This window comes from Tasmannia lanceolata, unplaced genomic scaffold (genome assembly GCF_043159265.1).
Source record: "Tasmannia lanceolata isolate RefF3 unplaced genomic scaffold, GAP_Taslan_0.1 ptg000054l, whole genome shotgun sequence".
Classification (NCBI taxonomy): Eukaryota; Viridiplantae; Streptophyta; class Magnoliopsida; order Canellales; family Winteraceae; genus Tasmannia; species Tasmannia lanceolata.
In genome coordinates, this window is record NW_027518731.1 from 1,837,954 (window position 1) to 1,908,453 (window position 70,500).

The 70,500-nt window shown below is 38.3% G+C and overlaps 7 protein-coding genes, 1 long non-coding RNA gene and 1 other non-coding gene across 11 annotated transcripts in view; 3 read left to right on the top strand and 6 right to left on the bottom strand.

The window, feature by feature from the left end:
* AGL12 (AGAMOUS-like 12) overlaps positions 1–3,292 on the top strand; it is a 13,266-nt gene extending 9,974 nt beyond the window's left edge. The window contains exons 5-7 of the mRNA XM_077375668.1: positions 1–29; positions 2,891–2,932; positions 3,026–3,292. The exon at positions 1–29 is cut by the window's left edge and continues 13 nt beyond it. Of these exons, the coding sequence (XP_077231783.1) occupies positions 1–29; positions 2,891–2,932; positions 3,026–3,118 (164 nt within the window). The 3' untranslated portion in view covers positions 3,119–3,292. The remainder of the gene's footprint in view (positions 30–2,890; positions 2,933–3,025) is intronic.
* Positions 3,293–5,041: 1,749 nt separating this feature from the next.
* On the bottom strand, positions 5,042–8,069 carry LOC143864875 (uncharacterized). Of its 2 annotated transcripts, XR_013241369.1 has the most exons (3): positions 7,880–8,069; positions 5,481–5,584; positions 5,042–5,378 (listed from the first exon to the last, which is right to left on the bottom strand). It is a non-coding gene; the product is annotated as an uncharacterized LOC143864875 (long non-coding RNA). The 2 variants fall into 2 exon arrangements; XR_013241368.1 differs by lacking the exon at positions 7,880–8,069 and having other exon boundaries at positions 5,481–6,483.
* Positions 8,070–10,159: 2,090 nt separating this feature from the next.
* On the bottom strand, positions 10,160–13,661 carry LOC143864832 (GDSL esterase/lipase At1g71691-like). The gene is made up of 5 exons (XM_077375680.1): positions 13,496–13,661; positions 12,729–12,850; positions 11,980–12,219; positions 10,957–11,206; positions 10,160–10,603 (listed from the first exon to the last, which is right to left on the bottom strand). Exons 1-5 carry the CDS (start codon positions 13,509–13,511, stop codon positions 10,365–10,367), a joined length of 867 nt encoding a protein of 288 aa, XP_077231795.1. The 5' UTR covers positions 13,512–13,661; the 3' UTR covers positions 10,160–10,364.
* A 3,448-nt stretch (positions 13,662–17,109) lies between these two features.
* On the bottom strand, positions 17,110–22,611 carry LOC143864798 (GDSL-like Lipase/Acylhydrolase superfamily protein). Its single transcript, XM_077375630.1, has 5 exons — positions 22,299–22,611; positions 21,394–21,518; positions 20,916–21,164; positions 19,172–19,436; positions 17,110–17,591 (listed from the first exon to the last, which is right to left on the bottom strand). Exons 1-5 carry the CDS (start codon positions 22,531–22,533, stop codon positions 17,368–17,370), a joined length of 1,098 nt encoding a protein of 365 aa, XP_077231745.1. The 5' UTR covers positions 22,534–22,611; the 3' UTR covers positions 17,110–17,367.
* LOC143864914 (U6 spliceosomal RNA) lies at positions 21,679–21,783 on the top strand. The gene has a single exon (XR_013241377.1). It is a non-coding gene; the product is annotated as a U6 spliceosomal RNA (small nuclear RNA).
* A 3,248-nt stretch (positions 22,612–25,859) lies between the features above and the next one.
* RAB11C (RAB GTPase 11C) lies at positions 25,860–34,579 on the top strand. The gene is made up of 2 exons (XM_077375586.1): positions 25,860–26,161; positions 33,856–34,579. The coding sequence occupies exons 1-2, from the start codon at positions 25,997–25,999 to the stop codon at positions 34,333–34,335; spliced, it is 645 nt and encodes a 214-aa protein (XP_077231701.1). The 5' UTR covers positions 25,860–25,996; the 3' UTR covers positions 34,336–34,579.
* A 3,047-nt stretch (positions 34,580–37,626) lies between these two features.
* Positions 37,627–44,892, bottom strand: LOC143864752 (ras-related protein RABD1-like). Its single transcript, XM_077375557.1, has 8 exons — positions 44,731–44,892; positions 44,548–44,620; positions 44,386–44,433; positions 43,748–43,795; positions 40,158–40,229; positions 39,250–39,405; positions 38,544–38,647; positions 37,627–37,835 (listed from the first exon to the last, which is right to left on the bottom strand). Exons 1-8 carry the CDS (start codon positions 44,742–44,744, stop codon positions 37,742–37,744), a joined length of 609 nt encoding a protein of 202 aa, XP_077231672.1. The 5' UTR covers positions 44,745–44,892; the 3' UTR covers positions 37,627–37,741.
* A 4,665-nt stretch (positions 44,893–49,557) lies between these two features.
* LOC143864880 (glucuronoxylan 4-O-methyltransferase 1-like) lies at positions 49,558–50,948 on the bottom strand. The gene has a single exon (XM_077375747.1). It carries the CDS (start codon positions 50,618–50,620, stop codon positions 49,715–49,717), a length of 906 nt encoding a protein of 301 aa, XP_077231862.1. The 5' UTR covers positions 50,621–50,948; the 3' UTR covers positions 49,558–49,714.
* A 3,162-nt stretch (positions 50,949–54,110) lies between these two features.
* On the bottom strand, positions 54,111–65,578 carry LOC143864876 (ATP binding/leucine-tRNA ligases/aminoacyl-tRNA ligase). 2 transcript variants are annotated; one of them, XM_077375743.1, is made up of 3 exons: positions 65,392–65,578; positions 61,213–64,517; positions 54,111–54,479 (listed from the first exon to the last, which is right to left on the bottom strand). In XM_077375743.1, the coding sequence occupies exons 2-3, from the start codon at positions 64,495–64,497 to the stop codon at positions 54,441–54,443; spliced, it is 3,324 nt and encodes a 1,107-aa protein (XP_077231858.1). In that variant the 5' UTR covers positions 64,498–64,517; positions 65,392–65,578; the 3' UTR covers positions 54,111–54,440. The 2 variants fall into 2 exon arrangements, with proteins under 2 accessions (XP_077231858.1, XP_077231857.1); XM_077375742.1 differs by having other exon boundaries at positions 61,213–64,522; positions 65,392–65,577.
* Between the last annotated feature and the right edge of the window lie 4,922 nt (positions 65,579–70,500).

Genomic DNA, 70,500 nt, shown 5'->3' on the forward strand with positions numbered 1-70,500 from the left:
TCCAAGAGATCCAAGTGCTGAAAAACAAGGTAACCTCCACATTTAATTTTCTTGAGAAATAAAATAATTAAAAGAGTGTACAATGTTCCTTTATGGCATGTTTGGCAACCATGAAAATAAAATTCATGGAATCCTTGTTAAACCAGTGTGAGAGGGGAGGGCTAATGAGTGAGATTTCATAAAATAGAGCGAAAAAATTTGGGGTCTTGAAGGGTATTTTTGTTATGTGAAAACCTTTCAAATTTTGTGTTTGAGTGAAACGTTGAGCCGATATTGGGATTAGGGTTGAAATTTTATATAAGACTTCCATTTTAGACTTTTTGGGTATCTTTTATTCTGTAATCTTCGCCTATAGTGAAAGCTCTTGGATTTCCTTGTCAAAGAATATAGTCATATAATATAACGAACCCTGTAAACCTCTTATTTTTTCATTTTGATTTCCATTTAATTTCTCTTTTAATTTGCATTTGATCGAACTCTAGAACAACAGTTTTCACAACACATGGGGTGTGCACTAATTAAACGGTAGAAAGGTGACCGAAGTTGGACTCCGGGGAGAGGGGGGGGCTCTGATGCCTAAGTCAGAAGGGCAACTACACAAGCTGAGCTCTCTTCGGGCTCAGTGAATTGAAAGTGAAATGTGAAATGTGAAATGCGTACCTTGGAGTTTGGTCCCTCTTTTATATAGTAGAGTCCTAGGAAAGAAAGGAATCTTGCCTTTTCTGGAGTATGCCTGATTGGGCGAATTTTCAGGATTCTATTTCCAAGCTTATCCCTATTAGGCAGTGGCTAGGGTTTTAGGGCTTCTGGAAGCGTCATGAAATTATCATTTTACCCCAGCGCATTTTAGTCCGCATGTGCCATGTGACAGCTTCTAATTGGGTGCCATATTTCACCCATACGCTGAGCTTTGTTCATTTGTTGTATGGTTTGTACATAGAATCAATCCTCTCTCTCTCTCTCTCTCTCTCTCTCATATACTGACCATGTTTCTTTCTGTTGCCATTCGCTTTTTCTCCAAAAAAAATTAGTGGAAAACCTTTTCTTCATACCTCATGTTTTATTTTGATAGAGTGGGGCCCAACATTTTATACCCAAGCACAGCATGGATGGGGCCCACCATTTCCACCCAAGTCCCATACCCGTGCATAGGGTTGGGCACAACATTTTACACCTCATGTTTTTTATGGGATAGGGCCTGCCATTTTACACCTCATGTCCTGATGGGTGCAGCCCACCACCTCTACCCAAACCTATGCATAGGGTGGAGCCCACCATTTTACCCCTAATGTTATTCACGGGGTGGGGCTCACCATCTCTATCCAAACCTATGCATTAGGGTGAGCCCCACCATTTCACAACTCATGCTTTGATGGTGTGGGGTCCATTTTTCACCATGCATAGTGTTAGCCCAAGGTTCAACCTTGGTCATTCTCTCAAGAATTGTTTTGATGACAACAAAGATAATATGTTATTTTTAATTATTTTGCCACTGCCTCCAATGTTGTCTAAGCATAGCTTGTAAAGAACAAAAGTAGTGCATTGAGACATGGATCAAGGAAGAATAGAGGCATGGATTGAATTAAAGATCAATAGAGCCAAAGGAAGGAGAAGAATTTCCATGAATAAGAGGAGGACTGAAGAAGACATGACGAATTGAAGATCTGTGTCAAGTCTTAGAATGTAAACTAACCCCTCTTTATATATGTATGGGTAATGGTTCTAGGTAAGATCCAAATAATTTTGAAATCATAATTAACAAAAAGGTAAGCTCACTAAAGTTTCCGGGATGCACAAGAACGTCAAAATCTGATAAGAAACGAGGGAGATACAATTTTTCAAAGTTAACTACGCAAACCAGACCAGTACCCTGGACAGACGATTGTTCACTGGACGGTCTGCTCCCCAACCGGCCGTGGGTCGTCCGTTGTTATGAGCCTATAACGACTAGTTTTGGGTTCTAAAGTCTATAAAAAGGGTCCTAAGGCCCCTTAACACAAATCTAACACACTTAGATCTATATTTGGCATACTTACTAAGTGGTTTCACCCTAGATCCATTATGTGCAAATTGCTAGAGGGATTAGGCTAGGTTTCAACTTATATTCTTTGAGAGACTTTTTAGTGAGCTTGAATTTGTACATCGACCTTTGGGATGTTGATTTTTATCTTTCTTTTTTCTTGTAATTTGGTGAGAAGGACACCGCACCATCTCAATTCTTGGGAATATAGTCTTGGCTTTGGTGGGAGGGCACTGAATCAACCCTTGGAGCTTGGAGCAAAGCTTGTAACAGTTTGTTCTTCACCCGTATGAAGACCGGGATAGTGGAAGCACTAGAAGAATTATCTCGTGAGAGTAGATGTAGGCCAAAAATGGGCCGAAACACTATAAAATTCGGGTGCACACCTTCCTTCCTTTTCTCATTCCCTATGTGGCTTGGTTTTTATCTTCCTCACTTTTAACTTTGCAGTTGTTTTTGAATTTAATTGTTAAATTATTTTGAGTAGAAGAAAGTTTTTTTTTTTTTTATCTAGATTCACCCCCTCCCCTCCTCTCTTGGGTTGCTACCTGGGCCAAGATATAGCAAGGCCCCATAATACTAGTAAGAAATGATAAATGTGGTTGGGTGATGTGGATCCAATGTAATGCCCTTCCAGCTAGGCATTTGCAAGGGCGCCCTTCAATTTAGTATTCCACTTAAAAGGATTAATTACATTTCCACCATTGTTTTTGGCGAGGTCACTGCCCACCCTCCCCGCATGCATAGGTAGGGTGAAAAGATGGAAATTGGAAAGTGCATACATTATGTCATATATCGTATGTAGATTATGATTCTATCTTTACTTCTGGTTTTGAAAAATAAAAATGCAATGTTTGTCTGGTTGTGAAGGAGGGAATACTCAAAGCTGCAAATGAATTTCTTCAAGAAAAGGTATTACAATAAACTCTTCATAAATTACATTGTAATTATCACACGCTGACAGATGCTGATTTATGATCTCTTTTTCTTTTTCTTTTCTTGTAGGTGGAGGAGCAAAATGGGTTTTTTGATTTCCCTCCCATGATAACAGGGATTCCATATCCACTAACCATACTGAATGAAATATTTCAATTTTAGGAGCTTTGAATTAAGTTTTACTAATTAGTAAGGTTTGAAAGAAGCAGATATGGGTGTGATTTGAGGGGGTCGTTTGAATAAAGGATATGTTTAATTATTGGGAAGGAATGACTTTAACCTTGTTGTCTTCTTGTGTTGCTTGTAATTTAAGTAATAGAAAAGTTTATTATGAGAGTTATGCGTGGTATCACTGTGAATTTGCTGTTTTGCATGAACCAATAGGGTGTCTTTATCATTTTATATTTTTTCAATAAAAGTATAATGACATATAATTCTTTAATAAACCACGTATATAGATCGAGGAATGCTAAACTCATGGGCGCCCTTGCAAAACAAAGGGTAAAAGGATGCCCCCATCGGCCAATATCCATTTATGACAGTCATGATGGTAATTATCTGTGCCATTGTTAATGCATATTGACCGATGAGGGCTCCCTTTACCTGCTTTTTTTAATCTAGCATTCCTCTTAGAGTTTCGTAAATTAATATTTTCTATATCAAAAGCTCAAGCGTCCATTTGGATGTAACAATAATTAGGAAAATAGAAGTAGAGGGACACATTTTCCCTTTCCTAGGTCTGGTGGGAAACCCGCCGCTAGTTCAGCCCGGCAAGTCCAACCTCACCATGATCGATGATATTTATGCCAAAAGATGTGATTTTAGGATTGTTATATACCCCAAAATCATGTATTTAGGTGTTGATCAAGGGCCTATGATCCTATAGATCACAACGAGGCTAGAGTGGTCGGCTTCGAGATCAGTAAAACTGCACACCAAAGAAGTGTACCATGGGCAAAGTCTCAAACAACAATGCATATGCATCTTCAAAGTTTTATTAACATATAATAACCTAATAACCTGTCTAAGTTGATATTGGATAAGTTAATAACCTGTCATGCCCCCAAACCATGCACACACAAGGCCTGGGACACGTGTCCCAGCGCCATATACCTGCAAAGAAGCCCCCACAAGTATACAAGGCTGGCAAAACCATATCATAACCATCCATGGCAGCTCAACTTCTACAAGTACTAAGTGCGTGTTTGGCGTACCGTTTAAAACACCGTTTGGCGTTTGAAACACCGTTTTGCAGCCAAACGGCCGTTTGGGAGTGTTTGGGTACGCAGCCACCGTTTGAAATGCCGTTTGAAACCCCGTTTTGAACCCTCAAAACGGCGTTTTGCAAACAGAGCGGGGGAGGTCCGTTTGCAAAACACCGTTTTGAACGGAGTTTTTGGGCTGTGGGTTTTTACTTGTTTGCCCTCACCAAAACCCATTTTTACATATATGCGTGCAACTTTATGCGTTACGTCAAATACCAAAAAAGTTGGGGTATTAATATCATTCTTGAGGACACAAATTTGTTAAATTGTTAATATTTAATTCAAAACAACAGGGCTGCTGATATCATTATATGATCTCTTAATTTTGATTTTTTAAAGACAAAAGAATTAAAATAGTTTCTTACTTTCTTCATCTAATTTGCAAAGTTGCAAACCCACTCGTCTGCCTCACTGCCTCAGCGCCTCCACTCATCCTTCAAATCCGGCCGTTAAGAAGAAGAATGAAAAGAACCCCAAAGGTATAGCCATTTTTTATTTTTTTTGGCAATGATGTTTAATTTTAATAGTGTTTGAATGAGATCCTAATGACCTTTTAATATTGGGCCTAATGAGAGAGTAGTTGAGTTACATTGAGGCCAACCAAACAATGCCCTTTTTGGTCATTTTACCACTAAAACTCCATTTTGGGGCATTTGCAACCAAACACACAATACCTCCGTTTGCCGTTTAAAATGCCGTTTTGATCTGGCGAACCAAACATGAATACGTCGTTTGGCAAAATGCCGTTTTGAACCAAAACACCGTTTTGCAAAACGGCGTTTTAAATGCTATTTCAAACGGTACGCTTTGCAAACTGAAATGTTCAAGCATCTCACTCTCTTATTCTCCCATTTCCCACAATAATAATAAATAATGTAGTCTTAAACAAAGTCTAATAATACTCACTGTCTATGACAAACCATAGTCAGCCGAAGTCCAATACATAATAACGAGCTACAATAGTGGGGTCAAGCATGCCAGAATAAAGGTAAAATCAAGTAAGCAAAAAGAGTCTGAACCCATAGAGAATACTAGCATAGATCCACATTACTACGATAAGTACAACAATGAATGAGAAACAAGGTCTACAAGTCATATCTCAAGAGTATCGCATCAAAGAGTGTCATGAATCCTGAGGGATCACTGAAGATAGCCAACTGAAAGCAATAACACATACGGTCATCAGCTTAGTCCAAAAAGCAAGTTATTGCTTACACCGACTACCCACGGTGTCGGAACTAGTTCCTCACATCACATACCTGTCGGCAGGGCCAGCGTATCGTCCCATTGATGAGACCCAAATAGCCAACGTACTAGCCCTATTGGTGCGGGACCTCATGGTCCACATATAATCCTAAGCCTCCTCGTGAAGTGTCCACATATAACAAAAAAAGATTCGAAAGAGTACAAAGATCAAATGGCAATGATTCACATGGTTTCCACAAATGTTTCAATGTAATAGATGTCTATCAACTGAGAAGTTCATATTTCTAAATTAATCACAAAGATTCCACAAGAAGCTTCAAGTTATTGGGCACACAAGTATCAATTAGCACAATGTTCTATAACACTTCAGACAACAAGAAAACTGAGCATGTGTGACCCGAACCAAACATTTAAGGTTTCAAATAGTAAAAAGGATATGCGAGTAGAAAACACAAGGGCACATATTCGAGTCGAAGATCAATTCAAAGTAGTACGAAATTACGTATCTTAGAGTCCAAAGCAAATCTTCGCGTTCTTACTTGGAGGGGCAAAGTATACTCAAATCCTATGCAATATATCCAATAAGGGGTCTTAGGAGATGTAAAACAAAGTGAAGAAGCCTCATAAAACAACTCGAGCGAAACAATATCGGAAAAGCCCAAACTGGTGGCCAAAACCACCCCTGGTCGAGGTCAACCAGGCCAAACCAATAACATCGACCATGACATGTGTTGTTTGGGTTTTTCGCGAGAAAACCCATATTTTCCGAATTTTAAACACTTTAGGAGGTCCAAACTTTATCAATACTCATCCGATTCAACCTTGATTGGATCCGTTAGACTCTGTATGACAAGAGGAATCCATCAAACCCAACTTGATCACCGGAAACTCACCGGATAGAGATTGGAGGAGAAAATTCAAGCTATAGGGCACAAAAGACAAAATTTCTCGAAATGAGATGATGTAGAGTTCGATAGGGATTCAAAGGCAAGATCAAACCCAAGTGTTAGGCCTAAAATCGGTAACAGGTTATGGTAGGGCTGGGTGGTCCGAACTAACGAGCCACGACTGAGGGGCTGGTTGAGTCCTGCGCTGCACAAGAGTACAGACAAGAAAGAAAAGGGTCAGAGGACCAACCCGGAGTGATACTCCGGACGGGCGCTTCGACACTGAAAAAGGGCCCGCATCTCCCTTGGGGTCGGGGTAGGGTCTGAACGGTCCGAGTGGGGCGAAGTTCGCTCCACGGCCGCCCCGACCTCTACCTGTGAGGCCAGCCGCTCACTTCGTCCTTCACGGGGGGCCGTAGCCCGGGTAGCCCGAGAAGTCGGAGGTGCTCGCTTGCCGGTCTGTCCTACCATTTTTATCTGGGTGAGATTTCGAACAGCTTTTTGTTGCGTGGTCCCACGGATGGCGCCAAATCTGTTAGGCCTAAAATCGGTAACAGGTTATGGTAGGGCTGGGTGGTCCGAACTAACGAGCCACGACTGAGGGGCTGGTTGAGTCCTGCGCTGCACAAGAGTACAGACAAGAAAGAAAAGGGTCAGAGGACCAACCCGGAGTGATACTCCGGACGGGCGCTTCGACACTCAAGTCAGTATGAGCAGGAGTGCAGAGCAATGTCAGAGCAAAAAGTTTAGAGTTTTTGGTTCTCAGTTTTTCAGGACCCTCACCTTAGCACAAGTGAAGGCTATTTATAGTGATTCTGAGCCACCTGTCTAGGACAGGTGGTAGTTCTGAGCCAGGTGGTGGCCTCTGTATGGACCAGGTTTCATACCTAAGGAGGGCAGGTGGAGGTCCCTGGTTGGTCCAGGTGTCACACCTAGTGGAGACAGGTGTTGGCCTTCCAACGGTCCTTGTGAGGGCCACGTGCCAGAAGCTAATTGGATGCTAAGTTCGGACCCCTCAGTGCTGAGTCCGGATTCCCTCAGTGCTGAGTCCGGACCCTATCACCAAGAAACCCTAAATCCATCAAAGGACTCTCCCAAACACACTTATAGGTCCAAATAACATATCTCCAATCAAAAGCATTCAACTTTTAGGATTTTTCAAAGAACAAAACTAACTAGGGATGGGATTCTTACCTCGGATCGCGAACATCGACTTTCAAATTCGTTTCTCCACCCTCTCAAAAGCCATTTCATCACTATTAATGGGGTATCAAAAGCCATGGGAAGAGAGGTATTTATGCTTGATGTCTTCTTATGTTTAATTTCTTGAATCTTATGCTTATAATTTCAATTTTAGTTAACAAAGTCATACTAGAAACCCAAGATAGGTAGCCAAAGTAAAACTCTCTAACAAACTAAAACAAGAAAAATGCATAGTAAAAATAATAAGTAAGAACAAAGCTAAAGACGAAATATTCAAACCAAGAACACAAAATAACAAAGATTCGTATCAAAAAGACGTAGAGAAGCAATAAAATAAAATCCACAATGCTAGCAAGTCCAACCTGAATCACAGAAAAGATAACGAGAGCAATTTAAAAAAACAAAGGTACCGGAGGCCCAAAAGTAAGTCCGGAACATCCGAATCTGACCATTTGGGCAACGGATTTTATCGAGCGAGACTGATCTCTGTTTTTGCTCTCTGCTCTTATCTCCCTTTTTTAACGAAAAACATGAGGCCTCCCTTTGAAACCCTTATCGTAGGTTTCTTTATAAAGGAAAATGATAAATTCACCCCCCCCCCCCCTCTTGCTCCCTAGACAGCCCCCTTTGAGTGTATATATGACTATTCTTTTGGTTATAGGGGTCTAGGTAAAAAGCAGAATTACCTGATGGGCATCCATATTCGGATGATTCACCCCACTTCTGTGATAAAGAGAAATGATATTAAAAAACCACCATGCGGTCCATGCTTTGATTATTACTGGGGGTGTCTACACTTTTCTAATTCTCTCTTGTATTTCCCAAATATATATTTAAATATAGAGCAATGATAGATAGAGGGAGCTCCTGCATAAAGAGCCAAAAAATGGCTCCGGATTGGATCCATGTCATCAAATGTAACTAATTTTACTTTTTCAACCAATTTTAATTTTAACTGACAATGACATGGATCCAATCCATAGCCTTTTTTTGGCTCTTTATGCAAGAGCTCCCTTGTATCTATCATTGCTCTTAAATATATTAAATCTTTAACGAGCCTTAACGAGCCGAGCCTGGCCTAGTTCGGGCTCGGCTCGTTAAGATTAACGAGCCGGGCCAGCCGGCTCGGCTCATTAAGGTTTGAGCCATGCCCTTACCGAGCCGAGCTCGAGCGAGCTTTCGAGCCCGAGCCCAAACTGACACCCCTAATCTGTTGCATGAGAGAGCAGCCACGTATGCTAAGATTTTGTCTTATTCATTTAATTCATCTGAGGTGGCTGCTCTCTCATGCAAGAGCCTGAACGCAAAATGCCTTATGTGATGGCCCCTAGCAAATCCTTTATGCTAAACATGAGTTTAGTTTGCTGCCCTTGATGCCATCATGGTTTTAAATTTTGGTTTCGGATTTAATTTCGGGCGAAATCCCAAAATTTTGACCAAAATCCAGTACCAAAAAAAAAGCAATATTTTAATATTTGCCAAATTTCGATCGACTTTCGGAAAAATAATAATATCTCAAGATTTCGGATGAAATTTAGTAAGTCTGAAATTTCAGATTTTGAAAATTTTCTTCTTTTTTTAACCAAAATTCAAAATTTCGGATTTCAGCCAAAATTTAAAACCATGGATGCTATACGGGAAAAGATCAGAGGCAAAAGTTGCAAAATTTGAGAATGGTTCCATAAAAATTTGAGAACCGGCCAGTGTCTTACGGCGGTCGGCCAAGACACAATGATTTTCATGTTTTTCCTTAATCCGTGATTTGTTTACTTAGCCTGTTTGGATGGCAAGAAAAAAATTTCTTCGAAAAGTATTTTCTTTCAATGGTTTAGAGCAAAAGGAAATAATTAGGGAGATGATTTTTCGGCCCCCTGTAGGATAATACAACCCCCTTTTAACGCGAATTGTGGGCACACTTTAACGTTTTTTGGCGTCAAATCACGTTACAAGGGGGTGTATTATCCTACAAGGGGGCTAAAAAATCATCTCCCTATAATTATCTTTCTTCTTGTGTAATTTAGAGAGAAGTTATCATAGATTGAAGCGCCCTCTAAGTAAAAATTGAATAGGGTTGGTTGAAGTTATCTTTCTTCTTGTGTTAAAAAAGTAGGAAATTTTAGACAAATTTTTCCTTTACAATTTTTTTCAGAAAACTCCTGCAATCGAAACAAGCCCTTAGGCCCTGTTTGGATTGCAAGAAAAAGAACTATGACGTTTAGTATTTTTCAAAAAGAACTATGGGGTCCACTTCGTATGATGATCCATACTGTTCATTTGTTGGGTATAGGTTGTACCCCTTAAATAATCTGCGCATGATGATCCTAATCCTCCGAGATCCATAGTGGGCTTGTATAATGTGCAGGACCTCTATAATTCGGAGGGTTAGGATCATCCCATATATGTTTAAGGGGTACCTTCTAATTACATTCTGGCCCAACAAACGAATGGTTTGGATCATCCTACGAATTGAGCCTCACAACAAATTTTGAAAAACACAAGCCTTCACGCGCGCATAACAAATAAATCTCTAATAACTATGTACATTCTAACTAAACCCATATACACAGCTAACATGCACGCATGAGGTGGTCCGAATAGTCGGAACCCAAAAGAAAAAGAAGAGGCTTTGCACATGGAAAAAATGAGGAGAACCACATTCATATAAACCATTAAAGAAAAATTTTAAAATAGATCCTTGAAAAGGGTGTAGAACGAACAAATTCCTCAAAGAAAATACAGTTACCGAGTGTAGCAAACAAACCCAACTCAAAAACACAAGACTTTTATTAGTTCTTGGTATCGCACTCTCAAAATCAAATACATTTTTTTGTTCGAAGAGCTCGAACTCTACATGTTTGGTTCAATATCTAGACTTGCAAGCTGTTGTATGTTCATGGGATAAGCAACAGTAGGATTTCCATTAAAAGAATTCCTTCCCAGTAAGATACTCACAGCCTCTGTTGGGTGGAAAGCATCCCAAAACACATACTGAGCTCTGTTTGCACATGGAGTTTGGAAGGGAAGGCAAGTGATCTGCCCACTGTTGCGCCCAATCCCGCAACACCCACGATCGATGACGCTAAATCCTAAAGCATAAAAAATGATAAAGGAATTGTAAGAGAAATATGAAGGGAACGGGGTGTTTGGAAAAAAACAAATACTGATATTAGACATGTTAATATTAGACATGCTCTTTTATAGACAGGCCAACCAACAAGTGTATTTTTGAAAAAAAAAACACTGAAAAATTATGAAAAAAATACCACTCGATGAAAAATGATTAATTAATCGAGGATCAAGTAGGGTTGAATTTCCCTGTGAAATGAGAAAACTCTTTTATTCTCAGAAGAAATTCTTGCAAAAAGCTAGAGATTTTCAAAAGAAATTTTTATCCTTAATGCAAAAATGACTAAATTACCCTTGTGGCGAGGTTACATACCAAAGGGTCTTGGGTTCCTAAGGATATCTTGAAACATCTTGAAGACGTCTAAGTATATGAATTTTGCCCCAGGAAGATTGGTGTTGAAATTGTTAACCATCGATCTCACATTGTTGTTGAAGAGAACAACAAGATTGTTGACGCTATCGGAGCACCGGCTGTTTGAGCTCTGCGCAAGGATGCTAGGAACACAACCGAGGAGGCCGACACTGGAGATAGCGAACTTCCTAGCTCCCAGATTGTAAAGGCTCTGCAACAAGGACAAAATAGGAAATTAAGACTTCAAAAATCAAAGTTAGGAACATTATTAATTGGGGACTTAAAAAACTTCAACCAAACTTTTTGGTTGGGTTTCAAAGGAAAGGTGGATGTCTTCCTATTGTATTCCTTTTATTTCTATCCAAAATTAAAATTTTAGGTGCTGCCCAAGTTACTAGGAGATTTTATATGATATGTGGGCATGGAATCCATTATTTTTCAAAGAGTAATGGGGAGTCATTTGATGGGCCACAACATAAAGAGGCTGTACCACCTAAATCATCTGCATATGATGATCCTAACCCTCCGTAGAGGGACTCTACTTCATAGGATGATCTAAATTGTTCCTTTCATGGGCCACAATGTAAATAAATAGGCTGTACCCCCGTAAATCATCTCCATAGATGATCCTAACTCTCCGATCGATAGAGGGATTGAAAGTTATAGAAACCTAAATAGATCGAGGATTAGGATCATTCCAAAGAGATTATTTGCGGGCCTTTTTATGTTTATGTTGTGACCCAATAAATGAATGGTTAATTTGGATCATCCTATGAAGTGGGCCCCACTGTATACCTTTTGAAAAATACTAGTCTGAACACGCACACATCATATAAAAACTTAACTCGGGTTCCAGAGGTAAGGTGGCATGTCTTCCTCAAGTACTTCTTTTATTTCTATCAATAAAAATTCAGATACCACCCCGAGTTCCTAGATAAATTCCGGGTTAAAAGAAAAACATCCAATGAACTTTCAATGACTTACAGTTAGCTGCCGAGTATATTGTTGGACCAAGAGATTAGCGTATTGTTGGCTGTTATATTGATTTCGAGTGTTGTAATTAGGCAAAAGATAGTTGTTGAGGTAGTCATTGCTGCCCATTCCAACGAAGAAGATGCATTTTGCGATGGATTGCGCAGCGTCATCTGCCCCCAATTGATCGGTGATCTGATCGAGCGTGTTTTCAAAGTTCTTGATCTGTTGGTTGAAGGGTATACGGCCCACCTGCGAAAGAGAGGACATAAGATAAGAGGCAATCCTATTACTTTGTGCAAGATGGTCAAGGGTGTTTTTGTCATTTAAGTTAGTGGGGTCATTTTTGTCATTTCAGTGTGGAATGGTATTGTAGTGATTGAAGTCATTGTCATGGGTGTTTTTGGTAAAAAGGGATGGTATAAACTGGAATGATATCAGCACTCCCTTTTTTCATACAGACACCCCTTTCTTCAATTGCAGTTTTTTATGCCACTGACATGAGAGCACTTTGTCTTTTCTGTTTTAAATGGCTGCAGCCTTTTTTTGGTAGGTAATTGTAGTAGAAAAGGTATGTTTGAGTCGTTTGACCAATTATCAAAATATGGTAGTGCCAATATTAGTATCCTTTTCCATATTTATCAGTTAATTAATGTTGTGACTATCGTTAATTTTCCTGCAGCTATCTACTGTACTTTCTTTTAGTAACAAACACATGCAGCAATACGAAATTGAAACAGTGGCATGAGAGAAAGACATACGAAGTTTCTGCCGGTGATGTCTAATATTCCGGCAGCGGCGGACGCGTAATTGATGCCGTGAAGGACTTGTTCGCCGGAAGCCTCTGAGTATGGGGGTATCAAGGGAAGCCCCAGTAGATTAGCTGAAATTAAGGAAAAGAAAATAACAGATTTCAGGTGAACCATGAGCCAAGCATGTGGGCCATCACCCCATGTTATCTAATCAACTTTTCTTTTTTCATAGCATCTCTTTGGAACTGATGCAAGTTTCAAAATTATGACCCATTTTTCCTGTATATTTTCCTGTGGTGTATAAAAATTACAACGAGTACACATTAACTCTGTGTTTCTACCAACAGTTACAACCCAAGAAATATTTTTCCTCGAGAGAGAGAGAGAGAGAGAGAGATCTATAGAATTGTTTTTTTTTTTTTGCTGTAGAGTTTGCAACCTTTCAACAATCCATATTAAGCATACAAGAAGAACCCAATAGCTATCTTTCTCTACAGACAGATGGAAACCTTCAATAACTTTTGAGAGAGAGAGAGAGAGACTTTCTCATCTCCATTATTCATGCATGTTGTCCTATTAAGCTTAAAACTTCCTACAAGTATGCGACCCAAGAAATATCTTTTTCACAAGAGAGAGGGAGAGGGAGAGGGAGGGAGGGAGGGAGGGAGGGAGAGAGAATAGATTTCTCAAAAGAAAGATGAAAACCTTCGATAACTTTTGAGAGAGAGAGAGAGAGGATAGTAAGGAAAAACTGAAGAAAAAAGAGAGGCAGTCACCTATTTCATCGACCATAGTGTAGCCATTAGAGAATCTTCCAGTGGGACCATCAGAGAAATCAATCCCATAAGGGTAGTAATTAGCCTTGGCAAATGAAGGAAGGTTGTTGTTATTTCCATTATCAATAAGAGAATCTCCAAATACAAAAAAAGCTGGCACAAGCTCTTTATTCCCTCTCCCTTGAGCCTCTGGTGCAACACCTTCTTGACCTAAAACTACAAACACTAACAAGAACAAAACCAAGGAGAAAAAGGGATTCACAAAGAAGATGAAAATTCTAGAGTTAGCCATGAGAGAGAGTAAAGAGAAGAGGAAGAATGAGGGATTAATAGGCGTGGGGAGAAGGGAAGGTCCGTAGAAAAGTAATAAATGTCTTCATCTGTTTTTCACCAGAGTAGTAATTGTTGAAGAGGGGATTTTCAAAAAGGCCCTCATAAGTTGCGTAATTTACATTTTTACCATAAAGTCAACACTTGACTTTACAAATCCAGTCAACCAAGGGGCTGTTTAGTTGTAGGAAATTGTTTTCCCCATCGAAAGTGGAGTTTCTAGTGTTTGGCAAGCTTATTTTTCATGGAAACTGTTTTCAAAATAGAACATCTCCCTATCCCACTAAATTAAGCATGATTATACTATGGGTTTTGCTGGCACTCGTTGAGCATCATTTAATTGCTCTTGGCAACATGAATTTAGTAATTTACACATGTTTTGATGTGTATACTTAGGTTCCAAAGAACAATTAAATGATGCTTGATGAATTGGTAGGAGCCTGTGAAACCCCAGCTTGCCGATAATAAAAAAAATGATGCTTAATGAGTGCCCTATAAGGGCACTCCTTAGCAAAACCCTTATATTATTTCCTACTAAATCGTGAAATTTCCCAAGAAAAATCTTCCCATCACAAATATTTTTCTTGCAATCCAAATCATGGCCTAACATCGAAGATGAATAGTTTTTCGCGGATGGAATGGAGATAGAGTAAATAAAGTTCTTTGTTTGTTGCTTGATTCGCTAGCATCTCACGCATGTCATTCAGACACAGTAAATACTCTATGCGCGCACCAAACATGTGATAAAAGTACTATAAGTAGCTCTTTCCTTGAAAGAAAAGAGAATCAATAAAGTTTTTTGTTTGTTTCTTGATTTGGTAGTTTTTAAGGCAAGTCGTTTCAGATTTCCTTGATCTTCTTATAATATCTTGTGTTGGAAATCATTGGTCTAAGATCGACCTTCTCGAATGATGAAAGAGACTGACTATGAAAATTACTCGAGTTACCTATGGAACAAAGTAAGCAGAAAACCCATGTAAGGGTAATCAATGACTTATTAGTTTAGTGAGAAGGATGATTAGAGTAGCTCTAACTTCAACTATGTAAGTTAGTTAAATAGATTAATTCAGTTAGCTAGAGATCTATTATGAGTGGAACTCTGGAAGTCTTCTTTGCTGCTATCTATATGATTAAAAGGGGCAGATCGATCACAAACATGGTAGATTGAGATAAGTTCTTAATTCTCTTTTCTATTCAAGTAATTATCATGGTTAGATTATACTAATTCTAAATAGATCTATCGCACCAGTTTAATTAGATCCATTATATTTGTGATTAATTATGAAGTATTGAAAGCCATGATCTTAGTTTTACACTTCCTTCATACTAACACTTACTCATAAAAAACAAAACAAAAAAACACTTGCATTTGCACAGATGTACCATGCATTTTGATCAGTCGATCGAGATCATCCATCCAGTGTGACCCACCTTGATTTACCCATCACCCACAGATGACTATTGATCAAATAATACTAGCCGTTGGATCAATGTATTTCTCTATCACACTTGATTGACTTTTCATTCTCAGTGGCCTTTGGAGACTGCTTAGGTAATTTTGCTATAACCGCAGGGGTAATTAAGAGTATCACGGAGAAGGCCATATTTCTCGATAAGGTTCACTTCCATCTTCCATCTTCCATCTTCCATCTTCCATCTCCTCCTCTTAATTCTACTTCAATTACTGCCTCTAAATTTTGACGAATCCTTCGTTTACCTTTTGGATTTTTCACGCGCTTGCATTGGAAACTGGACCAGTTGTGAAGGTGGCGATATAAATATTTACGTGGATGTAAAACTTTATAATATTACATTTTTTATACATTTGTGGTTGTGGATCCAATGGGCATGGTTCAAATCCAACGGTTGTGTCCATTAACGATCGGATCCTTTGATATATGGTTAGAGTTAAGATAAAGAATTAGTGGGGCCCAATAAGTATCTTTTTGCCAAACCCAAAGCCAACTTGTAGGATCTTAGGTGGTGTCGTTGACCATGTCATCATCAATTGACATTTAATGTATGGAAAATGATAATTCTCCCCTTTTATTTTTACTTGGGACAGCCCCCCTCTAGGTTTTACACTTAGATGGGGATGTCCTAACTCCTAAGTAAGGAAAAAGGGACGAATTTATCACTCCCTAACATTTAATGGATAAGTTGGTGGGCCCACAACTAATAGATCCATAACACGAATTTCTTGTTACATTTATTAGAAATTAGAGTTTTTATATGATGCCCGACCGTGACATTAAATTCTCATACATGAGCGTGACAGTATTAGTGTATTACCAGGTCCTAGTGGGTGGAATCTTATATCGTACATGGCACTCTGTTACTTCAAGATCCGAGCCGTTCATCTGTAGACTTCTAGAAACCAAAAAAAATTGACGGTCATGAAGAATGCTTCGGTATTAACAATGATGGAAGCCCACTATCAATCGTAGTGGGTCCTACCTTCCAATAACCTGAACTGTTCATTTCGCAGACCTTGCTTTGGATCGCCTAAAAAATTATGCTAATTATGCAATCCTGCCATTGATATATCTTCTTCCCCCTCTTCCTCTCCCTCTTTCATGCGATGTCTCCCTACCATATCACCTCTCACCATAAAATGTCTACAAATCTCTCTCTCTCTCTCTCTCTCTCTCTCTCTCTCTCTCTCTCTCTCATGTAAATTGGGTAAGGTTGCTATGGTCCTCGGTCCTGAGCGCCAGCATAGGTATGGGACTAGGTGGACCCAGCCTCGTGTGGGACAGGTTTTCATTAGAGATTGATCCAAAGCAAGTTCTATGGACTGGATTGGACTGGACTGGACGGCTCAAATCATTCAGAGTAGGCCCCACTATGCCAGAGTGGGCTCACATAACTAAAAGGTCATGGTAATTATGTATTTCATCAGCTCTAGAGCTTTTGGGGTATTGGTCCCTTTAAACTTGTCTCGTAATATTTTGGGTTCTGCCTAGCTAGTCCCATACCTAGGCAGTGCCCCGCTTAGGACCGTAACAAAAGCCAACTCCATCCACAATGAAAATTATTGCACCATATATGGAGGCTTAGCTCCCTTCCTCCCCCTATCTCCTTGGAAGTTACGGTCTAAACATAGCAAGAAGACAAGAGAGGGAAGGCCGGTTCCATGCACACAATCAAGATCAATGCATCATATTTTTAGATCTAAATGCTCCCCTCTCTCTCTCTCTCTCTCTCTCTCTCTCTCTCTCTCTCGGATTTAAATTAGGGTATTTAAACAAAAGTGAAAAAGAATTGGGTCGAAGATTGAGATGAAGGCCAACACAATGCATTCAATCAAGATCATCACACTATATATTTAGATTTTTTTTTGTTTAATTTATTCTTAGGGGAAGAGAAACAATAAGCAACACAGACTTGTAGCTAATACTATAGAAAGATATAACCCTCTTCCTATTTTCTTAAACAAAAAAGGAAAATAACATGGTGATTATCACACCTTAAGAAATTCTAAGAAAATGAAACCATCGGTGTTCTCTAGTAATCCATCCTCACTTTTAAGCCTTGAAGACTTACATCATTGCAAGCTGCCGCATGTTCATCGGGTAGACATCAGCACACAACTTTGAGCTATAAGCTTTGTTGGCAAAGATCATATTTGCGGCCTCCGTTGGATGAAATGCGTCCCAGAATAAGTACTTGGTTCGATCATTGCAAGGTAGCTGCAGAGGAAGACAAGTTATCTGCCCGTTGTTCCTCCCCACCCCACAGCATCCCCTGTCGATCACCTCAAAGCCTGCTCCATCCATTATAGTTTCAGAGTATATGCATAAGTAAGTGTAGTACTAGCGATAAAGATAAATAATTATACTGCTGGTTATGACCACCACTAATAATTATGTTTTAGGGGCAGTTAACATACTGCTGATAAAAAGGCAAACCTTTTACCGGCGAACAATGTATCCTTGGTAAAGCGATACCACATTAAGTGGCGGATCAAAGACAGGCAGTAATTCACTGTTGTAACTTCTAACGACGGATTCTAAGACTTTTACCATCGTTTTTTACTGCAGGTAAAATCCAATTATGTTGTGGTGAGGAAGGCCATTTTCATATCCATTTGATGTAGCTTCAAATCAGAATGAGCTACTAGGGCCATGATAGTCCTTAATAAGTCCTTTTTCGACATTGGCAAAAATGTCTCGTGATAATCAATGTCCTCCTTCTTAGTGAATCATTTAGCCGCAAGTCTTGATATGTATCTTTTGATATTGTTGAATGAGTCTCTTTTAATTTTATGGACCAATTTACAGCCAATAGCTTTGGCTCCTTCAGGAAGCTCGATAAGATACAAGATTTAGTTCCTAACCACAAACTCTAATTCATCCTTCAAGGCCTCATGTCACAAATAAGAGCAAGGTCCAAGTCCATCTACCAAAGGGTGAGCATGAGCCTATCCTTTCGCTCAGCGAAATTGTTCCTAGTAAGAAAAGGAATTATTGTAGACTCTGAATTCAAAATAGCAGACTGATTAAAATAAACTGCTACTAAACGCATGCTCACTATGTGTATATATCCCCCTTTTTTTTTTTTTACTGTGTGTGTACATATCTCTCTGTCTATACATACTTGCATGCATGCATATATACAAACCTAAAAACATGTTGTATGAGAATCATCTTTGGGTCCTATTATCAAAATAAGATTAAGTTTAGTCTTAGTCGCAAAAGAAGCATTATGACCCCTTTGGATACCAACAATATATCATTTCCAAAGGAAAATGTTATCAGCACTACTGTATTTTGATGAGGGCACTCCTCATTTTATTAAAAGTATGGTATAGCTTGCACCATAGGATGATCCAAACCGTCCATTAGATGGGCCATAGCCTAAATAGGTTGTGCCCCCAAAAATCATTTCCATAGGTTGATCCAAACCCTCCGATCTGAATGTTAGAGGGTTGACCCTAACCGTCTCTAGATCGGAGGGTTAGGATCAACCTATGAAAATAATTTTTGGGGCACAACCTATTTAGCCTGTGGCCCATCTAATGGACCGTTTGGATCATCCTATGGGGCGGGCCATACCGTACTTCTAATAAAGTGAGGAGTGCCCTCATCAAAATACAGTAGTGCTGATAACATCTCCCTTCCAAAAAATGTTATGATCATTAATATTTAGAAAATACCATTTCAAAAAAATAATAATTAATATTTAGAAATAATTATATTTAACTTCAGAACCATTTGCATATAATATTATATATGGAATTGGTTATTAGTTTTATGCCCATTTCAAGTAGAAAAATGAGCATAAAATTTGTTTTACACGTCGAAAACCAATCGTGACGGAAATATATAAACTTGGGAAAATTACCATATGAGGCAGCATGGACGACGAGATCTCTTGAACTGTCGTAGGAATTGACGTAGACGAATCTGGCCCTAGGAAGATCGCCGTTGTTGAATCGGTCAACCATCTGTTGGAGACCTCTGTTGAACGGAAGGATCGCCTTGTTGATGGTTGTGTTGCACTGGCTACCATTACTATCATTATCAAGCCGGGCGAGCTCGTATGGAATGCAACCGATCCGCCCCACGGCCGTCACGACCACCTTCCGTGCCCCCAACCGGTATAATTGCTGATAATCATGAAATGAAAATTTTGATTTGATTTTCATGGTGGGTGCACAAATGTGAAACTACCAATCACTCCACAAGCTTAAGCTGTTGGAGAAGGTGTTATTTAATCTTTTATACTTTAACACTCCCCCTCACGTGTGGCCCCTCTTTCTTTGGTTGGCATATACATGGCACATGTGGCCCCAATTCTTTTTGGGTTTACCATTGCATGTAAATTTTTGACATCAACAAGTTAGGTTTGAACCAAGGCGTTCGCTCTGATACCATGTGAAACTACCAATCACTCCAAAAGCTTAAAGCTGTTGGAGAAGGCGTTATTTATTTTTAATACTTTAACACACAACGATCCAATGAAGATGGGTCATTGTGCAAAATTATGCGAACCGTTGATCCTAATTATCTCCCCTACAAAATTCCGATAAGGCTCTATTTCTTCTTCTTTTTTATCAAGCTGTGTGTCTTTCGACAAAAAAGGGAGTAAAACAAATTTTACACTCAGTTTAAAGTGGAAATATGTGTAAAATTTGTTTTGCGCCCATTTCTTCGTTAACAGAAACAAAGCCTCGACATAAAAAGGGCGTAAACCAAATTTTACGTTCATTTTTTAAGTGGAAAATGTGCATAGAATTTGTTTTAGACCTATTTTAAGTGGAAAGAAACGGAGCCTCAACGTAAAATGGGTGTTAAACAAATTCTACATCCATTTTCCACTTAATATGGGCATAAAATCGCTGTTATGCCCATTTTATGTCGAAAGAAAAAGAGCCTAAGAGAGTATTTCGGCTAGGCAAATGTTCAGGAGAAAATCAGGGAAAATTCATGTTTCTATTTCTCTATATATGCTTTATTTTTTTTTTAAATATATATGACCAAAAGGGCACGAAAGGATGCTAGTTCAGGTTTCATTACAATGTCTTTTTGAATAATGTTGAATTTCTCAAAAGATCTGCAAATAATATATGAGAAATTGATGAATTATGCTTCAAATTCCTGTTTGATGATTCTTGAAATTTGCATTTAAATTGAAAAGGTGATTTTTTTTAAAAAAATTATTCTGGGGAATTTTATTCAGATTCTTAAAACTTGGGGTTTTTTAATCATTTAATTTTAAATTTTGATTTTTCCTGCAGTTCGCGGGATCCACATGCGATCCTAATTATCTTCTCTACAAGTTCGGATTGGATTGCAGGAATTTTTTAGAAAAATTTGGAGCAGTAAGTAAATATTATTAACCAACATGTAGTTTCGAGGATTCACTAGGTAGGTAATTTCGTGGAACGCCATTTCGCGGCTCACTTTTGCAGGAGACAGCAGCCACATCAGATCAAATAAATGAATAAGACAAAATTTGCTTATAAGTTAGCCTTTGTGACTGATCTCTTGCAAAGGTGAAATAATTTGTTAAATTGTCTAGCAAATCCCCTAGTTTAGAGGTTAAATAAATCATTGCTAATCAGAGAAAGAGTAGTAGTACTGACTGTTAATTGGCGCTCATAGTCTTGAAGGAGAAGAGCAGCATATGTTCTTGGGCTGTACTGTACACTTGTTGTATAGTAATTAGGCATAAAATAGTTATTCAAGTAATCGTTACTCCCCATCACTACATAGTAAATGCACTTGCTTAGATATTCATTAACTCCACTTGTGTTTCCCCTCCACATCTTCCTTATATCTTCCTTTGTTCTAAAAAAGTTCTCTATCTGTTGATTCATGGATAAATGCTGTCCCTGAAACAAACAAATTATTAAAAAAAACTATCCACAATTTTATCCGTGAACCCCAAATTCCTGCATTTATGCTTAATCTTTAATACTAGGCATAATAGGACTACTAATATGTTTCCACTTCTTTTGTCATAAAATAGGCGCAAAACAAATTTTACGCCCACTTTTTTTTTTCATAAGTTGAAAAGACCATGTTTTTTCATAAAAGAAAATGCGATTTCATATGATTTACTAGATTGTTGCCGGTTTCATCCCTGATGCCAGCCGCTCCCGATGCATAATTCACGCCTCTCAGGAGTGCGGGACCTCGTGTGGTTGCATACGGCGGTATAAAATCTGAAAAGCCTAGGAGTTGAGCTGCAAACATCAAAGATAAAATAAATATATTTCAAGATATGAAGAATGTAATTCAAAAGGGAAATAATAGTTTTAAATTTTCTAACTAATTGTTAAAAGTAATTATAGTTCTCATAGTGCCATGAGAAGCAAATCCAAAATGTCTTTAATAAAGTAAGGAGTGCTCTCTTGGGCGACATCCGATAAAATTGGAACGATACATAGAAGATTAGCATAGCCCATGCACATAGCCACGTACGCAATTCAAGAAAGTAATTAAGTAGTGCCATTATCTATATCTATATATAAATGGAAAATATGGGAGGGCCCCGGGCAATTTTAAACCTTCTAAATGTTAAGTTTCTTTTAAATATTACATACCTGATATATTTAAATTTCTTTACAGCAATTAAATACCTTATATTGTTTTCCAACTCTAACTCTATTTTTAACCCTTAAATTTTGACACAAAGCATGTAATTTTTGCTTGAATAACTTTGCGAGCACCCATACACACACAAACACACATGCATGAAATGCTATTTTCACCCCTTCCCAACATTTCCACCCTCTTGTTTGCATGAACAGAAGTAATTTTTAGAGAAAGAAACACAAAAGGGGGTAAAATTGCAGTTACTCCTAGGAAAAGATAAACAAAGGGGGTGGACATATATAACATTTTCACACACACACCTCTCTCTCTCTCTCTCTCTCTCTCTCTCTCTCTCTCTCTCTCTGTGTGTGTGTGTGTGAACATACACACTCACACTCACACAAAGACACACACACAAACACACAAACCTAAGACGTCCACGATTGTTCGGCCGTTAGAAAACCTCCCAGTCACTCCTTGGGGAAAGTCGATTCCATAGGGCATGTAGTTGGCTTTAGAGAGGGTCAGTATCCCATTGTTATTGCCATTATCCACCAATGAATCACCAAAGATGAAAAAACAAGGCACTTGCGAGCTTGACTTAGCCCTAACCACCCAAAACAAGCCCAAAATAACCAACATTAGGTTACTAAAGACACTCATCTTAGACCACCCCAAACACAATTCTACATAAAAAAGAAAAGAAAAGAAAAACGGCCCTAAGAATGGCTGATGAAAGAGATGGTCTGAAGGGGCAGAATTTATAAACCCATATGGAAAAGATGAAGGTCATGAGAATGCTTTTTTGTGAAGCAAAGGGCTCGTGAAGAGAGTAATGCAATGTTTGTTTTCATGTGTTGTGTGAAGGGACATTGGGAGACAGGCTGTGAAAGTTGCGGTGATGAGAGGTGTGCTCCCGTGAGTCTTGGGGGCAGCTTACACTTTTGAGAGGTGGTGCACCATATATTCATTTATCACCCCGTTGCTTATAATAGAAATTCTGGCTCTATTTGGGAAAAAGTTTGAATAAGAAAAATGTTTCTACTTTTTTAAACAAGAAAAAAGATAACATGAACCATCCTATTCAATTTTTCCCTCTAAATTAACCACAATCATATCATTTCCCTCTAAATTATGTAAAGAAAAAGATTTCCCTTAGAGAAAAACGTTTTCATCATAAATGTTTTTCTTGCAATCCAAACAGGGCCCAAGTTAAAAAAATTAAGAAACAAGGCGTAGAAATAAATAGGATTTTTATGTATTAAAATATTTCTACTCTTTTACACATGAAAAAAAAAAGATAATTTCAGACAATCATATTCAATTTTTACTTAGATCGCCTTCAATTTGTAATAATATCCCTCTTAATTAACCGCAATCATATCATTTCACTCTAAATAATGGAAGGAAAAAAATTCCCTAAAAGAAAAAAAAGATTTCCCATGCATAAAGAATTAACAAGTGAAGAAAATCCACAATGACAAGTTTTGTTGCTTTTCTTTTTTGGGGTTGGAGACTCTCATCTGGCTCATGTAGCTCTCATGTATGTGATTCAAAACGTTTGTATCGCTTGGGTTCATCGTGGAGGGGCTCTTCTCCAGGGATGTAGAATCCTTAGATAAGCTGTTCTTGGGATTAGGCACCCCACTTGGATAATTTTATCTTGAATAGATCTCTATGATTGCCTACCTTGTAGTGTATTTTATCCTCTGTTCTCAATGTGAACAGAGGATATGTAGTGTTAAAGTATGAATGATTAAATAACACCAACTCTTACTACTTAAGCTTTTCTTGGACTAATTGGTTGTTTCACATGGTATCAGAGCCGCCTCATGTGTCTAGTCCTGACTTTAAAACCTAACAACTCCAAACTCCTTAGGAAATGATTCACATAAAATTTTGAATTTTGAACTCTCTCTCTCTCTCTCTCTCTCTCTCTCTCTCTCTCTCTCTACGATAGGCTTAGGCTTCTAGAATACCTCAGGGTGATCGGGTCCATTGATTATGTTGGCTATCTCAAATCAGGTCTATTGCACTTGGTCACACCCTCTACAGTAAAGTTCTTTTGATCCAACGAACAAGAATGTTCAATCCAAGTTGTTTTCACGCTACGTCATCTACAAGTGGGGCCTTCTAGGTGATGATTCCGACCCTGTAGGTGATGATTCCGACCATTCTAACATCATGCCAGTGGAACAGTCTTGAAAATAATTAGGAACATAATGTGTGGCCAGGTTTTATAACCTTTATTTTTCCAAAAAGTACGGTACAGCCCATTCCATAGGATGATCCAAACCGTCCATTTGTTGGGATACAATGTAAATAGGCTGTGGCCGAAAAATCACTTCCTTAGGATAATCCTTACCCTCCGATCTATTGAGGGTTATGGAAACATCATGCCAGTAGACCAGCTGACATTTGAGAAGATATCTATGGCACTGTTCTCCCCTCTAGTCCAAACTAATCATAGCAGATTTCTTGAAAAAAGAGGAATCGATGAATGCTTTTCTGTATAAAAATATGAGATGGTTGGTGTTCCCTCCATGATTTAATATTGGGTCCCACTCTGATGTCCCTGGAACATGTAATTCATTGATCTTCACCGTCCAATCTATAGCCTCAATATGGATGTGAAAAACCCAGTATTTTTCGAACAGTACAGTGGGACCCACTTCAAAGGATGATCCAAACTGTACATTTGTCGGGATACAACATAAATACGATGTACGCCATAGATCACGGGATGATAATAGGGTTAGGATCATCCTATGGAGATGATCTACAGTGTACAACCTATTTTCATTGTGGCGAAACAAATGAACAGTCTGGATCATCCCTTCAAGTGGGCCCACTATTAAATCTCCTTAAATTTGTATTGGAAATCATTTCCAGGAAAATAATTTTTCATGGTTTCCAATGTCTCTCCGCAACATACGGGAAGATTTGAATTTTCTACCGGGCATGTTTTTGGTTCGAAAAAAAGCATTTGTAGCATTTTAATGTGCATTTTAAAAAAGCCTAAGGGTATTTTCGGTAGTCAAAAGTCCTGGAATCACAACCCAAGATGGAGAATACACGCAATTTCTCGGAGGGCTCGGTTCAGTAGCACTAGGACTACCAATTTAGGTACTCGGTCATCTTTTATTGTACACGTAACACGTGGCACTCTCACAACCGTTCATCTATTGGGCCCAATGCAAATTGCTCTCCCCAAGAGTCCCTTTTCGCTCCCGGGGGCACTGTGTGCCACATTGACATGATCAAATCCGTTGATCTGATTGACAACCACCAATCCAGCCAAATGCCATTGAGAAGACCCAGATCGGATGAATCTAAACCCTTGATCCAACAAGCCTCTTGGTTTTAGAGTTTTGCCTTGAATGAACTGGTGATTTCATAGTCTTTTATGGTACACATGGCTTGTGTCTATGATCAATGGTCTCAATTGAACTGTAAGGAATATAACTGGGTAAGACTCACCCTTAAAAGCTAGTCATTAGAGGGAGGGTCCCCATTCCGTTGTAACCCATCCACATCCGCTCGGTTTTTTTTTTTTTTTTCCAATGTGGGGTGATTTGCTTTTGCGTGGAACCCAACATGCACAAAAATATTTCTTGAAAACCTACTCATTTGATCAGGTTTTTATTGTTTAGCACGGGATAAGGATAGTGACTAATTTCGAAGATCGTAGAAAAACAACAAAACTTCATGCCAAAATTTTCTAAATTTATGCAATCGAGTGTATGAAGTGACGAAAAAAACTATTTTTTTGACATCAGAAACATGATCACCTCGATGAAAATAATTATATCAATATATTGAAAAATAATTAGTCAGGTCATTCAAGAGATATTTAAAAAAAGTGGGTCCCACTTGTTCTAATTAAATCATACTGTGTAACCTTAGGGTCACCTGAAGTGCTAGTCCGCGTACTACTTTACTAATTTGTGTAGGGTTGAATTTGAAAGATAATTTCAAAACCCCAGGGTTATTTTCGCCATACTCTCATCTCTTCTCTGTATTTCTCTCTCTTTCTCTCGATCTTGATAGCGAGGAAGATTTGTAAAGAAAGAGTGAGGTGTTTGGGTTTAGATTGATTTTCTAGAGAGAGAGAGAGAAAATAGAGATGGCGAGGAGACCGGACGAGGAATACGATTACTTGTTCAAAGTTGTATTAATCGGAGATTCGGGCGTAGGAAAATCAAATCTCCTCTCCCGATTTACTCGGAATGAGTTTTGCCTTGAATCCAAATCCACCATCGGTGTTGAATTCGCCACAAGAACCCTTCAGGTCTTTTCTCTTTTTTCTTTTCTTTTTTGGGTTTTTTTTTTTTTGCTCGAATTTGGGTTGTTTTCTTGGAGATTTTGACGGGTTTTTTATTTTATTTTTGGAATTCAGAAATTTTCTGTTGGTTTTTTGGTTAATGTATTTGGATCTTTTTATATGGGTCATTTTGAGTAGTCTTTTTTTGGAATGTCTGACAATGTTCTTCTTTCATTCATGCTTTAAAGTTTGAATTGAGGGTGAATGGAATTTGGGTCTTAAAGAGTTTTGTTGAATGAACATGGATCTTGTAATTTGTATAGTGAGTGTAATTTATTTCAAAAAAAAAAAGTGTAATTTATTTCTTATTAGAAAAGTAGATCTGATTTCATGGAGATCTGTATTGTTGATAAGCATGGCTTATACTTTTTAGCTATGTGAGTTTTGTATAAAGGCTTTGGATTTTAGAGATATTTTAGTTTAAATGTTGAATAGACAAGAGGGTTGATGTTTCTTAGGATTGATTGAGATTTTATGGCTGGGTCTTGTGGGATTCTTGGGATGGCTTTGTCTTCTCTTAGATTTACATTCTTAGGTCTTTGCTTTTGCAAGGTGATCACATGGGCAAGTTAGAGTTTTTGGCAAATCAAGGTTGAGGTCTACTATTGCTAGAATGATGTCTTTGATTTTATTGGACTGCATGCCTTGATTGATCGTTATGGAGGAGCTGAAATTTATTGCATTGTTGGATTGGGATACAAATTCATTTTTTGATTGTTTATGATGATGTCTGTAACTTATGCGTATTTGTTGTATTGGGTAAAGCCGTAAAAGCTTAGTTGCACACAGTGACACAAAGTGTTGATGCGTATGTAGTAATGTTAAAACTTTAAATGTGTGCTTGTTTTTTTTTATAAAGAATTGTAAATTAACTTCTTTGCTGATTATATTTAATTCAAACCTAGATTTTTAACATTTAGGATCCAGCTGTACCAAGATTATAGCTGCTTATTGATTCTTGATTTTTTAAGGTTCTTCTAATTAATTTTGGAAATAGGGATTTGATAGGGTCCATCGGAAAAGGCATTTCGCAGCTGGTCTGTCGCATGTCAGACCAGCCACCTCGTGAATGGAGACAAAAGCTCGCTAGCAATTCCCTTGGAATTATATATTGGTCTTGATTTTGGAAAAAATTTCAGCTGTAAAATCAGTTTGTGGATAACAAAAATTCTGTTGCGTATTGTTTTCTTGAATCTAAGGGTTTGGGACCTCTGGGTTTATCTTGTACATCAATTGGTATCAGTCATACCAACTGTAGGATGCCCTGAGTCCTGAGGCTAATGAAGAAGTACAAGAAAACAGAACCCTAGATGAGGTTAGGGAGTTAGTACGGCAGCATGGGGAATTGATCCGACTGAGAGATGAGGGAACAATTTGAGCATTTGATGTTGTTTCTACTCTGTTCATGTGTATTCTAGAGTTGATGCATACTCCGAGGCTATCAGAATAAATAGAGGCTAACATGGGACGGTTTGAAGAAGTAAATTCTAAGCATCAAGCCTCATATATTAGACCATCCCCTCGGCAACAATTTCATCCCTCGAACATTTTTTTCACAAGACAATAATTGACATGAAAGTATGTGATTAATATTGAGATTCTTGAATTTTCAGAGGGTTTGAAGCTTATGAGTGGATTGGGTAACGATGGTAGGAGAGGTTCTTGATTATGAGGAGGTACCTGTGCATAAAAAGGGTATCCCTGGTAGCCTTGACACTTGTAGGCTAAGCAGCAGCACGGTGGCAATTAGTCAAGATATAGGGGGCACAATTGTTCCAACCAGTAGTTACTACTTGAGAAGAAATGTAAAGGTGGATGGGAGAGCAGTTTTTATCATTTAACTACAGACAAAAATTGTATGAGCAGCTCCATATGCTCACCCAGTGATTGAAGACTGTGACTCATTACACGAAGGAATTCTATAAAATATTAGTAAGGAATGGGTTGGGAGACACTTTAGAGTAGGTCATTGTGAGATACCGACATCAAATACGAGCCTATGAGGTACTAAGTAAAATAATTTATAGCCTTCCAAGGCTCCACAAATGGATCAGCACAAATCGGTCCCTAATCATGCCAATATTAAATGTTTTCAGATTGGAAAAGGGGACATTATTCATTAGAGTATCCTCAGGTTCGACAACAACTTCTAGTGCAAGAAGACACAAATGGAAACATGGATAAGCAAGGATATGAGAATGTGATGCAAGCATAGAGGTAAAACAAAAGAAAGAGGGTAATATTCTGTATGAGAATACTCACGGCCCTTGTTTGGCAATAAAAAGATTTTCTACACTCTTAGGGAGGAACATTGGTCCAGGCATGATACATTCACTTCAACATGTTCCAATGGAGGTAATTGGGCTAAGCTCATCATTGGTTCAGAGAGTTGTGAGAACATGATTTCTCAATGTGGCAAAGAAACTCAATTTGAAGATGGAAGCAAACTCGTGATTAGACAATTCAGATGCGGTAAAGGTTTCTTAATGATATTTGGTGTCATTCTCCATAGGAAATAAGTATAAGGAAACATATGGTATGATATGATACCAATGGATACATGTCATATCTTACTTAGGAGACTTTGGCAGTTTGATAGGGGTGCTATGTGCGATGGCATGAAAAATATGTACACATTTTATATAGACAATGAGAAGTTGACATTTTTGCCAACTGAAGGTGACTGGGAAAAACATTGTATACCTTTCTAGTATAAACTCGGGAATGAGAAAAAGTATAAAAAGGAAGAAAAGTCATCAGAATTGTGCGCCAAAGACATCTTCAGCATTAAACAAATTTGATGGGGACCATCCTATGACCAATATTCTAATCTATTAAGTGTTCTTTAGGTGTCTTTTAGGTCTTTCGAGTTATAGGAGGGGTACTACGGTCTTTTCCCACCAATATCGCTTAGTTCCTTTAAATTGTAGGTTCTTAAAATGTGACCCGCATGTTTATTATGAAAATCTTAAATGATCAGGAAACCTTAAGTCATTTATAATGAATCACTTAAGTGATCACAAAGGCCCACCTTTCAACATAAGGGAGTCCTTGTATTTGCAGGACTTGATGTAGGTTAGTTTCTATGATGAGTTAGAAGTCCTAGTGGGTTTGAAGAGTCCTAGTTTACTTGTAGTAGGGAGAGTCCATGTAATGGAGATTTTAAGTCAATAGGAGTTGAAAGGGTCTTTGTCACATGTCCTGTCCTATTGGAACTATGGGTGTTATTATTCTAGTAGAAGTATGATTTACATAGGATAGTTTTGCTATAAATATGTATGGCCTATGGACTTTTCTTTTATCTTATGATGATTAATATTGAATGGAGCTCTTTGCTCCTGAGCTGTAGTGATTACAGCCAGAGAAGGCCCTTCGTGGGCAAGTGCTCTCTGTCTCTCTCTATTCTTTTTTTTATTTGCATACTTTCCAACGCACAATTCCCATACCTTTTCCCTAAGCCTCACGAGAGCCTTAACCTACACCTTCCAACCATACGGCTGCCCAGGAAACACATGGCTGCCTATTGACCACCCTAGCCCTTCTTCCCTCACCCTAACCATGCTAAAAAGCCCCTATCGACTTTAAAATTCAAGTCGATTAGCCCTTTCTTGAACTGTTTCAGAGGTGTAAAAGTCCTCAAACCTGTCAGCCAATTCAATAACCTTTGATTCTGCCCTAGAATTTCAGACGGGATCCTAGCATCCTTGCTGTTTATACCCTAATGCCTGCTGTCCATCCTCACTTTAGGCAATCATCTTATATAGCCTATTTCCAGCAATAACAGTCCCAACTGTTACAAACAGTTCTCGCAGTTGTAACCTCTAACAAGTCTTTTTTTTTTTTTTTTTTTTCGAAATGGCAGCAATATATTAAAAAAGAAAATCGAGATGGTCCTCATAGATTACAGCAGAGAAACAAAAAATACAATCAATTTACGGAGGGAGGAAATCAAACCACTCCAACTCCAACCTATTAACCCCAGATTTAGCAAGAGAGTCAGTTTCTCCATTAGCAGATCTCCTAACATGCTTGATGACAATAGAAGACCCCGGAATCAAGTCTAAAGCTCCTCTACATAACTAAGAAACCTCCAAGGGGGAGCCGCTTTCCCCGAAATCCAACTAATCACGTTAGATGAATCACCTTCCACTATCACCTTATCAAAAAAATCTTTATTTAAATGCTTTATTCCTTGATAAACCGCTCTGACTTCCGCTTCAGAACCTCTAACAAGTCTTATTACCCTAAACCAGGACCTAAAACCTTAACCCCACAGACCAGATTTCTATTCCCCCAAGTCCCATGGCTTCCCCACACCTGAGTCTTGTGGCTATCTTTGGAGATTTTACATAAAGTGGTGGTTGAAGGGGATTCTCTTAATGTCATAAAGTGGCTCAAAGGGGACCAAAAGCATCCTTGGAGATTTGACAAATTTTTCGACGAGATAGGCAACCGCAAGAGATACATCCAACAATCCACTGATTCCTTGGAGATTTTACATAAAGCGGCGGTGGCTGAAGGAGATTCTCTTAATGTCATAAAGTGGCTCAAAGGGGACCAAAAGCATCCTTGGAGATTTGATAAATTTTTCGACGAGATAGGCGACCGCAAGAGATCTATGGCATTACAGTTTAAGCATGTGCACAGATCGGCTAATGGCGAGGCAGACAGATTGGCTAGAGAGGGAGCCTTCAAGGAGTCTCTGGAACTCTATGATTTCTTCCCTCCCTAAGTGATTCTTACTATTGTATTATCTTTCCTCTTTGTTTATATGTGGGTTGTGATTGTGTAATTTCGGGACCTCCTCGGTCTCGATTTTTATTAATAGAATCTCCTTTACCATTAAAAAAAAAAAGATGATTACCGATAGATTGGCTAGGTTGGGGGTGTCGAAAGAATCCTGGCGTTATTTGACTCGCTTCCCTCGTAACTCCCGCTGCTTTTTCCATCGACACAAGTGTCGCATGTCGACACGGACATGGAGTGTCGGACACAGCAAACTCAAAAAATTTAGAAACGGGGACACGGCTAAAATAGAAAGTACATATAATCATGATTTGTAGACACGAATTCATGTACCGAGTTTCGACACGGATAGGGGTGTCTAACATAGCAACCCCTAAAAATCTAGAAATATTGTCACACTCATACACATACATACATATAAAGTTACTGACACCACTTCTAGCAGTACATTTAAAGGTGTCTAAAGGAGTGTCGACACATGCGGACGTGGGGGTTGTGTCGGACACGACACGACACGTGTGTCGGCAATAAATTCAAAGTGTCGGCCAAATCATAGGTTACCTCTATGTTTCTATCCTATTTTGTATCTCTTTCCTCGCCTGTATCTTGACCATCTCAGTCTCTTCTTAATGAAATTGGCTATTATTCCAAAAAAAAAAATCCACTAATTCCCCTTTCCCTTACCACCTACGACCTAAAATCGGAACTGCCAACTAGACCCTTACCTCCAAACATCGCTGACCCCTTTCCCCCCTTATCACGCCTTGCACCCATTCAATCGAACTAACCAAATACCTTTATTATCCTATATCTGATCTGTTAATATTACAGATCCCAGGTTAGTCCATTAAATCCTTACATGCAACCAAGGTTTTAAATTTCGTTTTTGGTTTCAGTTTTGGTTGCCACGGAAATGGAAATGTTTCAGTTATGGTTGGAAATTTCAACGGAAATCCTATAAATCATGGGAACGTATTGAAACATATGCAAATGATATAATTTTAAGATAGAAACTTCATAAAACAATAGAATAAGCACAAATACACACATAGAAATCATCACATAAGCAAAATAGCCATCCATAATGGCGTGCATTATCGCGCATGTCTAATAATTCAACACACTGTACATTTCACATGTAATTCATAAAAATATTTATACATAATATATACACCACATTTCACATGCAATTCATCTAAAAATAATTGTGTAATGTGTACTGATAGAGTATATCACTAATACACTTTCAATATTGATTTTGGAATGCATTTCAGTTTCGACATCATTTTTAGTGGGGATTGAAACAGAAATATTCTGGTCATTTCGTGTTGGTTTCAGTGAAAATTTAAAACCATGCTGTTAACCTGTTATCACCTTGATACTCACTCTATCTACCTTTTATCCCTAGCATTTTCTTCTCAAAACCCTATTAAACCCTTTAACAGACCCGAGCCTTTACCTTTTCCCTAAACCCAATTAATCCAGTTCATAAATCTTAATCCTACAGCCTAACTATACCCATGCAGTCTACTTATGGTACTGTTACTGTCCATGTTGACCCTGCACTCCCTACCTAAAATCTGTAATAGCCCTTATCTACCTATTACAATTCAGTATAACATGTTGTAGTTCCTTAAACATATTATTTTCGGATCCCTCATAACTCTGTTACGACTTTTCCAGATTCCAAGTCACTTTTTATTCATCTACAGCCCATAAGATCGTATAATTATTACCTGTTTCCGCTGGTTATCCAATCTTAACCTTGGAAAGAATAAGTTTCAGTAGGCAGTCCTACGTCAACATTGTATCAGAGCTGCATGAGTAAATGATTTGTCCATACCCATCTTGCATCAATATCTCTCCTCAATACGGGAATTTTGAACGAGAGAACTCAAGTTCCAATTCTTTTCGAGTGGGGGCGACTGATGTAATTCATTCTCTTGAAAGCATTGAAGGAGTTGAAGATCCAAGGAAAGAGCTAAAGAATGCAACCAAGAGGGGTGGAAGTATCAAAGTAGGTACAAGAGGAGAGAAATCTCTCTCCCAAGAAATTAGGGCCCATGCCTTATTTCAATAAGGTCATATTTTGTTTAAAGTTTATTTAAGTATTTAGTTAAGTGATAAAGTCCACACTCTTTTATGTCTTTTATTTCTTGTAGTTATAAGTTAGGTTAAATTGATAGGTCCCATGCCATGTCTTTTAGGGAGAGAGTTTAAGTGAGTATTAACTAAAAGAGAGCCCTATTCACTATTCACGCTCTGTTCACATTCAAGGGTTTTCTCTAGGGAGTTCAGGTGTTCTATTTTCATTAGGATTGGGGTTTGAATTGGGCGTCAATATGAAGGGGTTATAAATGCTAATGTCAACTCACTTTGGAGTCCACATTGAAATTAACATTAAGACTAAATACGTGTGAAACCCCTCGTTGTGATTTGATCATTTTCTGGATGTTTGATCCGTTCTTGGGTTGGTAGTGACAATTTTAACTGAATAATAGACACTTTATGCTCTAAAGTTCTCCTTAAAGAACCCGCAAACCCTAGGTTTGCACCAGACCACCAGTTCTTGTAATTATTTTTGGAGTTACATATCTGTCTTAAATTTCAAAAAAAAAAAAAAATCATCTGTAGAATCAATTTGTGGTTTACAAAATTTCTTTTTCTTATTGTTTTCTTGAATCTTGAGGGTTTGGGTTTTATCTTCTCAGTTGCAACATCACCGATCTTTTCATGATTCTCCTTGTCGGGTTTTCTGGTTGGTCTCTTCAGACACATAATTGCTTGCATCTCAATGCATACATAGCTTTATTTCCTCTCTATTTTAACTCATTTTCTCTGCAATCATTGCAAAATGCTTGTTAAACTGAGATACTTGGCTTCATTTTCTTTTATTTGTTTCTTCTGTATTTCAGGTTGAAGGCAAGACTGTAAAAGCACAGATATGGGACACCGCGGGCCAAGAACGATACAGAGCAATAACTAGTGCTTATTATAGGGGTGCACTTGGGGCACTTCTAGTGTATGATGTTACGAAACCAACAACTTTCGAAAATGTTAGCCGGTGGCTCAAGGAGCTGCGAGATCACGCTGACTCCAACATTGTGATAATGCTTATTGGAAACAAAACTGATCTGAAACACCTACGTGGGGTTGCCACTGAGGATGCCCAGGGCTTCGCCGAGAAGGAAGGTCTCTCATTTATCGAGACCTCCGCACTCGAAGCAACCAATGTGGAGAAGTCTTTCCAAACAATCCTTGCTGAGATATATCGAATAATTAGTAAGAAGAATCTCTCGTCGGAGGAGCCTGCTCCTACCAGTATAAAGGAAGGGAAAACTATTACTGTCACTGCGTCAGATTCGACAGCAAAGAAGCCTTGTTGTTCTACATAGAGGTGATTTTAATCTTCTTCTTTTTGGGGGGGTTCTAATTTTATGATTTTATTATCTTTATTATCTTTGAACTGCTATGCTTGTTTGTGATTGGGATCAGTGAAGGTATTGTATGTGTTCTTGCAGTAGCTACTGTATTGTTTTCTTGGATTTCAGTGTCTTTGTTTCATTTACTCAGAAATAGATGAATGGAAACCGGAGTTCCCAAAAACCCAGGAAAAAAATTGGTGGGAGTTTGCAATCATATTTTGATTGATGAGATTTTATGTTGAATAATTGAGTTAATTTTTTGTGTAGATCTTTTTGTGTCTTCAAGCATTATTTGTGAAATGATATCCACACTCTGTTCTTAGCAATGGCATTCCTCTCTCTATTTACACTCTTTTAATTAGGTGCTAACTAAGGGTTGCTATAATTATCAAAAATAGTAAAATACCTTAAACAATCAATCACAAAAAAAAAAAAAAAAAAAAAATTAAAAGTGAGGATTTCCATTATGGGAAGGGGATGAAGATATTGAGATCTCAGGCCCGGGATGAGTTTCGGTTATTTATTTGATATCTGAGATTTCAAGCTCCCCCATTATCCATCCCTTCCCCCCTTTTACTGGATTTCCTCAGCATGTTTCAATTTAAGATTCTATTGGCATTCTTTTTTGAATTATGCCTTGTTAATTACTGTAGGATTCTCTTTTACCCTCTATAATCAAATGCCCCAAGTTCTAGATTTTTTTCCTGCAAACGGTGAGGTTTACGAATTGTATGGAACACAGGCATCTAAAGGTATATGCTTGTTGATGAGAAGTAAAACTAAACCATAAATAATTGGCCTGAAATATGTTATATTTGTGACATTAAGGCCCCGTTTGGAAACCATGAATTATTTTTCCATGGAATATTAGTTTTTCAAGTGGTGAGAGAGGACTAGGGAGAGGGTAGAAGATGAAGAGACTTGAAATCGGATGACTGAGGAAAGGGTGAGAGCTGGCTAAAAAGCAAGGAAAAAATATAAATTGTATTTTGATTAGAGTTTTTCTTTTTATTGTTTTTCAGCCTTTTCTCAGTCTCTGCTCGCTCATGCCCTCTCTATTCTCTCCTTCTTCCGCCCTCCCTAACCTTCTCTCATCGCTAAAATATAATTTTCATGGCAGCAAAACATGGCCTGAGCTGATCTGCTATTCAATTTTTCAGTCTTAAAAAATAGATTAGCATGTTTTTCTCCTATCATTCTTTGAGAATAGTCATCTTCGAGCGAAATATTTTGCAGTTGCCAATAGCGATGTTGCTTAATCAACAAAGCTATGTATTTTGCAGTTACCAACAGGGGTGTTGCTTAATCAACATAGCTATGTTTTGTGTTCAGAGCTTGCTTTCAGAGGGTCTGCGGCGTAATTCACTTATGCTCTGTTTCTTTCTATGTAAAATGAGCTCAAAACAAATTTTATGCCCATTTTTAGGGATTTGCTAGCCTCGCAAAAGGCATTTATTTTGTCTTCATTCACGAGGTGGCTGCTCTGTCACGCGACAGAACAACTACGAAATGCCTTGTGATGGACTCTAGCAAATCCCCCATTTTTAAGTACAAAAGTTTGAGTATAACAAATCTGCCTTAGTCATGATCGATTCAAATCTCTCAATGGCGGATTGGATTCGGAGTGTTATTTGGATCCTACTTCCTAGGGCTGCACAAAAAACTGGCCAAACCGATAAATCAAACCGAACTGGGCCTTTCAGTTTGGTTTGGTTCAGTTCTTCTTGGCATTGGCTTGGTTCCGGTTTAGAATTTTACCAAACCAATCCCATCGGTTCGGTTCACAGTTTTAGAGTTTTAAACCGAAAATTAACCGAACCGAACCGAGAAATGGAGGAAAAGACAAACTTATTTTGTGTCATTATCAAATCTAAGGTGAGTTATCCCATTCTTTACCATTTCACTGAATTCGAAAGTAAAGAATACATTCACACCTTCCCCTTAGACCACCCCTTAGAAGTGTAAAAAGAATAATCCTAAAAACTTAAGAGGGGCTGTCCAACAGAAGCAAAGAAGAGGAGGGGAGGGGGGAGGGGATATTTCATCCCTTTATAAGGCCCTCGATTGGGGTTAGAGAGGGAGGGGTCTCTTCATTTTTTGTTGAGAGAGAGAGAGAGAGAGAGAGAGAGAGAGAGAGAGCCGGTCTCGTTGCACACCGTTGATGGTTGATTTGGATAGATAAACCTTTTAGTTTTTGGGGGGATAGATAAACGTATTTAACTACTTGATTTGGATTTGTACCGGATAAACTGTGAACCAAACCGAACCGAACCTGTCAAAATCAGTTTGGTTTGGTTCAGTTATACCCCCCAATTGGTTTGGTTACGGTTTGGATTTTCTCCAAACCAATGTGATTGGTTCGGTTAAAAAAGCTCCCTAAACCGAACCGTGTGCAGCCCTAGTACTTCCTATCTCACAGTCACAAGAAGAAGGTGAATTGAGACTTAAGAGATGAATGAAAAAAATATTAAAATAAGAATCATTTGAAAAAATGATATGGATTATTTTTGCTAAAATACCACTAAAATATTACGTAAAGCTATAGAAAGTTAGAGGGTATTTTTGTAAAATAGTATAATACAGGCTGATCAAAGAAGACAAGGACTATCCTGCAGGCGGGCTTCTATTGGTTGTCTGGATCCGATATGTAATAATTTCGTATCCTATGATAGGGTCCTGGCAATGTGTACATGGATCCTGGCAATGTGTCTATGTCCTGTCTGTTAAGTTCAGATTTGGATGGTCCATTGGACCGTCCTCATTCATTAAAATTCGTTTTTCGTTTTCCGTTTTCCTGATTTTTAGGAGCTTTTCATGCTCTCCTCACTCCCACCCTCTCAAGTCTCCATCTCCAGCCCCCCCTCGCACAGCTGGCACTACAAATATTCCATGGACAGTTTCTTGATTTTGCTAGACCTCATGTGCCCAGCAAAGTTGAGGAAATTACTGTTACTCGTAAGACAAAAAAAAATGATACAAATGGCTATTGCACTACCACTATGAATTTTTGGAATCCCAACCTGTACTTGCATTTTCAGTGAAAATGAAAATGAGAAAATGATATCTTCAGTCCCATGTTTTGATAATGGCACTGCTCACTTTATTAAACATTTTTGACTGGGTGTTGATAGCTGTTATGGAATTACAACTCTTTGACAACTATTTTTTTTTTAAATTGTAAGATATAATTTCCCCATTTTTAATATTTTGTTGGATTAGATTAACAATGCTGCAGAGTTTCAACATTTCCCAACAATAGTATTTTTGTAGAACTGATTTCAATTTATATAAGTCATTTAAGATTATAGAAGAAAGCCACATGATTCAAACAGATCTGTATCTGAGCTGATCAGCATATAAACTACAGGAAGAATGGCTAACCACAACAGTTACTCTTTTGCTGAATTGGCTGACCCTTCATCTGAACTGTGTTTGTCGGATTCCTGTTTGAGGTAGGCTGGTTTGCCATCCTGCAAAGATGTTGAAAAACTATATATAATGCTATAGCTGAGTAAGCAAAACAGAGCAGAAAAAGGATTCAGGTTAACCAATTCAATAGACGCTTATAAGGAAAAATCAGTCAGAGTAGCACATCATTAAAATGAATGACAAAATGAAATATTCATGCACAAGCTTTGAGAGTTTGCGAGTATCTACTATCTAAGTAGTCTACACACTTGCAGATGGGCCCATTGGAAGTGGTGCAACCCTCTGGGTGGGGTAGGAGAGTGAGGAGGTGGAGTAGGGGACAGGCTCCTTAAAGACCCAACCACATATTATGGATAACAAAGTGATATCTCCAGAGAAATTTCAAAAATAAAATGCACGATAAAGGACCACATTCAGTTGACAACAACCAATTATCAGCCAAAAAGATGATGTCTACTATGTACTAATATTGGAGAACAAAACCAAAAGACAGATGACGGACAGATAGCCCATGTGGAATGCCTGATAGTGCCAAAACCACAAGGTAGAGCTACTGGTGGGAAATGTACCCAATCAACAGGCAGTAAACAAAGATAAGGCAAGAGGATGATATCTTCTAACATTGATGTAGAGTAAAACCCGAAAGGAAAATACGATCAAAAGCATCAAAGTTTACGGTTCACGGCCTAGGTGGAAAGACTGAGACAGCCAATCCCATCAAGGAAAACTAGAGTTACTGTAGGGTTTACCTTTTCTTGATCTCCCCAGCCATGGTTAAGAAAGCTTGTTCCACGTTAATTGAGTCTTTTGCACTGGTCTCAAGGAAAGGAATTCCAATCTCCTCTGCAAATGCCTGCAATTTATCATTGACAGCTCCTAAAGTCAGAAACAATAAGATAGCATGTATGTGATCGATGGCAGAAATAATATTGACATAACCTTCTGACAAAGGGTTGTGTTATTTCAATAGTTGGGGGCACTACTAATAGCCATAGTTTAAATTTGAAAGTACATTGAATTGGAAAAATACAGGATTTCGTCGGAATTTCCGAAATGGTTGAAATTTCGTTTTTCACCCTTATTTACAAAATTTCCACCGAAATCGCCGAAATTTCCAACAAAAATCAAAATTTTATACATTTCAGTGTAAATTTAAAAAAAAAAACCAAAATTTTTATCAAGGTTTTACACGATTTCGGCTGAAATTTCCACTGAAACCGAAAATATTTTGGTTTCAGTGGTGGCCAAAACCGACACCGAAACTGACATTTAAATCCTTGCTACTAGCTGTTTAAGCACAATAAGTCAGACATTAATCCAGATCTTAACATATTAACCAAAAATTTGACAGTTCTGAATTAGAAGTAATAAATAATGGAAACCAGCAGTTTATTGGATTTTCTAGTTGGCCAAAAAAGAGCAACAAGGATTCAATTGAATAACATGGAAAATTACCTTTGCAGTCTGCGTGTCCACAACTTTGTTTTCAACCAAATCACATTTATTTCCAACAAGAAGCTTACATACACTGTCATTTGCATATCTGTCAATCTCATTCAGCCATTGCTTGACATTGTTGAAGCTTTCCATCTCAGTAACATCATAAACGATCTGTTATAATCTCAGGGCATTAGTAGCTATTTGTTGGCATCTTATGTAACAATAAGAGAGAGAAAAATACAACTTCGAGGAGAATTCCAATAACTCAATGTGGTCACAAACACAATATAAAAATGTACATACGACAAAATTATGATGATAAATAAGGGGAAATGTTATCAGCACTACTGTATTTTGATGAGGGCACTCCTCACTTTATTAAAAGTACGGTATGGCCCGCACAATAGGATGATCCAAAGTCCAAACCGTCCATTAGATGAGCCACAGCCTAAATAGGTTGTGCCCCAAATGTCATTTCCATAGGTTGATCCTAACCCTCCGAACTGAATGTTAGAGTGTTGATCCTAACCCTCTATATTAAAAATGTACTTTTAATAAAGTGAGGAGTGCCCTCATCAAAATACAGTAGTGCTGATAACATTTCCCTAAATAAGTTTGGACTGTTTTGGAAATTTAAGAACCCAAGAACCTTAGCTTTGGTGCGCTATAATATCAAATGACATCATAATATGTACAAAGAATGTTCCAATAACATATTTATAGAAGTAGAAATACTCCAATTTAACAGTGCCTCTCTCTCTCTCTCTCTCTCTCTCTCTCTCTCTCTCTCTCTCTCTCTCTCTCTCTCTCTCTCTCTCTCTCTCTCTCTCTCTCTCTCTCTCTCTGTGTGTGTGTGTGTGTGTGTGGAATTACCAACAAGAGCAAACATGAATAACACAAATGATGTCCCATGGAATTCTTACAATGATTCCATGTGCTCCCCGGTAATAACTGCTCGTTATGGTCCGGAACCGCTCCTGTCCTGCAGTATCCCACTGAAAAGCCAGATAAACACGTTATAAAGGTAATGTAGAAATATAACTAGGTCCATTTATCACAAATAAACATAATCACAGATCATTTTTTGCCAATCTTTTCCAGCATTAAGGAATGAATATCTGTGGAGAAACAGCCAAGCAAGAGGGATGCTTTTCCTGAGCCAAGTTGCTATTACGAGCTCTTGTCTTTGTGTAATACGTTATACGTAATTATAATGCTCTTCACTGGCCTAAATGGTTTCACCCCAAAACTAAAGTGGACTAGCTATGCTAGGAAAAAACCTCATACAACCGACGGCACCGGTCAAGTGACTCAAACCCAAGACTAGCACCCCATGAGTACTTATGAAAAATATATTTGCTCTCTAATCTTAAAAGATACGGTTGTTAGTGTTAACAACCAATAGCTCCACAAGCTTAAGCTATTGGAGAAGTTGGTAAGTTAACGTGGTATCAGAGCCAATGGTCTCGAGTTCAAACCTCCCGAATAGCAAAAATCCACATGTGATGGTCGGCCCAAAGTGGGACCACATGTGCCACGTGTTTGCCAAGTGGGCCACACGTGCGGGGGAGTGTTAAAGTATAAAAGATAAATAACGCCTTTCTCCAACAGCTTAAGCTTTTGGAGAAGTTGGTAAGTTAACAGTTAGCAAATATTTCTACAGAGATTTTAACACAAAACAAAACAAACAAGGATATCGCAAGGATAAATTTCTATGAGAGAGAAGAGGACCATATGATAGCAGAAAAATTGAAGTAATACTGTATATATGACATTCATGTTAACAGGTTACGAAATAAAGCAGTTAATTAGCCAAAAGAGTCTTGAGCATCAAGCAACCTGTGTAACAGCAACCTGTGTACCAGCAACCTGTGTAACAGCAACAGGTGGCCACTCTGGTTGCACTGGCCCAAACTGGACCAGTTCAACAGAAGATATTTGATGGTAATATAAATTGGAAACTGAATGGAATAGGCCGAAAATGAAGGGCTTCTCCTTCAAGAGGCGAAGCCAGCGCAGCGTGATTGACCATAGAGGGAATTCACGGAAGAAGCGTCGGGGCGATCCACGGTATGAAAAAGGATAAGGCTCCAGGCCCCGATGGTTTCTTGGTGGTGTTTGACCAACGTTACTGGGAGGTCATCAAGGAGGCTTTTGGCACTGTTAGAGGAGTTTCACTGGAGTTGTAGTTTGAGCAAGGAGATGAACACCACATTCATCACTCTTAAACCAAATAAGGAAGGGGCAACTGGCATGAAGGATTACTGACCCATTAGCCTGGTTCACAGTTTGTATAAAATATTGGCAAAAGTACTGCTAGGTGAGTCAGGGAAGTGATGGGGTGCATCATTTCCAAATTTCAAGGGGCCTCTATCACATGAAGACAAATATTGGATGGTATCCTCATAGTAGACGAGGTTATCAATACTGCAAAGAGAAAAGCTAGAAGAGGCATCATGTGTATAATTGACCTAGAAAAGGTATATGACCAAGTGGATTAGAATTTCCCGGAGTTTATACACAAAAAATGAGCTTTGGACAGCAGTGGAGAAATTGGATTAAAAAGTGCACCGGTTGGTATTTTTTGGAGTCTCTGTCTTACCACGGCTGCTGGCACAGAGTTAGCCGATGCTTATTCCCTAGAAACCGTCATTGCTTCTTCTCCGGGAAAAGAAGTTCACGACCCGTGGGCCTTCTACCTCCACGCGGCATTGCTCCGTCAGGCTTTCGCCCATTGCGGAAAATTCCCCACTGCTGCCTCCCGTAGGAGTCTAGGCCGTGTCTCAATCCCAGTGTGGCTGATCATCCTCTCGGACCAGCTACGTTCAAGAGGCATAAGAGAAGGAGATCCAATTTCACCTTATTTATTCATAATGGTGGTAGAAGCTCTTAGCATTCTAATATCAAAAGCGGAAGACATGGACTACATTCACAGGATTAGAGCCACGCAGAAATGTGTAACCTCTTTCCCACCTGCTGTTCACTGACGACACACTTATATTCTTGGTGTTGAAGGAGGAATATGTGAGAAACTTAAAAAAAATCTTCAAGTGGATTGGGATGATATCAGGCCTAAAGATCAACCTCTCAAAAAGTCCTCTGGTAGGATTATAATTGCAATCGGAGGAGGTGAGAGTTATCCTTGGGTATAAAGTACAAGATCTACCAGTCACCTATTGTGGCCTTCCTTTGGGATATGGAGGGTCCCTCTATTTGTAGAGAAGAGAACTTATCACCAATCCCTAAAACTTGACCACTAAAATGGGCACATGTGGCCCACTAATAGCACTAAATGTGTTATTAAAAAGTAATGCAACAGAACAAAATTGTTAAAAGAAATTACTCAGTTAAAGGAGAGCAATTTAGTAAATTCCCAAGAAAAAAAATAAAAGGTAAAAAAGTACGGCCAGGGAGGAAACACACACGTCCTGGCCCAACTAGGCGTGTGTGAGTGAAAAGTTTCACCACAAAGATCTCTTTTCTTTAAATCTCAATCCATGAAGAGTCTTGTGCACAACCAATGCGTGATTACAAGAATACAAAGAGGAGACCATATCTCAATCCACTATTTCCACTATTGCAGCCCGAAGACTCTTTATGTATACTAACTCTTGAGTGAAAGGCAAAGGTAGGCATGATAGGCCAACTCGTCCCCTTAATTTTAACCATCCAGTTTCAAGAAATACATTGGATAATTATTGTTAAACCCTTCTCAATCAACCTGTTATATGTAAAAGCATATAATAAACAATTGATAGAGGTGTAGATCTAAAGTGCGATTAGTTTTTCCATTTTACTGTTTTCCTCCTCAATGGCATACAAAGTATAATATATGGTTTCTCACAGACATTTTTTATACTGAAAAAAAAGTGGTACAGGAAAAAAGTAAACAGCGTGAAGTGTGAGCTGATGGTCCAGCACCAAAACCAGTTCAAGAGCACTAACCAAGGTTTCAGTTTTAGTGGATAAATTGGCAGTTCTGTATGATTGTTGTTGCTTAATGAAACACCTGAGTTGCAAGGGACTCGAACGTGTTAACCAACCAGTACAAGTCCACACTCACCACTTAGTGGCCACCACTCGATAGAATTGTTTCGACTCAGCTAATATGCACAAAGTTCCTTCTGAAGCAAGTATGAATTTCGAGATTTAAAACCTTGGAACTAGAAAATTGCCACAGCAGCCAATTCTGGTCAACCTGGGCCAGATTGGCTAGTCGTTTGGTTTTCCAAACTAACTGAACATTTGCAGATATAAGACATGGTTATAGAATTTGCATATGCAAAATTTCTTCTAGTGATTAGGATTTAGGAAGTAAATACTAAATACTGCAATAAGTTAATCACAAATTTGATCCAAAAACCAACAAAAGAAGCCAAACCAGAGACAATCTCAAGTCCAAAGACTTCAATGAATGTACAAATATCATATGGAAAAAAAAGAGGAACTATTAATTTTTCGATCAATTAGCTAACAAAAAGTTAGAAAATGAATAAATCTTCCCAATACTCACAATCTGCAGTTTAATTGTCTTTCCGTCCAGCTCCACAGTTCTAATTTTCTGGACAGTAAAAAAAGATAATTTGCAAAATAAATCAAAGAAACAAAGTTAAACAAAAAACATATATTAAAATATGGGAAATGATATCAGCCCAACCATGTTTTGATAATTGCACTAACTTATCTTGTCTTTCATTATTTAAAGAGCTGTCACATGATTATTACAGTTCTTCCCAAAAAGCTCTCACAAGCCAATTTAAAAAGAAAAGAAAAGCTGGGTTAGTATAATTATTAAAACATGGTAGTGCCAATAACAATATTCAAAAATATTAAACAAGAACTTCAAACAAACAATATCATCGGCATTCCACACACACACACACACACACAGAGAGAGAGAAAGAGAGAGAAATGATTGAAAATGAAAAACTATACTGATATTGGCACTCCCATGTTTTGATAATTGCACTAACTCATCTTGTCTTTTATCATTTAAACAGGTTATTACAGTTAGAAAAAGCTCTGAGAAGTCCATTAAAAAGGAAAAGACAAACTGGGTTTGTGCAATTATTAAAACATGGTAGTGTCAATATCAATAGCCTTAAAATAATAAAAAAGAACTTCAAACAAACAATATGTGAGAGAGCTTACGAAATCAACGCCGATGGTACTGATATAGCTATCCACATATGAATCGTCCTGAAATAGATTTGAAACAAAAAAAAAAAAAAGGGGGAATCAGAATCAAGTAAACCCTAATTACTTACAGAAAATCTTGAGTGAGAAATACGAAAGGGAAAAAAATCCACTTACTGCGAATCTCAAAAGAAGACAGGATTTTCCAACAGAGGAATCACCGATCAAAAGGAGCTTGAAGAGAAAATCGCTACCAAGAAAATAAAATGCATAAAAATAGGAGAAAATAACAAAAAAGATATTTTATTTATTTTTACTGAAAGTAAAGAAGAGATAATAAGGGAGGTGGTGGAATCTTACTAATCGTTGCTCATTTCTGATGATTAGGGTTTGAATATCCTCTATTTCTTCTGGTTAGGGTTTGGGTCAGGTTTGGTGGGAAAAAGAGAAGCTCTTTTACCCTTTGTTGAAAGCTCTCCCACCTTTTATTTTTAAAGATTTTTTTTTCTTCTTTATGTGGGGATTTTTGTCATTGAAAAATGGTCAAGTTGGGACTGAAATGTCAATTGTGGCGGACCGATGTTAGCGTTTTCTTGAGGGTGATGATAAATCCGCACTCCTAGTTGGATAATTCGCACCCCTGTAACGTGATTTTGGCGTCAAAAGCATTGAAGTCTGCCACAATTCACGTTATATTGGGTGCGAATTATCCTACAGGGGTGAGAATTTATCACCTCCCTTTCCTGACAGTTTATATAGGTTTGTGAAATATTCAAAGGGCAGTGATAAATCGACCCCATATAGGGCAGTAGTGAGAGAGAGGGAGAGAGAGAGAGAGAGATGGGAGTCGATTTATGATATTAGGGGGGTCGATTTATCACTGCCTATTTTCAAAATACCCATTATTGGCAGGTAAAATGACTAAAATAACGATCTCTAAGTGGGTTCATCACGAACCTCGGGGAAGAATTAGATGGTATGTCTTAGATTTATTTTTTTCAGTTCATTACATTTCCTGGAGATAAGGTTGCTCCGTTATGATCCACAGGTTCGAGTCATGGAAGCAGCCTCTTTGCAACGTAGGGATTGCGTACATCTAGCCCTCCCCAGACTCTGCAATGGCGGGAGCCTCGTGCACTGGGCCGCCCTCCCTTTCTTTCTTTTTTTCCTAGAGAAAACAATACTTCAAGTTTAAAAGCATTTGAGTTGGAACATGTATGTTAATAGAGATCAATCTCTAATCGGGTCTTAACAACTTCCAATCTCTTAACTAGATCAAAAAACTATCAGGGAATATATGCCCAGTTCTTTACAAAGTCAATCACGAATCTTGAACCCTAATCTACACGGCAAGTCTCATTGTTCCACTCAACTCTTATATTCGAATCTCCAGATCCGGTTTGCGTGAAAAAAATCTTCATTTTTGACTCCAACAACTCTAAAATAGCTTTGTCTGGTTCTATTTTCTTTTAATATATCTGGTTTGGGGTCCTACCTAACCCCAGTTTACTCATCAAAAAAAAAAAAACTCTAAAATATGCCTGATCCTTCGTGAATATATATTTTAATGTAAATATTGTCATTGTTTACTCTAAGAATGTCATCTTCTGGTTGAATTGCTATAGTAAGTGCATTGCCTTTTTTTTTTCTTCCATGGGATGAATGTTATGCTCTACGAAAATGATCATGAGTACTAACAAAAGGCCCCGAGCACACCCATCACTTAAACTACATATACATGCACTTTTCATACGCATCTTACATAGTTACATATCTGCATGTCGTAAGAAAGTCAAAGGAGGTGGAAGTGCTCGGAAACTTTAGCCCTTTTGATTATGAATAGGTAAAAGTTCCCTCCTCATACCCACTTTCTTTGTAGCCTAAGGGCATGTTAGGCAACCGTGAATTATTTTTCATGATAAATTAGTTTCTAAGTGCTGAGAGAGGGGTAGGGTGGGTGGAAGAAGGAGACACTTGAGAGCCCACAATGAGTAGAGGGTGAGAAGTGTCTAAAAAATAAGGAAAAATCAACCATGTTTTGGGTGGAGTTTTTTATTTTCTTGTTTTTCAGTCTTTTCTTACCCTCTCCTCAATGGGTTCCTCTCTTTTCTATCCCTCTTCCACCCTTCCTCACAATTGGCCGGGTAAGCTTTTTCCAGAGAAAATAATTCATGGTCGCCAAACATGTGAAACAACCAATTGGTCCAAAAGCTTAAACAGTTAGAGTTGGTGTTATTTAATCATTTATATTTCAACCCTCATGTGAACCCCTCTTTTTGGGTTGGCCGTTACGTGGATTTTTAATATCAAAGAGTTGTTAGGTTTTGAACCAGGACCTGCCGTGAGGCAATAGCTATGATACCATGTGAAACAACCAATTACTCCAAAAGCTTAAGCTGTTAGAGTTTGCGTTATTTAATCATATATATTTCAACAAGAGAAATTATATGATGCCCGACCGTCAAATAAAGGTTAGAGAGAGACAAAAACTCTCTCCCTTGATTTTAAATCCAAGGGAAAGCACCGTTTTTTACTTTTCCTTAGTTCAAAAACCAAGGTAGCAGTTTTTGTCTCCTTCCGCCCTTTATATTTTGACGGTCGAGCATCATATAATTTTTCTTTCAACAAAACATGCACTAAAAGTGCATGCCCAATTTATGAAAATTTTCCATGGATTAGAATGACAACCATAAGTCCAGCCAAATGTTGTCGTGAACACCTTGATCAAATGATCTAAGCCCTTGATCCATCAAGCTGACCCTGCCAAGAAAAGCTAAATTGTTGATGTTTTAGTCCTTTCATTAAGCATGCGATGTTCATTAGGAGGTTGTTTGATCTCCATCGCCACTAAGTGCATTGCCCAAAATAAGCCCTTTCACTTTTTTTGTGAATGACATAGTTTAGTCTCACTAAGAACATGTTTTTTTAATCTCAACCATTCGTAATAAAAAAAAAGTGAAAGGCTGATTTCTGGGTAGTGCACTTAAAGCATGTTTGTTAACCATGAAAAACTATGGTTAAATTGCCTATGGGTGACACAAAAAAGCTGGCATTGCCAACGGGGGGCAGTATTTTGAAAAATGGGCTGATAAGCCCCTTTTAAGAGTTTGATAACCCCATTTAGAGGGTTGATAATCCCCTTTTAGAGACTTGATAACCCCATTTTGCCCCTCTCCAACAATTTTTCAAAAGTGTGTCCCCCATTGGCAATTCTCGTATTTTGGTGTCCCCATTGACAATTTTCCCAAAAATTATTCCATGGAATATGTGGGTCCAATTGTGAAAGAGGAGCTGAGAAGAAGGGAACGTGAGAGAGTTGAGTGGTCAGGGGTGGAGAGAGCACTAGAAATTCCTAAAAAAATCCACTCACTCCCACCCTCTCAAGTTCCTCCCTCTCCATCTATCTCTCGCAACTGGTCCCACTAATATTCTATGGAATATTTTTTCATGGTTGCCAATTAAACATGCCCATATTCGTGATAGAAGTGAAATAAATCTCTCGATCTTCATTCATATATCTCTCTTCATTCGTATTTTTTCATGGTTGCTAATTAAACATGCCCATAGTTGTGATCAAGCTTATGCCCACTATACAACTCTGATACACTACTCTCTTTCTTTCCACGTCACATGGGTGTAAAACAAATATTACGCCCATTTTAAGTGAAAAAATGGGTGTAAAAGTTTCCAGGCCCATTTTACGTCAAAGATACGGTGCCTGGGGGTGAAATCTCGAGAGCCCAGGTTTATGCCTTTGCATAAAAGGCAAGACTGGGGTGGTTCGCTTTAGTACACAACCGGCATAATTTCTTCACCGTCAAATTCCACGAATAGTGTCAAGAAAATGATATCTATACTATTGTTTAAATAATGGCACTACTTAATGGCGCCAGAATCCTGGTCTGCAACCGCACGGTGGGTAGAGGGCCATCGCGTGGATCTGCGATCACAAACAAAGGGGTTAGGGAAGTCCGGGGTAGGTCCCGGACTACCACTTCGACACCAAAGTCAGATTCTGGACCAACAATTTAAAGAACAGCAAGATAAGGCTGATATGCAATCAGGTTTACCAAGGCCAACACGCGGGTTCATCTTTTGGTGCATAGGTGGATGGGTCGGAGGCATCGAGCGGGAAGAGGAAGAGGGAGAAAGGAATCCGGACGACCAGCACCTTTCTCCTTTCTCCCCGAGATTAATCTCCCTTCTTCCCTTGTCGTTGCCTCATTTTTCTCGGAGAGTCGCCCCTCCCTTTTGGGTAGTGTTGAGAGGGATGGGGTTTTTCTGTCCTCCCTGCCTTTTTTCTTTATTCCTCCCTTTTCTCGCTTGCGGATCCTCTTTTTAAGGGGCGCCATGCGGACCCTTTCATCATTTCAAATAGAGACCTTCGCTCGTAGGATTGGGCTGCCTTCCTGGGTTGGCGGCGCGCGTGGCTTTGCCGTGTAATCCGGTCCATAATCGTGATGATGAGGTTTCGGCGGCGGAAGGATGACACGCGGCAGAATTACACGGTCTTGTTGCTCATTAATGCCCTATTTAATTATGATTAGATTCCATAGGTGCATGGGCGACACGTGGTGAGATTGGAGGGTCGCGCCGTATTTATGTCCTATCACTACTCTCATTAGCTTGCACTTTTAATTAGCTGTTAAAGATTCTTACGAGGGAATTGTCAAAAAGCTATCCACAGCAGCAGCAGCAAAAGTGCTCAAAAAGCTATCAAAAACCAAAAAAAGTGTTCAATAAAGTGAGGGTCATAATTATCAAAACATGAGAGTGGGTATCATAATTCCCATTTATTTTTAAATTGGGAAGGAAAAAAAAAAAAAACACCACCCGATACCCCCCGTATGATCCACACTATCTCCCAAAGAAAAAAGAAAATGCTTTGGGAAATGATATTGATCCACACTCCTGACTTTTTACTAAACACTTTGTAATTTGTTGTTGATATCATATTTAGGGCGAGTTTGGCTACCATGAATTCTTTTTCATAATAAACTGGTGTCTCCAAGCAGTGAGAGAGGAGTAGGCTGATGAAGTGGCGAAAAAACAGGAAACTAGTGTCTTCAGGTGGTGAGAAGTGGCTAAAAATCAGGAAACAAAAAACCATACTCAAAATAGGATTGACTTTTTCCTCATTTTTTTGCCAATTCTCAACCCTGCGCCACTTGGAACACCAATTTATCATGGAAAAAATATTACTGCCTGCCAGACATGGCCTTTATATATAACCGACTATAGAAGCATAGGAAAGAAGAGGAATGCCATTATTAAAGCAAAAGAGTCTAAAAATCATATCCCAAAGGGGGGAAAAAGACCCAAAAAAAACAAAAAGAATACTCCCTCAAGGACAAAAGGACTTGCCCAAAACACCCCTGTGACTTGGGATGACAAAGTGCCTCAACCTCCCCTCTTGTTCCCTCATGTACCCCTCACAAAGAAACTCCTTTGAAAACTTGTCTTCCACCACTCTATCCACATCATGAACAAAAACATGAGTCTCCCCCTCCCTCCTATTCCTAGCCATCATCCCTGCAGTGTAGATGGCCCCCATCCTCCCCGGCGCACCCTCAAAATATCCGGTAGGCGCATCCACCATGATCAAATCCCACTCCACCTCATTGATCTCACTAGGCACACCCTTAAGTGCCAATTGGCACTTCGAAAATCTTACGTCACCGATCGCCCTACACTCTTCCATCTGGCCCACCCTTATCAGATCATCAGCCTGGCTCACCTTAGTATCGTATGCCACGTGGTACGATTTTAAGATGGGAAACCTAGAGGTGATTTGTTCAATCCATGACTTGTCCTCCTCTAGGAAAATTGTGTGTCCCCCATGGTTAAGTGCACTCCACATGAGGCTATCATGCCCTAAGCCAAAGATTAGGAAGTTGCATGGGGATTTTGCCTCCAGAATTTGAGAAGTGATGGAGATCTCTTTGAGTGTTTGTTGTGGGGTTATGTTGGAGGCGGAGTAGTGGGTGAGAGCTTGGACTAGGGAGGGTGGGATTTTTGTGCAATATGGTGTAGTGGGTGGGGGGCAGGTGGTTTGTGGGTTGGTTTGGATTTCTACAATGGAGTTTGATGATGGGATTTGAGAAGTAGGAGATGGATTTTGTTGGGAAGATGAGAGGTTTGATCTTAGGATGAAGAGGAGGAGGAAGGCAAGGAAGATGCTAAGGAGGAGGAATTTATAGTTGAGGGGGTTTTGGGTTTTGGACCTCATGTTTATGTTGGGAAAACCCATGAAAGAAATGGGGCTTTTCTCTTCTTCTTGTTGTTTTTTGGGTTTTGGGAATTTGGGTTCTTTGGATTGTGGGATTTGGGAAATGGGTTTTGTTTTTGATGTGTTTGAATGGGCTTTTGGAGATGTAAAATTAGCTTGAATTGGAGAAAGGAGGGAACTGGAGGAATCGGGTGATGGCTCTTTTCCTCCCTTGGAGATGCATAGAAAGAGAAGATGAATGGGAGAATATATTTCAGTTTTTCTGAGAACTTTTGGTGGAATAGGTGGGTAAGTTGAGTTGGAGAGGATTGAAGAAGGTTTTATTGGTTTGAGATTATGTCTTCTTGAAAATGCAGCAAAGGAAATGAGATGATTGATGGAGACAGAGGAGCTGCTTAGTTTTTTATTCAAGGAACGTGGTTGGTAGATCTGTTTTGACTTGTTTGAGTTGTTCTCTTTTTTCTTTTTCTTTTTTTTTTTTATGGGTAAGCTGGAATTGTTCTCATTTCCTTTCCTTTTCTTTCTTTTTTGTGTAATCTAATGGTGTTAGAAGAGGGGATATTAAAATAGTATATATGATAATGAAATGGTTGTGAGGAAAATGTGTTGATTTTTTGTTATGGTTTAGTTTGGTAATGGAAAAGCAGGATGAGGTGTAAATATGTGAATAATTTGGGGGTGGATACAGTGAAAAAAAATTCCTGGAAAATGAGTTTTCCATTGTTTGTTAATGTCATTTTACAAGGAAGTTTTTCCAAAATCAAAACTTTTCCTTGTTTTTCAAGGAAAACTTCAAACCTACAAGACCATGGAATTTTATTTTCCATAGAATATTTTTAACGGAAAATATTATTTTCCATATTTTTTTTCGACATATCCGACCGCCCAATGGAAAGGTGGTACCTATGCATCTATGGAACATATTTTCTTTTCTTTGATATAAATGGATAAGTAGGAATTTCAAAAATAACTCCATGAGAAGCTTCAAGTGGGCCCTCCCAAATGTTATTAACATGATCCTAACCCTTCATCCTAGGAATCTAGCCTGATTTGTGGATGACATAATGTGAAAATCACCCCGTTTGAACAGTTATGATAGCCATTAATTCAATTATAGTACTTCAATGTGGAAATTTGCAGAGTTTTTTCTCTTATTATAATCATATGTAGTGAAACAAAGTTGGAAGTTTTTTTTTTTTTTTTTTAATTTTATATCTTGCTCAATATATTTTAGACCTTGCTATGGTTTAAATCATAACACCACCCCAAAAATATAAAGAATTTCTATGAATACCCTATTAAATAATAAAATGTTTCTCACTAAACACACTTTTAGGTAAATAAAATCTGTATTACCTGGTTTTGATAATGTCACTCCCATCCTTATTTTATGCACTTTTGTGACTAGATATTTAAAGCTATCTACACTAACATTAACTTAAAACTACCAACGCCCAATATGAAGAGTAAATCATATGTGCCATTATTTAATAAAAAAGGAGTGCACATATCATTTCCCCTTTTATTGGTGACTAATAAATAAGAACTAAAATTATAATCTTACAAATGATGTGAATATCTTGACATTTTCCTAAAATCCTACCAATCATAAAAAAAATAAAAAAAATGGTAGGGGCTGTTGGAGGCAGGTGAGGGTGATAGCTTTCATGTGACAGCAAACATCCCAATTTTTTTAATTCATTTTAAGTAATATAGAGCCCTAAAGTCAAATGATAAGTTTAAGATTAAGGGACAAAACAAAAACAAATAAATGCACTCATTTCTTCATCATCATTATCGGCTTGGGTACTCTTCTCATTATTTTATTTATTATTATTAGGTCCTAACCCTCCCATCTGAATTGGGAGGGTTAGGATCAACCTATGGAAATGATTTTTGAGGCACAAGCTATTTATGCTGTGGCCCATCTAATGAACGGTTTGGATCATCCTATGATGCGGGCCATACCGTACTTTTAATAAAGTAAGGAGTGCCCTCATCAAAATACAGTAGTGCTGCTAACATTTCCCCATAACAGAGGGATAAAAATCAGAACCAAAATCTTTAGTAATTTTGCTGAGAATCTATTATAGTTCCAATGCTTTCATTTGTTCTAGAAACTGAGGTATTGAGATTACCAATCCTAATATATTCACTTCTCTCATTATTTCATATAGATTTGATTCCTACACCCTCATAATTTCTAGATTTAAAAAAACAAATTGGTATTGAAGAATTATTCATTTCGTGAGTCTAGAATCCTAAATACTTTGTTTGTGATTCAGAGAAATCACTAAATAAAGGACATATTTGGCAACTATGAAAATAAAATTCATGGAATATTTGTTCACCCAAGTGGTGGGGCGTGGTCGTGAGGGTTGGTGAGAGGTCTGGAAACCATGGAAAATTTTTCCTATTGTTCCATGTATGATTCCCAAAGACAACAAAATTGGTAAATTAAAAAAAAATTATATTCACTTTCCCTATCATTTCTATGTCTTTTTAATCTTTCTATTAAATTGATTCCCAACTTCCTTTTCTTTTTTTAAAAATTTATTTTATATTACACAACGTGAATATAAATTGAAAATTAAATTGATTCCCAACTTCATGAAAACAGTTTTTAAACATGTTCAGTACTTTAAAGATTTAAATCAATTTAAAAGTTATATATTATGTTCACATGTTTATTTAGTCTAATGCTATGCACATACGACGCGATTCTCTCTTCATAAAGAAAAGAGAAAACCCTCCTTCTCAATGTCTCTCTAGAAGAGAATCTCTACATCTAAAAACCAAGCAAAAAAGTGATAAGAAATAACAAGGAATGGCAAAAAGAACCAAAAAAAGTGCAAATAACCGAACTACCCATACATGCTAGGAATGAAGAAAACTAACTAATCCTAGACTAATGAGCAATCTAGGGCTAATCTGAAGTGTCCGAGGGATGCTCCTGCATCAGTTCTGCACTTCTATATCTCGTTTCTTAAAAATTATTCATGTTTCTTTTCTTATTTCTTGGGATTCTTTCCGTCTTTATCTGTAGATTTCCAGCAATCCCTCACTTTATTTTTGAATTGTTCATAGATCTTTGTAGTTTGTTTTCTTGATGTAAGACTAATAATGACCCTAGATCTAAGATCTATTCGATCTAGTCCTTAAATTCATGATAAAACAGTCCACCTTTCATTGAAAATCATATGTTTTTCACATAAATTTTTAGATCCGATCATAAACTTTGACCTCCTCTCAGCATTCCCACCACTTTTGTTGTCTTGTCCTTAAAATTTAAAAAAGAAAAGGATAAAAAAAAGAATAGTTCATCAACATCTCACTAACCCATAATCTCAGATAAAAAAACATTTCACTAACCCATAATCTCAAAATACCACCACAATCTAGGGCAAAAATAGCAGCAGCCCCACAAAGAACAAAATCATGAAAATTCAAATTCAAATATTCTTTTAGAAGAACATCTAAAAGAATAGTTCAACAACATTTAACAAACCCAGGCAAAAAAACATTTCACTAATCCATAATCTCAAAATACCACCACACCTACGGGTTGAGTATTATATTTATTTGCATTTACACTGCTAATTTATAATTTGAAAGTTCAAATTTCACAGATTTTAATTTAGAAAATCCAACATAGCAAAAATGTCCTAAGCCACCCAATCATTAGGACTAAAGCAAACTAAATAATCATCATACAATCATTTCCACTTAAACAACTGAAGCACAGATTCTAATTAATTCTCACCTTTATCTTCTCAGCAGCACAGAACAAAAATGTAATGAGCAATCTGTAGAAGCAACTGAAAATGATTCCTGTCGTCGCTTAATTGGAAACATGCAAAGCCCCAATTGAATTTGTCACCTGCAAAGATAACAGACATCAAGAGCTACTACAGAAACAGCTATAGATGACAGTAATCCCATAAAAAGAAGGAAAAAGCAATCAACGAATCAATCCCAAGTTGGCATGAAGAGCAAAAACCTTTCGCCTATGATTAATAATTGAAAAGCATGTCAGTTTTAATATACTAAGCTTAGAATAAATGAATTCAGCTTTCAGTGATGAGGATACACAATGTGGATTTGCCTATGAATACCCGAACCAGCTTTAGTACGCAATTTACTTAAGAATTGTAATGGTTTGAGACTGTATCCACATTAAAGAGAGAAGAACACACTTCGAGACTTCACATAGATTAAAGAGAGAACACACACGTCGGCAATTATAGCATCTGTATGTTACAGTTCCATTGATAAGTGAATCAAAGTTACAAATATCTCCTATATTATGTTACAACAAGAGTCCTATGTTTCAGTTTCACAGTAAAATAGACGCATGACACATTACAATCTCAAACACGCTGAAAGTCATTAAAATTAGCAACGAGGACAGTAATCTTTCTTGAGTGATTGCAAAGATACGTTATTAAGGGAAACAACAATGAGAAAAAGGGCTGAGATAAGAGGGAATCTTACTCCGAAAAATCCCATGTATTTTCCCTTCTAGCCACACCTGAAAAATCCTATCATCCGTTTACCCCGCAAACCCCACACAACCACATGAAATCTTCCAAAGAATTTAACCTTGTCTTTAAAGGCTCCAATAGACAAACCCGAAAGAGACACAATGTTGATTCCAGAAAGATCAGCAGCATTCAGAAAGAGACCCAATGTTGATTCTCCCTACTTTGCAATGGATGAGTTGTCATCTAAAGGAATGAAGCACATATTTGCCAATCGAAACTACCCCTTTTTCGATACATCATACATGCTAATACTCGCCTTACTCGTTGTCCAACAAAACTCTTCAGGAACTGCAAGACCAGACTACAGAAACACTTGGTGGATGGTGGCTCACCAAAAGATCAATAGCCAAGCCCTATTGAAAAGCAATTTTATTTAATAAATAGATGTGGCCTATGTTCGAGAGAAGAAGAGTCGTCTAAATAGATTTTCATCCATTGTGTCTTTGCCAAGGTTTTAAATTTCGACCGAAATCTGAAATTTCGGACCGGTTTCGGTGGAGAACAAAACCGAAATCGCGGTAACTCGAAACGCTACAAAATAATTTTGTTTTTCTCAAAATTGACAGAAATTTCAGGAAAATCCCAAAAAAATGGAATTTTGACGTGATTTAATATTCCGCCGAAATTTCGGATATTCCGCCGAAATTTCGGAAATTTCGCACTTTTTTGGTTTCATCTGATTTCGTCCGAAATTTTAAAATTTCGGTTTCGGTCGAGGTCCCTTAGAATGCCTCCAATACCAACAGGACTAGGATTTCCAAAGCTCGACCCACCGATATTCAACTTCAAGAAACTTAAAGAAGGGTATTACTTAGGAGGAGGACAGGAATGACTGATGTGATTGTCTCTATATACAACTGAACCCAACCGCAAATCAGATTCAGACACCCCTTTAAACTCTTTTGTACCAATTGCCAACTGCAAAACCATCGAGAAACTAGTCCGGCGAATAACATAGGAAGATCTAGACTTTCCTTTAAAGAATTGATTGGCCTCTCTCGTTCCACACAAGCCTTAGAGAGGCTGCAAGAATAATTTACCCAAACCATCCCACGCATCTAGAATCCAGCAACAAACTTCCAACTCTCAATTAGCTTCCCAATATGATTGAGAGAAACAAACCCAATTTCAAAAAGGTCCAGGACGCACGTCTAAGTCTCCCTGACAAAGCTATAGTGGATAAATAAACGATCTACAGTCTAATTGTCATATCCACACATGCAACATCAGTTAATGATAAACCACAAATGATCAATAGTAAGGATTTTACCCAAGAAAATAGTCCAATAAAGAGCAACAGCTCGAGGAGGAGCCAATATCTTCCACACCCTCCTAGCAAGAACATACAGTTAATACTATCAACTAACTTTCACATAAAATATATAACCAACAAGAGCCCATCAAAATAACTCTACTAAATCCTATGTACAGGAACAGTCCATCTAACATATGCAACCTCCAATCTCTCCAAAAAAATACAACTGTATCCACCTCTCTGTTAAAGAACTAAGATACTTAACTCAACTCTACTCAACTCAACAAAGCCTTTGTCCCAAACTAGTTGGGATCAGCTAAATGAAACCTTTAGAAAAATTTCATGGACGGTAAGGTTCAGTGGAAAATTTATTTTTTGTATCTTGGCTCGCAGCCAAGATACAAAAAATAAATTTTCCGCTGAACCTTACCCTCCACCGATCTAATTACTCGCCCTGTACTCGCATCCTAATTAGACACCGCTCTGAAAATGGAAAGAAACTCTAACTTCAACACCATGGCTCTGCACCAGACATATGCCATAGCTTGATCCGATCCACCACTACCAGCATTGCACCTACAACCTTCTCCAAAGTCCTCCAACCCGCCATAATATCTATATATACTGTCAGCCCAATGCAAATGAAAGAATCATCAGAATACCAATCACCCCATCTTTTCACTTACTTCTCTACAACATGGTTTTAAATTTCCACTGAAACCGACACAAAACCGAAGTATTTCCATTTCCATCCCCCTATCGAAATTGAAACCGAAATAACTGAAATGCATAAACCAAAACCGAAGTGTAATAGTGGTATACTGCATTAGTCTGTATTACATAATTATATTTATATAAATTGCAAGTAAAATGTGGTGCGAGTATTATGTATAAATAGTTATATGACTTACCATGTGAAATTTGGTACGTCACTTGGTGTTTGATACTTTGATGTTTTTAAACCATTATGGATGGATGTCTTCCTTATGACATGGTTTCTAAGTGTATGTTTAAACTTATTCTAGCATTTCTTAATGCTTTACATTAAAATTCTATCATTTGCATATGTTTCCATATGTACCTTGATTTTTCAAGATTTCCACCAAAATTTCCACCTGAGACCAAAACGTTTCCGTTTCTGTGATGACCGAAATTGAAATTTAAAACTTTGCTCTACAATCACCTCCCTCCAAAGAAAGCCCTCTCACCAAATCACCAGATCCACTTTCCCAATAATGTTGAGTTCATCATTCTCAAGCTTTGGAAACCAAGCCCACCTTTTCTCTTTGACTTACAAATGACTTCCCAACAAATAAGATGGTTCTTCCTACATTCTTTATCATTCCACCGAAAATTCTTCTGCAACTGCTCCAATCTATCAATCACACTAATTAGATATTGAAATAATGACAAAATATACAGTGGCATACTCGCAAGCACTGACGTGATCAAAGTGATTATCCCTTCAAAAGATAAAAGACTTTTCTTCCACGACGACAACTTTCTTTCTACTCTTTCTACCATCGGGTCCCACAAATTCTTCAAAGGCCAGCCTACACATAAAGTAAAGCCCAAAAATGCATTAGCAATAGCAGCAGCCTACATCCCAAACAGTTGCATGAAGGGGTTTGTTACTTTGCTGTCCCTCGATCGATTCTAACTTACATGACCAATGACTTGTGAAAAATAAAACCTCCATCGATTCTAACTTACATGACCAATGAATTGTGAAAATAACATGTTGCCTAGTAACTGGCTCATAATAACATAACACTGATTTCAAATTTCTGATTTTCTTTTCACAAGCTTCGCTAAATATGACATGTCATCCACATAGTGCAAGTGGGGGAAATCTCAAATTGAGATGAAAACACAAAACCTTAAATCAAGCATCCAACTCTCACCTTAAATATCATCCTACTAAGCGTCCCAACAACAACCGTGAATAGATATTGCAGGAGAGGGTCTCTGATGGGGACATCAACAGTGGGCGTGGATTCAAGGTTTTCAAGCGCAGACGTGGACGAGACTGATGGTGGAGACCCTAGGATGAGCCATAGACATGGGTGTCTTTTTTTATTATTTATTTTCTATTTTCGTTATTTTATTTGTAGCCTACATTTTAGGCATCAAATCTCATCTGTTTGGTGTGTTTTTTGGTATTGTCAGAAAGGTTTTTCAATTACCTATCTAATGAGCCCAAGATCACATGATTTTGATGTGATTTGAGCAAGTTATGAGTGGTTTTAGGAAGTAGTATAGGTCTACTACGGGATTATCATTTTAGGTAACTTTTTAACTTTATTTAGTTTACTTTGGATTAGATGAATGGTTGAAATTAGTTGCTTAGGTTTTCAGTTATCTTCTAGGGTTTCTTTTCATATAAATACATCTTATGAAAGTAATGTAAGCGACTTTTTTACTATTGAATAGAATTAACGTTTTGCTTGAAGCCAGAAATTTGGGCTTTCTTCTTCTCTCTTCTTCTTGTGGTTTGGAACCATCTCCTCTCAGCACCTCTCATCTATTCTCTTCTATTTCTTCAATCGAATCAGCACAAACAAGGTTTGTAAATCAGATTTTCTATTTTCTTTGTTCTTGAACCCTAAAACTAGAAAAAACCCAAAATCCATAGATCCCCCTTGTTCTTCAAGATCTTGTTTTGAAATTTTGAGAGTTTGTTTTAGTGATTAAACCTCACCTAAAATTCATAAGAATCTCAACTTTCAAGCCTTTTTGAACCCTATTGGAAGTTCTTAACCTTTTCAAGTCTGGAAACCCTTTTTAAAGATCCATAGCCTAAACCTACCATCAAATCAGAACCTAAACCCTAGAATTACCTTTCTTTTACCTACCTAAACCGTTACCTAAGATCTGGACAGCAGTTTCCTTCAATTTCCAGATTTGTTGAAATTACCAAAATACCCCTACGGACTAAATCTAGAATGTTTTGACTCAATTCCTCCTGCTGGACATTTTTTTTTGTTTTTCTTCAATAATTATTAATAATTTCTCATGCTTTTGTTACATCTAATTGATAGGTATTACATTATCTTTTAGTTCTTTTAATTGGTTGTATGCGTGTAGGCCTAGTTTTGGACTAATCCTTCTGTTATCAATTCATCTTACGAATCTTTATCACTTTGATTGATCTGTATAAGGTTTATTTCATGCTTAATTATGATCTTTATAATTATTTATGCTATTTAGGTATCATTATTGCTGCTGTCCATAGATTAATTAGGCGTTAATCCAGCCCTACGTTAGTTGTTAAGTGTTCTTTTAGTTTTCCGCATAAGCCCCTAAACTATCCTAAAGTCTTACTCCCATTAGGAGTGTAGGATTTTCCCTAAATTAGGTATTGTCCTGCACTCCCTGGTGAAAACTCATTGCGCTTTTGACTAAACATTTTGGCGATCCATTCACTAAAACTGAAAAAGTGTAAAAACCAAGCAGACAACATATAATATCCATTTTCTCCACATATTGCCAAACCCGATACACTATGATAAATATAACGACACTTCCATTCAACCCTTTCATATACTATCTGTCTCCGTTTGATCTTTAAGCAGTCCCTGAGTTCCTTGTCTCTTTGTCTAAATTAGCAAAGAAATCTACCCTGTTGAAACCATCATCAATAGCAGTTCTAGGTGTATCACCAATTAGGAACTGGAAAGAGCTGATATTAGCATAAATGGGCCCCGCTGCAGCTTTTGATAGAAAATCCTCTGCTTATCTTTTTCCGTCTCTGATTACAACTGCCCCTACTTTCCCAACACATCCACAGCTACCCCTACAACTTGATTATTTTCAAGATCGTCGCAATCTCACTCTTCTTGGCCAGACAAAGAACACCCCCAAAATGCCCATCTTGCTATGGGCCTGTGAGTGCAATTTTTAAGTCAGTTTTTCAAGTGAATTCTGCCCGCACATGCAGAAAATCAGTGGGCAATAGAAAGCAGAAAATGATAGGATCGTGAACATGCAATCAAGGCTGCTTAAAAAGTATGTTTATCTTTTGACTAAAGGAATATACAGACTAGAAACTAAAAACGGGTCTCAGGCGATGACTGAACTTTCTGAAACAAAAAAGGTTAAAAGAAATAATTTTCTCATGTGGAAATGCAGAATGGACCGGAATCATTTACCAAGATAGAGCTGATTACGTGTCAGGTGGATGCCTTGAGGACTGATATCCAACTCTAGAAATCAATCTAGTAAAATATGCAAAGTTTCCAGAAGACAATAAAGCTGCTAAACCACCCAATTCCTAAGGTATCTTAATTATTGATCATAGGGCTACTGAAATGGCTCAACTAGAATCATTCGTCGCGTTAGATGGATGAGAAAGTTAATTAAAGGCAACATCGGGATCAGTTAACTTGGTTGAGAATCAAACAATCAATACGACACAATAGAATATCTTATTGGCAACTAATGTGTCCCTTGATTTGCAATACTTCCTCATAAACCTCTCTATCTAAAACTCAACACATGCTCATCGTTGCATAAAGTTTTACCAGTATTGTTTTGCAATTTTTTCCCTCAAGTCAATGCATTTAAAACAAGTAGTATCAAGGCACGTGATCTATTTGCTAGTTTGTTATCACTAGAATCTATGCAATCAGGAGTTTCTAAGGGAGTTCAAATTTCACGAAAGGTACTGTGCAAGCACATGCATAGCAGAGGGTGAACTGCATTAATCGCTACGACTAACAATATACTGAGATTATATATATATATATAGGCGCACAGAGAGAGAGAGAGAGAGAGAGAGCTTGAAACTTATAAGAGAAAGTGAGATTTCTGACCTGCTCACCAACATGTGATGGGAGTTCTGACCTGCTCAAGAATATCGAAATGGGGTTGCCTGGGGATGGAGGATTCTTTTGCAACACCGAGCTGTGTGGGCCCGCTCTACTAAAAGAAACATCAGCCGACGCATCTATCACTTCAACATGCTCAAGACCCAATTGCCTCAGTATTAGGTTGGAGTTCTCCTTAAGCACCTCAATTTCACCAAATGGCAACTTCAAATCCAGCGCATGAAGACCAACAGAAAGGGCCTCGTCTTTCTTGAACTTCAAGAAAGGCATGCATTCTTTCTGGATCACCCTAAAGTTTGTCTTTTCCTTTACTGCATTAAGGATATCTTGATCGGACGCAAACAAGCGGCTACCACTGTCATATTTACTCTGAAGTATCCTCAAACATGTCTCTTTCCAACTGCCATACTGCTCATTCACATAAATAAGACCAATAGTCGGCTTGTTTTCTTCTACGGGAAAAGTCTGACCCCCCTTCTTAGCTTTCTTTGGACCCGAAAGTTGCTTTTGAAGCATCTTTCTCATCGAAACGATGGAGTCCTGTAAATATTTATTGGCTCTTTTGAGAGTGAGGTCAGGTGGGTCCGCCATTGGCCAACCCGCTTTTATCACAAAACTGTCCTTTTTCAACAGTTCCTTCCATACATGTTCCGCGTAGTGTGGACAAATAGGAGTAATTAGTCGCGTCTGAACATCCATAAACCGAAACAACAGGTCGCGGTTCATGCCTCCTACCCCACAAGAAAATCTGTACTCATCTCTAGCGGCCTGAAGGTCATAAAAACCTGTTTTAAGTGCTTCTCTGAACATGAAATCCTTGTAGTTTTGTTCAGTCATCTTGACGGCAATGTTTATTTCGTTAGCAAACACACGGTCCGCATAAGAAGAAGGGGGGCCCGTACGCAAAGATGCTTCTGAAGCCAATATTTCTTCCATCCAAGAAATTTCTTTCGTTAGCCTTAAGATTGCGGCATTCGATGTCTCGAAAACAAAGTTCGCATCATCAGTCCCATCCCCAGCATCGGCCAGAGAAAATCTAGTGGCATCGGCAGAGAATTCTTCAATAGCTTGGCGTAGAGTCCTGAAATTCCCAGTAGATTTGGACATTTTTTCTGAGTTTAGCATGAGATGCCCATTGCATCGGAACCCACGAGGCCAATGATGTTTTGGAAGAAGCGCAGTGTGGTTGTAGATGCAAAATGTGAGATGATTTTGGATGAGGTCTTTCCCGGAGACTCGCAAATCAAAGGGATACCAATACTCAAATTCTTGCTTCATTTTGTTAAGAAGGGATGAAGGAATGTCAGTTGTGGGAAACGGCCCTCCACAAAAAATAAAGTCCCAAACTTTATCGGTCATCTGCTCGGGCTTCACATTAGAAGTATCTGATCCATACATATCGCCTTTTTGTAACAGATGGGCAATTGTGTAATATGCCATGTAAAGGGTGGAATCTGACAAGGACTCAACAAGGAACTGATCGTCCCAAGGGAGACGGGTACCGAGCCCAAAAGACCGCGAACAAGCCCATTGATTCAACCAGCTTAAGGTGTGCTCAAAACCATGTCGTGTCTCGTCAAAGAAGAGATTCATATTGGACAAACACTCCTCGGCTTTTTTCTTCCATTCCTCTTCCCCATAGATGATATACCACTGATCTGTGAGAGCCACAACACACTCGTCACCGGACCTTGACATGACCTTTTTCTCAGGCTCGCTGTACATAACCGCTTTGTCTGTTTCAAGTAGCATGCTCCTTATCAATGGCTTTGCTTCTTGCACTTTCTTACCTTTAAATTCTCCCACAACCATTGTACCATCGGTGAAACCTCTCAAGTATGTCAACCTTTTTGCCTCGGCAAGCTTTTCTTTGTCATTCTGGCTCTTGATTTTCAAGTCAAGACATACTTTTTCTGCGGCTTTGTCCCCAAATTCTGGAATGTTAATGATGGGGATGACCTCAAATGGCAAAACCCACTCATCTTTTACACCATACTTGGATCTGAGAGCTGGTTTTGATTTCAAATCATGCAATGCCATATAATCATCAGGTGAGTCACTTGGCACACTGGTTACGATTCCCGTACCCTTATCTGTTAAAATAGTCAACATGGGAAGCGAGTATATAATTTCGTTGAATGCAAGAGGGGATTTTAGGGGTAAACCGATCAAATCGTGGCCGTTAAGCTCGAGCAAGCATGTGGGCTTCTCTGGGATTCTCGAAAATTTCTGATATGCAAGGTTCAGAGCAGCCCTCTCCGTCATGATAAACACATCCGTCTCATTTATCTCAAAAGCTCCATATTTTCCATTCGGCAAAACCCATGAATTTGTTTGCCCATACATGGTCTCGGGCCTTAAAGTTGCAGCAGCTAAGAACACTCTCCTCCCTTCTAAAGCTTTCAACTTTGATGGGAAAGGAGCCAAAACTTCCATTTTGATCACAGTGTAGTCTTGGGGTTGAACACCTTCACCTGAGGCCCTGTCGTGATCTGCACATGGTTGTCCATCTAAAGGAGAGTAAATAGTATATCTCATATCCTTAACAATTTTTCCCATCTCTTTCAACTTTCTCATCTGCCATCTAACAAAAGAATCATAAAATGGATTCCTGTCCGTTGTGATGAAGGATCGCCGCCAGTCACAACCCAAACCAAAAGCTCTGAGGTCTTCTTCAGCCAGAGGAGGGAAATAACTCAGCCAATGATATGGGTCTTTGAAATTCGCAATCTCACTGTCAGAGAGACCAAAAGTCCTCATGATTTCCCATTGAAACTTATCCCCACCGGATTTTGCTGCTGCCTTAGACCTCTTGCTCTTGAATTTATCAGGTAAAAGCTGACCTACATTTTCCTCCGCGGGTTTAATCTCAATAACTGCGGCATTATTTTCATCGTCCTCTGCGGAAGGAAAGATGGGTGGATTTCCAAATTTTTGGATCTCTCGCCCAAGTTTATCAGCTGTGGCTTTGATGGGCATTCCAGTGCAGTGAAAAGCGAACGGCAACAACACATTGCAACCTCTCAGTCTATGATAAGCAGCGGCAAATTCAAGCTTGGAAAGTGAAAATGCATGACCCAAATGAAGCAAACCATTCATATAAGGGTAGGGGAAATTTCCAAAGAATTTTTCACCCAATTCAGGATGGTTTTCACGAGATTCAGCCTTGAAAACATCATTTTCCTCCCATCTCTTCTGAACCTCTGCCTGTATCTTCAACAACTGATCTCTCCTTGCAAAACTCCTTCCACTTTCTGTGCTCGAAGCCATTTGTTTATCATGAAAACGACCTAAACTGTAAGAAAAAGAATATATAAGCATATATAACCAACTCAATGAATTAAGACCACAGACAACACAAAAAACATTGATATAAAGCTATGCTCCTCTCTGAATCAATTGTAAACTCTAAAAAGACCAGAAAAAAGAAAAGAAAAATAACAAACAGGTATAGGTAGATGGAGAAGATTTGGAAAACCTGATATCAAAGAAAACACTCAAAATGTTTTTAACCCAAACCAACAGACAAGCAGTAAATAAGTAAAAGCCATTACGTATGTTAATTCAAACTTCCAACTCAAAAATCAAGCAAACAAATCAGATCGTCATCAAATCCAGACAGAAAATTCGAACAAAATAATTTCTTTTTGTCAGGACATAAAGATAAATAAACAGAAAACCAGCAAAGTAAAACCCAGTTTGTATGTCAAATTCAAACTTCGAACCGATCAGACGAACAAATCAGAAAATCAAGAACAAAAATCCCAACAAAAAGTGATTTCTTTTGCTGGGACTTAAAGGAAAGTTAACAGAAAAAAAAAAAAAAAGGTTTCAAATAAATCAATAAAATCAAAGAAACCAGATAATATTGAAGAACCCCATTTATTTCTCCATCATGCGTTGCTATCCAAATCAACAACAAAACCCAAACCCAAAAAAAAAAAAATCAACCTTTTTGCCAAAAAAAACCACCTCAACCGAGATAAGAACTGTTAAAATCTAGCTTCTTTTCCCCAAAAAAACTCAACCCAGATCAAAATGTAACAAATAGAAGAAGAAACATGAACAGAAATATACGAAAATAGAGAAGAAAAAAAACATGTTTTTCTTTAATCCCAAGTAATAAAAGAAGCAAATAATAGCTGAAATGCGTTTTGCACTGACCTGAGATTAAACCCTAATCTTCGAAGCTCATAAACCCTAGATTGAAAGGCAAATTTTGTGAGAAACAAGGGAGCCACTTTATTTTAGGGTTAGGGTTTTAAGTCAGTTTTTCGGCGGATTCCTGAAACTGAAAGATAGAAACAGGGAGTAGTAGAGAAGAATATGGAATATGGTAGCCCGTTACGCTAACCCTAACATACGCAGTAGGACCCACTTTATTGAATGATCTAAGGCAGTATAGACCTGGCAAAAAGTGACCCGGACCCGCCCGTAATTTATGGGTCCGGGTCACACAGTAACGGCCCGTAGTTGCCTGGGCCGGGTGGACCCGCCGGTGCACGTCAAAAACACAGAGAGAGAAAGAACTCACCAAATGGCCAAACTGTAGAGTTCTCTTATCATTTCCAGGTTGTGAAGGGCTCCTTGTGTTATTCATCTCCCTCTCACCTAGGTTTTCTTGGAGAGGAACGCTCTTGATCTTCAGAGTTCAGGTAATGTAACGGTGTAAGCCCTCAAAAATTAATGTACGGACCACACTATAATAGGATGATCCAAACCGTCCATGTGAAGGGCCATAACGTAAATAGGTTGTACCCAAAAATCCATCATATGGACGGTTTTGATCATCCTATTAGTGTGGTCTGTACAGTGCTTTTTGAAAAGTAAGGGACTATAAAGATTGTAGTGTGGTCTGTTCGGTTTTGATCATCCTATAGTGTGCCCAAAAATTTCATGTTTTAAAAGGGACGATAGTTGTGGACTTGACCAAGATCCACGATTAGTGACCCGTAAATTTATGGGTCATTTTCCCCCCGGCCCGTTTGACCCGAACGGGTTGGGTCAAACCCAGCCCGGCCCACCTATTTGCCAGGTCTAATCTAAGCTATTTATTTGTTGGGACCCGGTTGTGCTTCGAAAATCTTATCAATAGGGTGATCCAATTTAAACTTCTACTGATCGGAGGGTTAGGATCATCCAATGAAGAAGATATTCCAGGCACAACCAATCTCTGTCATGGCCCAACAAATGAATGGTTTAGATCACCCAACAATGTGGGGCCAAGCAAATGAATGGTTTAGATCACCCAACAATGTGGGGCCAAGCAAATTTATATATCCGTATTCTCATTCCAATTGCCCTTTTAATAGAGCTGATTACAACAGAAATGCATAACAACCAAAAAACAGAATTACAACAACTAACTGAAAGCCAGCTAATGCTAACCTATACTTAATTGACACTTGTCACCACTGCTGACCGTACAATACAATTGATAGTTTCCCTTCTTCTCTCATCTCTTAACAGCGGATTTCTGAAACTGAAAGATAGAAACAGGGAGGAGTGCAGAAGAATATGGAATATGGTAGCCCGTTACGCTAACCCTAAAATACACAGTAGGACCCACTTTATTGAATGATCTAAGGCAGTATAGACCTGGCAAAAAGTGACCCGGACCCGCCCGTAATTTATGGGTCCGGGTCACACAGTAACGGCCCGTAGTTGCCCGGGCCGGGTGGACCCACCGGTGCCCGTCAAAAACACACAGAGAGAAACAACTCACCAAATGGCCAAACTCTGGAGTTCTCTTATCATTTCCAGGTTGTGAAGGGCTCCTTGTGTTATGGAGACTTGGCAAAAACAGGGAAAAAACAAACAACAAAAATTATTGGATAAAAAACCGGGCGACCCGCGGGTCGACCAGGATCCACGATTAGTGACCCGTAAATTTATGGGTCATTTTTCACCCGGCCCATTTGACCAGGACCCGTACGGGTCGGGTCAAACCCAGCCCGGCCCACCTGTTTGCCAGGTCTAATCTAAGCTATTTATTTGTTGGGACCCGGTTGTGCTTCGAAAATCTTATCAATAGGGTGATCCAATTTAAACTTCTACTGATCGGAGGGTTAGGATCATCCAATGAAGAAGATATTCCAGGCACAACCAATCTCTGTCATGGCCCAACAAATGAATGGTTTAGATCACCCAACAATGTGGGGCCAAGCAAATGAATGGTTTAGATCACCCAACTGTACTTTTTTTTTTCCTGCTATACTCACATGTGATGGAAGGCTGTCCACTGTCCACCATATATAACTCATCAAACGTATATGAAGGGTTAGAAGCATGTTGGTGTTATTTTATGGGTGGGCCCAGATCAAGCTTATACAGACACAGATGCACACAGATCGGAGGGTTAGGATTACCCTATGGATAAGATTTTTAGGCACACCTTATCTACGTGGGGGCCAAACAAACGAATGGTTTGGATCATTCATTAATGTGGGCCCCACTGTAAAAATAATAATTTCGCACACTTATTTGCATGGCTGTCCACCGTTCAAAAACTCATAAAACGTATATGAAGGGTTTGAAGCATGTTGATGTTAACATGTGTGGGCCCAGACCAATCTTAAGTACATTTATCATGGGAGAATTTGCCATGACATGTGGACCATATAATTATAAATCAAGACCATTTATTTGTTAATCCTTCTTATGGATCAAAATTCACCTTCATCGGACGAATCTAAGCTTCTACTTCTCACCCATCAAATGGATGGTGAGAAAACAAAGAATCAACGGTCTGTATTCATAAACATAAAATGGAGTGTCAGATCTGTTCGATGGGAGTAGATTTTGATGCATGGCTTATCTACAGCAAGGCCTAACAAATAAATAGTTTGGATCATCGAGCATGTGGTAGTCTATTATTAGCATTCTTGATATTGGGATAGAAATCCTTGGTCTTAGCTATCCTGACTGGATAACTTTATCTTTATCTTGCAAAGATATAATTTGTTGTTCACCCTGTTTGGATTGCAAGAATAACATTTCTAATTTCCCCGGAAAATTTCTAGAGGAACTGATTTGATTATGGTTAATTTAGAGCGATAGTATCATAAATCGGAGGCCCCTTTAACGAAAAATTGAATATGATTGGCTCAACTCATCTCTCTTTATATGTAAAAAAAAGGTAGGGAATTTTAGAAATATTTTCCTTTCCAAACTTTTCCAAAAATTTCCTGCAATCCAAACAAGGCCCATGTTTCTTCGGAATATTTTAACCAAGAGAAAATGTCTAACATGAACAAAGGATTGCAAAGGATAGCAATTCTATTCAAGGATAAAATAAACTAGGGAAATGATACCAACACTCCAATGTTTTGATATCTGTAGGGAATTTTAACCGGGTAGAACTCACCCCTACTAGCTTGTCTTTTAGTACTTAAAAGGCAGTCAAACATGTTATTACAGTTCCCAAAAACGCTCTCACAAGCCCATTAAATAGTAAAAGACAAGCAAGTGGAGCTTGGATATCAAAACATTGAAGTGCTGATATCATTTCCCATAAACTATTGCTTGCTATCCCTTGGTAAACGATCAAAGTACATCGAATCATATCTCGCCTCTTTATGTGTATGTTATGGACTAGAATAAAACCCCTTGCATCGAGAGGGCAGATGTAGCTTACAAATGGTTCAGATTCTTTGGTATAAATAAAGGGTTCACAGATGTAGCTTAAGAATGTTTTAGATGCTTTGTTATAGATAAAGGGTTCTTTTACGATGCGCATATTAGAAACAAGTGGGCCTAATTGTTCCTTTTCCCGCATATGTTTCTTCAAAGGAAACATATGTGCCCATCAATCCAATTTGCTTATTTTTTAGGCATTGGGTTGGTTTTCACTCAAAATGCAACTATGATTGTCATGAAGGCTCCGTTTTCTTTCTACATAAAAATTGTTTTATGTTCATTTTTACAACATAAAATAAATTTTACATCCATTTTTACATCGAAAGAAATGGAGGAGGAATTACCTATTATTCAAATTTGGAGTAAAATAGATTCCATTTACTTTGGTTTTGTAGCTAGATGCGGATTTTGTTTCTTGGACCATGTTCTTCAAGGCATATCATTCTTTGAACTTCTGAGCGGGTGAAATGGGTGGAAAAGCCAATTGGAGAGACTTCATTTTGATTTGAGAATTCAATGCAAATCCTAGAGAGTTGGAAATCAGAGAAATGGGCAGAATGGGTCGGATTTGTCGAACGCCATTCTCCATTTTTTTTTCATTCTCAACTAAAATGCCCAATAGGGCTGCTGAGAAGGATCAATGAATGTGATCTTAATTGCTGCAAATAGGGGTAGATTTGGGTTCAAATAACTTACGGGGGCACTTTGAGTCATTTGAGTTTGTATATTTACACGAAAACTCATGTGGAGGAAGCATTAAATATGGGTGGCATTATATACAAGAGAGTGAAAAGGGGACTTTTTTTATGTTGTTTTCTTTCCTAATAAGATTGTTCTTCTCCTTCTTTAATACTATTCCGTATTAATGGCTAACATAGACTATTTGGTCACATTTTTAGAGGCCTAGGTGGAAGGAGAACACATTCTACCGAACCAGGTCTAACAAGATAATGGCTTCTGTGTCTAGAATAAACGTATTGCCATATCTTGTCTACAAGTTATTCTAAGCTATTTTGATCCGGATCAATACGTAAAATATTTAAAAACCCATTCTGCCAGCTTATGGTCTCTACCATACTTAGCAAAATTCGCTTTTAAACGGGTAAAAAAAAACAAACCGAGTCTTATTGGTTTGCCATTTTTTATGGCCAACTTTTCTACTTTACCGTCACTATATTTTGTAAATGACAAAAATTTAAGTGCATTTTTTGACGACATTATTATTTTTTTGAACTAATACTGTACTAAACTCGAATTTTTCTTGTCCTGTTTTTTTCTTTATCACGTTTTGCTAACTATGGTCGACCGAGATTAGTCACTACTGTGTGTAGAGGGTAAGGGTCGGATGACAGTTGTGCATACAATGAGACAACCAATCTATTTTTTTCATATTGCATACATTCTAGCCGGGAAGATTCTTTCACCTTCTTCATCAGAATTTTCTAAAGGATTCATTAGCCAACCCCAACTAGTTTGGGACAAAGGCTTAGTTGAGTTGAGTTGATACATTCTAGCACAAAATCTTGGATGATCCGTTAAATTTTGGAGAGAAGATTTCACTAATCTTGAATATCTTGGATTAAATTACAAAGACAATTGATGGTGCTTATAAAGAGCACTTACATGATAGACATA

Coding starts and splice junctions, on each gene's coding strand:
- LOC143864832 (XM_077375680.1), bottom strand. Junction 11,207..11,979: donor AATATACTCGGCAGCTAACT/GTAAGTCATTGA, acceptor TCCTTGTTGCAG/AGCCTTTACAATCTGGGAGC. Junction 10,604..10,956: donor TAGGAACCCAAGACCCTTTG/GTATGTAACCTC, acceptor TTTATGCTTTAG/GATTTAGCGTCATCGATCGT.
- LOC143864876 (XM_077375743.1), bottom strand. CDS start 64,497: ATGGCTTCGAGCACAGAAAGTGGAAGGAGTTTTGCAAGGAGAGATCAG. Junction 54,480..61,212: donor CATCACATGTTGGTGAGCAG/GTCAGAAATCTC, acceptor TTATCTTTGCAG/GTGACAAATTCAATTGGGGC.
- RAB11C (XM_077375586.1), top strand. CDS start 25,997: ATGGCGAGGAGACCGGACGAGGAATACGATTACTTGTTCAAAGTTGTA. Junction 26,162..33,855: donor TCGCCACAAGAACCCTTCAG/GTCTTTTCTCTT, acceptor TCTGTATTTCAG/GTTGAAGGCAAGACTGTAAA.
- LOC143864798 (XM_077375630.1), bottom strand. CDS start 22,533: ATGAGTGTCTTTAGTAACCTAATGTTGGTTATTTTGGGCTTGTTTTGG. Junction 21,519..22,298: donor AACAATCGTGGACGTCTTAG/GTTTGTGTGTTT, acceptor TGATGTTTGCAG/CTCAACTCCTAGGCTTTTCA. Junction 17,592..19,171: donor CGTCCATGCTGCCTCATATG/GTAATTTTCCCA, acceptor TGGATGGAGCAG/GCTTTGAGGTGATCGACAGG.
- LOC143864880 (XM_077375747.1), bottom strand. CDS start 50,620: ATGGGTTTTCCCAACATAAACATGAGGTCCAAAACCCAAAACCCCCTC.
- LOC143864752 (XM_077375557.1), bottom strand. Junction 43,796..44,385: donor GTACCATCGGCGTTGATTTC/GTAAGCTCTCTC, acceptor TTTACTGTCCAG/AAAATTAGAACTGTGGAGCT. Junction 38,648..39,249: donor TGGACACGCAGACTGCAAAG/GTAATTTTCCAT, acceptor GATAAATTGCAG/GCATTTGCAGAGGAGATTGG.